This window comes from Archocentrus centrarchus, chromosome 2 (assembly GCF_007364275.1).
Source record: "Archocentrus centrarchus isolate MPI-CPG fArcCen1 chromosome 2, fArcCen1, whole genome shotgun sequence".
In the NCBI taxonomy this organism is placed as follows: domain Eukaryota; kingdom Metazoa; phylum Chordata; class Actinopteri; order Cichliformes; family Cichlidae; genus Archocentrus; species Archocentrus centrarchus.
Window position 1 is genome coordinate 31,398,128 of NC_044347.1, and position 62,724 is coordinate 31,460,851.

The 62,724-nt window shown below is 43.2% G+C and overlaps 1 protein-coding gene across 1 annotated transcript; it reads right to left on the reverse strand.

Annotated features, from left to right (window-relative positions):
- Positions 1–26,878: 26,878 nt before the first annotated feature.
- Positions 26,879–60,302, reverse strand: sonb (SON DNA and RNA binding protein b). Its single transcript, XM_030750043.1, has 20 exons — positions 60,177–60,302; positions 59,557–59,757; positions 59,173–59,207; positions 58,172–58,344; positions 56,711–56,898; positions 55,408–55,610; positions 54,101–54,389; positions 50,695–50,888; positions 50,326–50,478; positions 49,543–49,718; positions 44,713–44,847; positions 41,623–41,709; positions 40,062–40,274; positions 38,416–38,526; positions 37,103–37,219; positions 33,011–33,158; positions 32,720–32,788; positions 31,757–31,872; positions 30,910–31,011; positions 26,879–27,246 (listed from the first exon to the last, which is right to left on the reverse strand). The coding sequence occupies exons 1-20, from the start codon at positions 60,257–60,259 to the stop codon at positions 27,169–27,171; spliced, it is 2,871 nt and encodes a 956-aa protein (XP_030605903.1). The 5' UTR covers positions 60,260–60,302; the 3' UTR covers positions 26,879–27,168.
- Between the last annotated feature and the right edge of the window lie 2,422 nt (positions 60,303–62,724).

Consider the following 62,724-nt stretch of genomic DNA (forward strand, 5'->3'; position numbering starts at 1 on the left):
TGATGGCTGTGGCCTCTCTCAGCAGGATAATGCTCCCTGCCACAAAGCAAACATGGTTCAGGAAAGGTTTGAGGAGCACAACAGTGAGTTTGAGGTGTTGACTTGGCCTCCAAACTCCCCAGATCTCAATCCAATCGAGCATCTGTGGGATGTGCTGGACAAACCAGTCTGATCCATGGAGGCCCCACCTCACAGCTTCCAGGACTTAAAGGATCTGCTGCACAGAACGCATGCTAACGCAAAGATAGCAAAGAACCAGGAATGATGTTAAAGCTGAGTGGGTGCTGACCCCAGCCCAGCAGCCAGAGCCTGAACCTCAACAGGTAACAAAGGCAGTCATGCCTGCAGCATTGCTGCCTCTACATGTACAGTAGAATCACAGCCTCTTTGGGCTGGTTTTTTGCTTTGTGTTGTTGGTTTTTTGAACATATGTATGAATTAAAGAAAACTCAGATGTGTGTACTCATTAGGACAGGGACTTGTGTTGGTGTGTGAAACTGCAGCCTCAGGTTTATGTTGTTAATTGGTAATTATGTGACAATGTATTTTAGGTCATTTTATGGGCCAATGCAAAATAACGAGTTACATAACGAGTTATAACGAAACAAATTACTTTCCCTGATGAGCAATTAAGTAACGTACTGCATTACTCTTAAGAAAAGTAATGGGGAATGTGTAATACATTGCTTTTTTTGACTAACCACTCCAAAACTGGTGAGAACAATATGCCATGAGATAAGCTACTGTCAGGACTCGTGTAGCAGACTTTGAAGGCAGTTATGTTAAGTGAGCGTTTTCCTGAGAAGAAGCTCATGTCTGCCACATAAGAAAATGTTTAGAAAACCTTCTGCACTGACAGATTTGAGAAGAACGACTGGAAGAATGAGAACTGAGTGACAAGGCAATGACATCAATCTGTAGGCTGCAGGTGAAACAAAGCACTTCTTTTGTCTCCAGTCTAAATGCACCAAGCATGGCTATGCTGCACCCACACCCACAGTGGAGCGGATCCCAGCCGCTGAAGACAATGCCTGTTAATCCATCAGATAACCATCAGCCTACCAGCTTAGAGTGTCTGCGTTAGGATAGTCCACCAACTTTTCCAGTCCACTGTGGGCATTTTAGTTGATCTTGGCACATCATAAATCGTGGGGTGGCTGTAGCTCAGTAGGTAGAGCAGGTCACCTACTGATCGGAAGGTCAGCGGTTCGAATCCTGGCTACTCCGGGCTACATGCCAATGTATCCTTGGGCAAGATACTTAACCCCAAGTTGCTCTCCGACCGTTCTGTCGGAGTATGAATGTGAGTGAATGTTAGTTAATTAAAAAAGCACTTAGCTTCATAAAAATGGAAGTGCTTGTATGAATAGGAGTGCATGGGTGAATGTAAACAGGTTGTATAAGCGCTTTGAGTGCTCATACTGAGTAGAAAAGCGCTATATAAGAACTAGTCCATTTACCATTTACCATAATTCTGTTCTCCTGTACGGTGATAGCAGTCATGCTTTGTGGATCCTAGAACCAAGGCCCAAAGGCTTTCAGGTTTACAAACTCATCAACTTTCACGAGAGAGAGAAACTGTCACTTTAGAATTCTAAATATGTGACAACATCAGAAACAAACAGGTTCAGGTAGTGACGGGCACAGTGAGGACGTGTGAAACACACAAATGTTCGAAGCATTTGTGCTGGAAGTGCATCAAAATTTCGAAACAACCTGAAACCCATCTCCACACCTGCAGGCCAGCTGGTTATCGCCACATGTTGATGTTGATGTTCTGTGAAACAATGGCAGAGACCAGCCCTGCTCTACTCCAAACAAAGCCACTGATTACATCTATCAATAATTATGATCAACACGTTTTGGAGAAATCGCCGTACAAACAAGCAAAGACAAATATTGAGACAGTAACAAATGACTGTAAAGAAGCAAATACTTTTCTCTAACATGTGTGAGGCAGTTTCAGTTGCTTAGTAACTCAGTGGAACACACAATAAACCAATTTATAAAATAATATGCTGAGAAAGGATGCTGTGCTTATTGTGTTTGGGCTCAGGCGACCTGCCCAAGCCTCGGACAAAAACAGAAAAATTTGGATGTTTGCTTCACTTTCAGCTTTCTGGGAGTTCGTGTGCTCAGACAGAAGCAGGCGTAGCATTAGGCTTTATTTTCTATCCATTCAAAACTAAATATATAAAAAACTAAATATGTTTTCTGGCTTTAAAAAAATGGCTGAAATTTATTATGTTTTCATGAGCTAATTCTGACCCATCACAGCACTCTTTTTCATATTTTTACATTGAGCAACCTTTCCTTAACCTCGGCTTTATTTGCATCCTACACTGCTGTTTATGTCATATTTGCACCTGAAGCATCAGTGGGAATATAAAGAAGAAATTTGTCATAAGAATTGTTAAGAAATGGGTCGCCTGTATAATCTTTATTTTTTTGGTTGCTCGTCCAGTTCATATGGACTGCTGCCAACCCTGCGGGCCAGAGTGAGGATGAAGTCCCTTGATGCTGCAACATTTTCTGTCTAAAGTCAAGAAAAAAAACTGGAGAATTAGTTAGAGCTGAAAAATTTCTGCCTGTTGTATTTTTCTTCTTGGGATAGTTTCATGAATTTACAGTGCAGTGTGCCGCAGCATTAGGAGGTCACATTTACTGAAGTCAAAAGCTATTTCAGTCAAAAACGTTGTAACAGGCCAAGTTACATGTGAACAGAGGACCCCTTCTTTAATGTCACCTTCTCAGGTCATGCCTCCATTGAACTTGTGAGTTCTTGGAGAGTTTCTGCTTCACTTTCTCTGCAGGAGGTCAGAATCAGCTCCCAGAGCTTCTGCTTTGATGTGGACCACGTCCACCCTCATAGATCTTCTGTTTGAGGATACTCCAAAGGCCCTCTGTAGGACTGAGGTCAGGGGAGGATGGAGGCCACATCACGAGTTTCTCTCTGTTTATGCCCACAGCAGCCAGTGACACAGAGGGTTTCTTTGCAGCATGAGATGGTGCATTGTCATGCATGAAGGAGGAGGAAAGCAATCACTCAGAAACTCTCCGTACTTTTCTGAGGTCATTTTCACACCTTCAGGGACACAAAAGGGGCCCAGCAGCTCTCCCCACCTCCTTGGTGATGTCACACCCTTGTTGGGACATGGTGGCCAAGCACCACCCATCCACAACTCCATCCATTTGGACCATGCAGGGCTGCACGGCACTCATCGGTAAGCAAGTTTCCCTTTCCTTCTTTCTTTTTTTATTATTGTGGTTGTTGTTTGTTTTGTCTTGTTTTCCTTGTTGTTGTAAACGGAAATTTAAAGTGAAGGATTTTTGAAATTGTTCACAGACTTGAACTGTGACCTTCAAGCTTTTGTCAATGTTTCAAAAATAAGGAACATAAAAATTATTAAAAGGTTGTTTTGTTTTCCTCCAGGTTGATGATAATGTAGCTGCAGCAGCAGTCGGCTCACTGAGGCTGGGTCTGCACCGCCAGCAAGCAACGACCTCACCATTGCAGATTTTTATTGTACAGTTTTTAGTATATGTGAGCTGTTGTAACAGTGAAATATTAAAATGTTAGTTTGTCAAGCAGTTTCTCCTGCATAGAGAGTTTTTCATGAAAGAAGAAATGTAAAAAAAAAAGTAACAATGCATTAAATTTGATTTAATCACAGTTATGGAAACAAATTTATGGTTTAAAACTAATTATAAGTTAACTATTTTTCATTCCTTGTAAATCAGTGACAGTTTTTGCTGATATTATAATTCAAACAGAAAATGAGTTTCAGAATACGAGCATTTAAAAAAAAGATTTATTAATTTGATACGACTGAATTCTGGTGTGTGTGCGTGTGTGTGTGTGTGTGTGTGTGTGTGTGTGGGGGGGGGGGGGGGGGGGGGGGGGGCTCAACAGAATCAAGAGGTGCATCTTACTGCGTGCAGGCACTTCAGTCCAAAACATGGACACATCTGTGGAAGTGAAATACTGCTGCTGCTGTTTATGGGAATTTTGTGTGGGACATTTTCTTGACTCGGATGAAGTCAAACTTGCTGTGATGAATATAAGAGGACAGAGGAGGAAGTTCAGACAGAGGAACCGGCCCGGCAGGCTGCTGCTCGACAAACAGGAGAATCAGAATTCAAAGATGAATACGGAGCGAACAGCTCAGAGAGAACAAAGGCACAGCTGATGATGTAATGCAGGTGTAAAGTTTACACCTGGGCCAGGTCTCCTCTTTACTGTGATCTTGAGCTCAGTGGGACACAACAGGAGCAGGTAAGGTGGGTGTGTGCACAGGTGAATGGAGAAGAATGGAAAACTGAGGACATCTGCTGGGTGGTTGAGGTGAGACAGGATGTAGGAGAGAGACAAAAACAGGACTCACTGCTGACAGATTACTGCAAATACTACTTACATGTGTCAAAACTGTAGGTTTACATAAAGTTCTGTGTAGTAAAAACTCACGTGTTAGTACCAATATCATCTGTTTATGGCTTTTACAAATGACTGTCTTCTCTCTGATTCTGGTTTGTAGCTGTATTGATCCAGGGTGCACCCCCCCCCCCCCCCCCCCCAAAAAAAAACATAAAAACAAAAAACAAAAACAAAACTGTCCTATTGAAGAATGTATAGATATTTTATAGCTTTTATCAGGACTGAACTCGAGCACATGGCAGAGCTGCATCCCTGCTGTGATCATATTTCAAATAAAGATACGTCACACAGGATAATAAACATTTAGCATGCCACGCTCTAACACTGCCTAAAGGTCACTAACCCTAAATATAACCCTCTCCCCACAAAGCTCCTCAGCCTGGTAAAGACCGTGCTCTGGCTGCTAATCAATAAACCTTTGATCACTTCAGATGGACAGAAAAAAAGAAAAAGTCTTCTTAAAACACAAACTGTAATTTTATTATGACTGAATGAAACCACATGTGAGGACAGCACTGTGACCTCTGCTGTAACATCTCCTTCAGTTACAAACATATTCAACACAAAATCAGACCCTTCATCTCTCTTCCTGTTGTTTGTTCAGCTGCCATCATCAGTGTATTAAAGTGTGTTTGTTTTAACACTCTGAATGATACTGTGAGCTCACCTATGTACTCAGGAGGGTTCAGAAGTGTATCTGAATTGAAGTGTTCACGCATATAAACACATCATTTTGTCCACAGCTTTGAGTTCCTTTGTGTAACAGTAGCTGCAGGGTGTCCATGCTGTCTTCTTACTCAGCATCCTCCAACAGCACCCACCTAAACTGATCAACATGATCATCAGCTGCTCAGAGGACATTACCACTAAACAGGTCAAGCTGCAGATTAATATGTAATTTTGGCTTTATAGAGGCTTCATAATTCTTCCACTGCTGCTGCTTCATATTTACTGTGTTTACTATTTGATCACATCTTTGCTTCTACAGTTTAAGGAATAAATGTTAAATTCCTGACGTTAGTTTGACACAAAGAGAAACCATGTGTAACCATTTCGTTATTAATCTCTCAGCATTGTTGAATATTGTTAGACTGGTTCTGTGGGATCCTGCTGATGCTATATGTCATCATAAAAAACAAATGTCTTACATATAATTACATTTATTGTTATTGCTGTGGTGCTTTCAGTGCCACTCACTTCCAGCTCTGGTAGATAATGCTGGGAAGCTCATTTAGTTCATAAAGCAGCAGCATTTCAGCTTTTATAGACGATCAAAGTTTCCACGTCCCAGTTTTTAGAGAGCGCCTCATATACACATTAATGATGAAATATGGCTACAAGCCTCTTTGCTCCTGTAGCATTGTTGGTGAGAGGTGTCAGCCTCTCTGACCGTCTGCAGGAGACGAGCTTTATCACTTCGGTGTGATCACATCTGTGCATTGTCAGCTGTCCACAATAACACTCACGCACACCTGGACAAACTTTGTGAATCTTTCTAAAATTTCACAGAGTCACAAAGTGTCATGGTTCCTGGACCCTTGTTGTAGTCCTTGACTTGTTTCCTGGGGTTTTATTGATTATATTTCCTGCCTGTGTTGTGTTTGTGTGTCTTGTGTTTAGCCTCGTGTTAAGTGTATTCATGTGTTTAGTTGGGGTCTTGCTCTTTTGCGTATCTAGTCTCACTGATTGGTTTAGCTGCTGTTTTCGATCTCCCTGATTGGCTGCCTGGTGAGTGCATATATTGTTCTTTGTCGTGTCCTCGTCACTGACTGTGCGCCGTATGTTTCTGGTTTCCTCCATGTGTTTGTGGAGTTCTGGTTCCCGATCAGGCCACCTGTCTATTCTCTATGTTTCCCTGAGAGGGCCAGCAAACAAATCTGAGCACTCGGAGTTAAATCCTGTCTCTGGAGCCCTGTGCTGGGGTCCGATCCTGCAGGCCACGCAGCGGTACACGACACACACACAGAGTGATTCACAACACAAAGCAATAATGGAAGACCAAAATGCTAAAAAAAACAAAAAGAAAATAAAAAACTATCATACAAACACAAATGAAGAGAACAACAAGAAGAAGGAATAATCCTGGAGTTAAAAGCACCGCCTGCTGTAACTAACTATCATAAATGTGTAATCCATATGCTGGTGTATAGAAACGTGTTCAGCAGAGTTAAAAGCCATCTGATGCAGTGAAGGTTTACAGCAGGTTTGATGCTTTGACCTGACAGAGTGCAATAAGGAGCTCTGATCAGAGATCAGCCATATACATCATGTATGTCAGGGAGAGATCGTTAAACTGGAACCCAACTGGGAACCAGTGAAGAGACATAATAACAGGGTGTGACGAGACTGTCTGACTTAGCAGCAGCATTCAGAACAGCCTTCAAAGATTAAGGAGAAAAGTGCATCAATATTAGACTCGTGTACAGTATAAGCTTATCTAGCTCCTCCTTTGGAATTACACGTCTTAGATTATCGATTTTTCTAAAATGGAAAAAAAACTCTTTTACATGTACGTCGAAGAATAAAGGCTGATGTGAAAGAGCCACTGGGTTTGAACAGCCTAATTCATGGCTGTAGCACTGTGGGCGAGCAAAACCTTGAAAGGCTTTATTCGCACTGAGTCAGTGTAGCAGCTTGGACAGTCAGATTCCCACAGACTCTGTGACCTCTAACCCTGAAACTGTTAATAATCAGCCCCGAGGAACACCGAGGAGGGCCCAGCACTGAGCTCTGAGAGACACCGCACGACTGCAGGGCGGAGTCAGACACCAACAGCTGTAATACAATCTACCGCTGTGGCTGAAAATGAGGGGGTGCTGTTTTATTTATTAATTTCAGATTCTTATTAAAATGTAAAGGCTGCTTCTGCACCACCTTTCACATCTTTGGAAACTGGTTTCACTGACCACAAACCTCTTCATCACGTTAGCATTACCTGCTAACGTGATGTCATCTCTGAGGCAGGTAGCAGTGATGATGTCTCAGGTAGTTCACTTTTACAAAGTAACCTAAAATTTCAGTTTCATTTCCCAAAAGCACCGTTACACAAACCACCTCAAAGTCTAACATAAGTTTTATTTTTAGTATTTGAAAATTCCTTATTATGTAAAATGCATTTATTTATTTGTTCAGTTGCTTTGAGTGTGTATGCATGTGGGTATGTAACAGTGCAGCTCGCAGGCTGTTTTCTACAGAGTGTGTGTGAACATGTTGTGTATTGTTTCCTTCTGTGTATAACGAGCTAATAACCTCTATGAAGAACATAAAGAAGCAGCTGTATGTCCACTGTAATCCGTACAGTTACATATAGAGGTGATAAAGAAGAGCCTGTTGCGACATTACTCTGCTCAGACAAAAGCTTTCTCTGTTAATCACTTAAGCAGGAGCCACATCAAAGAAATGAACACTCTGTGCTGCTGCTGCCAGTTTAAGCACAGCAGCTTATACAGAACCTGAGCTAGGTCATAAAAAGCACTTTACTTTACATAGAACAACATGTTTGTCTGCAATCAGGAGCAATTTGGACTTTAGTGTGTTGCCCAAGGGCAACTGGCACAGGGAGAGGCCAGGAAGCAAACCGCCAACCCTGCAATTAGTAGATAACCTGCTGTACTACAGGCGCCTTGTACATACAGACACACTGTACACACAGTCCAAAGACTGCTTTCCAAGCACCAATCAGAACCCGAGCGGTGTGATGGGAAGGAAGGGGAAGACAGAAGAGAGGAGAAGAGATGACTTAGTGATGGAGGGAGAAGATGGGAGAAATGAGAGAAAATGGAGAAGAGAGGAGTTGATACATCAAGCCCCTTATCAAGAACTGAAAGCTGTCAATCATGTTATTGGATCTATATTGCAACCTTTGCATTTAATGTGCTTTTCTGTACATATGAAATGTAGCAGCAGAACAGCTGAGGAAAGACATATTAATATGACCATGATAAAGGCATTTCATTAAATCCAACCCCCCCCACCCACCCACCCACACCCCCCACACACCCCCAAGGATGTTCCTGTGAATATTAAATAATCTCTTACCTGCTGATCAAAGCACATTTTATCAGTTGCGCATGCATATTACTAATAATAAATATTAAAACCAAATACAGCTCTTATTTATTTACTGCAGTTTGGAGACACTCTATCCATTTTTAATAGTGTCTGTATGTTAATAATGGAACACTGAGTCCTTTGTAATGTGCTGTTAGTTATTAAAATGTTTTTATTAATGCCAAATCACACCCATCACTGCATGCTTATATTGATTTGTGTTTATGTAGGCTGCTGCTGGCTTTTTCATATCTGTATGAAATTCATTACAATTCTGCCCAAACAAACTCACTTCACCCATAAAGCCCTGCGACAACATGACATGATGGCATGTGTGTGCGTGCGTGCGTGGGTCACACACACACACACACACACACACACACACACACACACACACACACACACACACACACACACACACACACACACACAGAACTATGTAGTTGTTTAGTTTGTGTGGTTGTTATTGTGGCTCATGATGAACCCGCTGTCATCAGCACGAAGTGTCCCCACACATGGGCACATGTTCGCAGATGTTCTCAGCATCACTCACCGCTGATGTTCCAGACAGGCTGCAGCCCTGAAACTCCGTTACTGTCGTTACTCATGTTTCATGGCGCTGCACCGACAACAGCCAAGACGGGACTTTGTTTCCTTCTTTCTCCGTGTCGCTGTTTTCCTTCCTCTAAGTTTCCCACCGACTCTCAGCCTCCGGTAGTCCTCCTGATGCTTCCGTCGAGCGCACTCACAGTTACATTGTGTTGGAATCCTTTTGCTTCTGCTCTGGTTTTTCTTTGTGCTGTGAATTACTCAGTTTTAATAGTGTAGTTTCTGTCTGTGTGATGCTGTGTCAATCAGCTGCTTTTTGTAATAATAATAATAATAATAATAATAATAATAATAATAATAATAATAGTACTGGCGGCAGCTCCGGCTCGCGCACTGAAATCAAAAATCTGCCCGCGGAGCTTGAACCGTCTCGCGCACCTCTCCGCTGCGAAGAAAGAGCGCGAGCGAGCAGGAGAGACAGCGAGAGACCGTGACGTCATGGTCTTGAGCCAATCCCCGCAAATCACTGCGTTTCATCGCTGTTAAGCCAAAATGTTAGTTTAAGCATGTTAATGTGCAGTAACAAGTCGCTCCTTGGAGAAGTGGGAAGATTAATATTCTGTAGTTTTCATGGGAAACACTTCCACTAAAAATCACAAAATGCAGCTCATTACAGCTCATTTACTAAATTAGTGGTTAAATCCGCAGAAACTGGAGAAGAGTGCAGAGGAAGAAGAGCTGTGGAGGGTCACCCCAACCCAACCGTAACCCCAACCCTAACCTTTGGGGGAGAAAAGAAGTGTGTGTGGGTGACTGCAGCTTCCAGAAGCCCACCATCACTCTTTCCTTGGTGCCTTTTCGTGCATTTATTTAACTCAGAGTTCACAAATAAAATTGTCTTTAAGCAGAAACTAAAAGCAAATGCCATGCTGTCAGTTTCCTCCCCCAGGGAGTCTGAACAGGAGAAACAGGAAACACTGTCAGAGTCTCTGCTGCAGCCTTTGCTTCAGCCATGGGCAGTGAAATGCATCCAACCCTCCGACTGACTCTGACCTCCGATGTTAAGTAATTACTCACAGTAACTACCTGTAACTGTGAGAGAAAAATTAAGACACACACTTAGTGGTGTCAAAGAACATAACATTAAACAGCAAAAGAACATAGAGTCTCCATAGAGTCCCAAAGTCTCTGGTCCATGGTCTCTGAGCATGCTGCTCATAAAGGTGATCAAACCTTACTGTCTGATGAACATGGTGCTCACAGTGCTACAGCTGAAGCCTTTCAGGGAGATGTGTCCACCTCTGAGAGCACCCTGCTGAGGCACGTTTGGCACATTAGAGCAAATGTTACCAACAAATTGACTTTATTAGAAGAGGTCTCATCCAGTCAGAAGACATTGACTCTCATTCTCTAAGGACAGATTCGCTATGAAGATGAAAAATGGAGAAGCCATTTGTAGGACTCACAGTCGTTGCATTCAGTGTTTCTGCAGTCCAGTCTCACTTACAGAGGTTTCAGGATGTGGGACCAAGTTACTCTCACACTCCACGATCAGTCAAAGGGGCAACATGCCAATGAGGACACACACTGCCAATGACAGCACTTACCCACAAATGCAGATGCTGGAGAAAACACTAGGATGATATCATTTCTGTCTGATTTCTCAGACTTTTTATCTGATTTAGTGCTCAGTTCAGATAAAATAATTATAGTGGGTGATTTTAACATCCATGTAGATGCTGAGAATGACAGCCTCAACACTGCATTTAATCTATTGTTAGATTCAATTGGCTTCTCTCAAAATGTAAAGGAGCCCACCCACCACTTTCAGAATCAGAATCAGAATCAGAAGGTTTTTATTGCCATATGGGTGAACAGGTTCACAGCATTAGGAAATTGCTGCGGTACTTCGTGCTTACAGAAAGAAACAAATAAGTATAAAAACTATAAGACAATATACAAGTATACAAATTGCAAATATACAGAGATATTAGAGCTATAACTATAGCACATCCATCCATCCATCCATCCATTCGCTTCCGCACATCCTGTTCAGGGTCGCGGGGGGGCTGGAGCCTATCCCAGCTGTCATAGGGCGAGAGGCAGGGTACACCCTGAACAGGTCGCCAGCCTGTTGCAGGGCCAACACAGAGTTACAGACAACCTTTCACACTCACATTCACACACTCAGTCACACCTATGGGCAATTTAGATTAGCCAATTAACCTAACCCCAGTAAGAGCTATAACTATAGCACAATATTACAAAATTACAAAATATACAGTGCAGAGACTAATTAAAAGATAGAAGAATGTAGACTATATTCCACTTAATCATACTCTGGATCTTGTCCTGACATATGGCATAAAAACTGAAGACTTAACAGTATTCCCTGAAAGCCCCCTCCTGTCTGATCATTTCTTAGTAACATTTACATTTACTTTAATGGATTACACAGCAGTGGGGAATAAGTTTTATTACAGTAGAAGTCTTTCTGAAAGTGCTGTAACTAAGTTTAAGGATCTAATTCCTTCATTGTTATGCTCTTCAGTGCCAACACAGTGCAGCGCAGCTACCTAAACTCTGCTCCCAGTGAGATCGATTATCTCGTCAATAGTTTTACATCCTCACTGCGTATAACTTTGGATACTGTGGCTCCTCTGAAAAGGAAAGCTTCAAATCAGAAGTGCCTGACTCCGTGGTATATTTCACAAACGCACAGCTTAAAGCAGATAACCCGAAAGCTGGAGAGGGAATGGCGTCTCACTAAATTAGAAGATGCTCCTTTAGCCTGGAAAAAGAGTTTGTTGCTCTATAAAAAAGCCCTCCGTAAAGCTAGGACATCTTACTATTCATCATTAATTGAAGAAAATAAGAACAACCCCAGGTTTGTTTTCAGCACTGTAGCCAGGCTGACAAAGAGTCAGAGCTCTGTAGAGCCGAGTATTCCTTTCACGTTAACTAGTAGTGACTTCATGGATTTCTTTACAAATAAAATTTTAGACATTCGAGAAAAAATTATTCATAACCATCTCAAAGATTATTCTTCATGTTCGGCTGCTTTCAGCACTGCTGGTATTTGTTTAGACTCTTTTGCTCCAGTTGATCTTTCAGAGTTAACTTCAATAGTTACTTCCTCCAAACCAGCAACATGTTTATTAGATCCCATTCCTACTAGACTGTTCAAAGAAGTCTTTCCATTTATTGATGCTTCAATCTTAAAAATGATCAATCAGTCCTTATTGGTTGGCTATGTACCACAGGCCTTCAAGGTGGCTGTAATTAAACCTCTACTTAAAAAGCCATCACTGACCCAGCTGTCTTAGCTAATTATTGGCCAATCTCCAACCTTCCTTTTCTCTCAAAGATTCTTGAAAGAGTAGTTGTAAAACAGCTCACTGATCATCTGCAGAGGAACGGTTTATTTGAAGAGTTTCAGTCAGGTTTCAGAATTCATCACAGTACAGAAACAGCATTAGTGAAGGTTACCAATGATCTTCTTACAGCCTCTGACAGTGGACTCATCTCTGTTCTTGTCCTGTTGGACCTCAGTGCAGCTTTTGATACTGTTGACCATAACATTTTATTACAGAGATTAGAGCATACTATAGGTATTAAAGGTACTGCACTGCAGTGGTTTGAATCATATTTATCTCATAGACTCCAATTTGTTCATGTAAATGGGGAGTCTTCTTCACACACTAAGGTTAATTATGGAGTTCCACAGGGTTCTGTGCTAGGACCAATTTTATTTACATTATACACACTTCCCTTAGGCAGTATTATTAGAAAGCACTGCATCAATTTTCATTGTTATGCAGATGATACTCAGCTTTACCTATCAATGAAGCCAGATGACACACATCAATTAATTAAACTGCAGGAATGTCTTAAAGACATTAAGGCCTGGATGACCTCTAATTTCCTGCTTCTAAATTCAGATAAAACTGAAATTCTTGTTCTCGGCCCCATAAATCTTAGAAACATGGTGTCTAACCAGATACTTACTCTGGATGGCATTACTTATGCCTCCAGTAACACTGTGAGAAATCTAGGAGTCATTTTTGACCAGGATATGTCCTTCAATGCACATATTAAACAAATATGTAGGACCGCTTTTTTGCATTTGCGCAATATTTCTAAAATTAGAAACATCCTTTCTCAGAGTGATGCTGAAAAGCTAATTCATGCATTTATTACTTCTAGGCTGGATTATTGTAATTCATTATTATCAGGCTGTCCTAAAAGCTCCCTGAAAAGCCTTCAGCTGATCCAAAATGCTGCAGCTAGAGTACTGACAGGGACTAGAAAGAGAGAGCAGATTTCTCCCATATTGGCTTCTCTTCATTGGCTCCCTGTTAAATCAAGAATAGAATTTAAAATCCTTCTCCTCACATACAAGGTCTTGAATAATCAGGCACCATCTTATCTCAAAGACCTCATAGTCCCATATCACCCCAACAGAGCACTTCGCTCTCAGACTGCTGGCTTACTTGTGGTTCCTAGGATACTTAAGAGTAGAATGGGAGGCAGAGCCTTCAGCTTTCAGGCCCCTCTTCTGTGGAACCAGCTCCCAGCTTGGATTCAGGAGACAGACACCCTCTCTATTTTTAAGATTAGGCTTAAAACTTTCCTTTATGATAAAGCTTATAGTTAGGGCTGGATCAGGTGACCCTGAACCATCCCTTAGTTATGCTGCTATAGGCCTAGTCTGCTGGGGGGTTCACATAATGCACTGTTTCTCATTCACCTTATTTACTTTGTTTATACTCCACTCTGCATTTAATCATAAATTATTTTTAATCTCTGGCTCTCTTCCACAGCATGTCTTTCTCTCCCCTCAGCCCAACCGGTCGCGGCAGATGACCCCCCCTCCCTGAGCCTGGTTCTGCTGGAGGTTTCTTCCTGTTAAAAGGGAGTTTTTCCTTTCCACTGTCGCCAAGTGCTGCTCATAGGGGGTCGTTTTGACTGTTGGGTTTTCTCTGTATTATTGTAGGGTCTTTACCCACAATACAAAGCGCCTTGAGGCGACAGTTTGTTGTGATTTGGCGCTATATAAATAAAATTGAATTGAATTGAAATTGAATTAAGAGGTTCATTGCCATAGTCTGTCACCTTGCAGAGTAAAACCGTGATCTTCAGGGTCACAGTTCCTCCCTTTGGGGCTGCTGCATTTTGTCAGTTTCCTACCTGTGCACAACACACCTGGTACAGGCACAGCAGACAGAGATGTTAGGACTGACATCTCAAAATGTGTATGACAAAGGGAGCAATATATGGGAGAAGGATACTGGGGTGCAGAAGAGGGTGCTTAACAAAAAAAAAAAAAAAACACTGCTGTGCACCAGCCACAGCCTGAAGCTGAGCACTGTAGATGCGCCAGAATCTTTGAGCATCTTTTGGTGCTGCAATGTCTTCATAAATCACACACATAACACTGAGAACATCACACATATGACCCACAAGAACAGCACAGCTGGTGGAAATCCCACATGGAAAGTGTCAAAGTTCAGCACATCGGTAAATGGACCGAGGGCTGCTAGCCTTTTGTAGAGAAGGCTGTGTGTTACCTGTTGCTTGATAAATTATGTAAAGTGTCTGATTACTTTTAAAAACAACCATAAAATGCAGAGTTCTTGTTTTTTTTTTTTTTTGGCACTATGGAAATTGTATTTACTCATACATACTCATACATACTAACTTTAGTTTTCCCTGCTCTTATGCGAGGCGACAGTGAGCACAGTCAGAGGCCTGGAACAGGAGATTGTGCCGTGAAAATTCCTGCTGACTGATCGTTTAATGCAACAGGTCAGCATGTCTGTCCAGAGCCCACAAGTGGGAACTGATGTGCTACAGCATGAGGTGGAATATGTTTTGAATTTCTTCCAGAAAAACAGAGAGAACTATTTTTCACCTGCTCAAAGAGATGCTGGAGACACAGAAGAGGACTTGAAGATGCCATTGACCTTTCCTACTGCGTGAATCTGAAAACCTAAACACCAGTTTCCCTAGGAGTCCCAAACTGCCGATCCTTTCCTGGCATTACACCCACTGAACAGTTCAGAGAGATATTTCCCTTCCACTTGTGAACTCATCACAGGCATTAGGGAGCACTTTAGGTTGATGGAGTCATTTCACAGTCTGTTTGGGTTTATTTATGGAAGAGAGGATATGAAAAAGGCCATCACAAACCACTTAAACATGGAGACAACATTTGGTGAAGTGAATGCTGAGGAACATCTGCACAAGGTGTCAGCTGCTGTCAGTGCTGTGCTATGTGAAAGAAACCGCTGGTCTGCAGAGTGTTAGCTTCCAGCAGTAATTCAGCTGAACTCCACACCAACCTCAGTGTTGCTTTGTGGCTCCTGGTGATGGGGTCAGTGACCACAGCGAGTGGAGAGAGACTTTATCAAGCCAAACGCTCATCCAAATGCATCTGAGGTAAGGACTGTGTTCCTGGAGCGGCTGTCAACTCCAGCTCAGATTTCAGCTGAGCATGAGGTTGCTGGACAAAGATAAAATTATTAGAGCATTCTTGGCATTAAAGCATGTGATAATGGTACAAGGAAATAAATTACGTATTTAAATCAACATGTGTTTCCTTGTTTATTTCTTTATGCTATTTCTTCTGATCCTTTTTTCCCTTTTGAGGTTGTCAGTGAGCTGTCCGTGGTGCTGAAGGTGCAGTTTATAGGAAACTACAGTTAGCTTCAGTGACTTTTAATTCCCGACACAGAGAGAGCCTCAGCAAACAAAAGTAAGAGAATGACAAGCTTCTCCTTATTCTACTGTAAAAATGCCAATATTTCATATTTTAATTAAAAACATTTGTGTTATTATGCTGAAAGTTACCAATTTGAATCCTTTGCTTTTTTTAAATGTGGGTCAGGTGATTGTTAGCTTGTGAAACAGAGCCCGTCATGCTTACTGGTTTGGTGTTCAGTGTTCTCTGATCAACAATGATACAGCCCTCAGATGGATACAGACACAATGGATATAACTGCACCATGGTCAGCAGATGTACACTACATGGTAGGTATGAACCAGGATTATATGTGTGAACATGAAATAGATAAAAGAGGATTCTGGCAGAAATCACTGTTGGTGTTAGACCTTTTATCATAAAGCAATACTTTGCTCCATACACTGACCTCTAACAGCTGTCTATAATAAACGCTCCTTCCTCTCTGTTGCACAGAGGCATCGTGCTGCCACACAGACCCAAACAATACTGTCCCAATCACCTCTTTGCTCCTGTGATTGCCTTCATTTTGATCAACAGTTAGAGTTTCCAGACACCAGAGGCCTGCCAGGGAAATTATTTGATTCAAATTTGCACTGCTAATGTTAAGGTAAATGGACTAGTTCTTATATAGCGCTTTTCTACTCAGTCAGAGCACTCAAAGCGCTTATACAACACGTGTTTTACATTTACCCATGCACACCCATTCATACAAGCACTTCCATGTTAACTAAGCTAAGTGCTTTTTAATTATATAACATTCACACACATTCACACTCCGACGGAACGGTTGGAGAGCAACTTGGGGTTAAGTATCTTGCCCAAGGATACATTGGCATGTAGCCTGGAGTAGCCAGGAATCGAACCCCTGACCTTCCGATCAGTAGGTGACCTGCTCTACCTACTGAGCTACAGCCACCCCAAAAGGTGTGATCAAAAGGTTCTGAGAACATATCAATAATATTCACAACCCTTACCTGAAATCTCATCTTCGCAGGCTTGGCCATGTGGCTGCTATTTTTAGATCATTTCTTGGAAGCCCCTTCAGAGTACTCACCTGTGTGTTTTACCATTTCACCAAAGACCTTAGACTGGGCAGGGAGCAAATAACCACTTTATTCAAACTGACCTCATTTTTGTGTGAAGGATTATTGTTCATTATGAAAGCTGGGTCTCCGGCTACAACAAGGCAGTTTTCAATTGGTAAGTCAATAGTTTTCAGGCTCAAAGACAGTGTGTCAGGTGAGGATCAGACAGGAGCATGCTGGGTTTGAACACTTGAACGCAAATTAAATTTTCATGTGGAAACATGTAAATTACAGTAAAGGAACCTTGAACCTTGACTCATGTGGATGAGGCAGGTTAAGTTTATAGAATAAATTTATAGAATAAATTGCTACATTATGGTTAAAGCACTCTGAGTGATCAGAGAGAGTAGAAAAACACTATTTAAATACCAGGCCAGTCCAGCCATCAAATAGCATATTTAAATGAAATAAAGATTTCTTCTAGACATTAAAACATTCTGCTGATTTTTTACTGTCGGGTTATTGTCAACACTAACTGTCAATATCTGCACTTGCAACAGTTACCATTATGTTTTAAACTGGTTCATAAGGAGTGTGCTGAAATAAAATTTAAAATAGTGCAGTTGGGGTGGCTGTAGCTCAGTAGGTAGAGCAGGTCACCTACTGATTGGAAGGTCAGCGGTTCAATTCCTGGCTACTCCAGGCTACATGCCAATGTATCCTTGGGCAAGATACTTAACCCCAAGTATGAATGTGTGTGAATGATAGTTAATTAAAAAAAAAGCACTTAGCTTAGCAAACATGGAAGTGCTTGTATGAATGGGAGTGCATGGGTGAATGTAAACATGTTGTAATAGCGCTTTGAGTGCTCATACTGAGTAGAAAAGCGCTATATAAGAGCTAGTCCATTTACCAGTTGTTTGGACATTTATCCAAACTGAAAAAACAAAGACACACACACATGTTTATTGTTAAATGAGACTGCATATAAAATAAAATGACTTAGAAACATAAAAAGTAGTCACAGTTGATTAGAATGTACCCTATGTACATCTTTAAAACAGCTTTTAATGAGTTCAGAAAAGCTACACTGATTTTTAAAAAGTATATCAAATCTATAAAAAACCGCTGAATTAAAAGGTCTGAGATCTGTATGACATGGATAACTGTCACTATGCACAAAGATATTAAAAATATTAATGAAAAATGAAGATGTTGTATCAGCCAAAGAGCTTGTTCAATGTAAAATATGTTGCCAACAAAGCTGTTTTTCATATGTGTCCATCTGAAAATGTCTAGTGGAGCCTGTACCTGCTCACCTTGCCTGTTCTATCAAACCTGACATAGTGAGACACCTTTTTTATTATCCGAATATTCTCTGTGAAGGCGTTGCTTGCAAACAAGTTATTAAAAGTATCTTCTTTGTCACCTTGCCTAACATATCCTTGTGATCTGAGATAATAAATTGAATAAAGGCAAACAGTTCCTCGGTGGCCAGGCCTTATCCCATGAGGCCAGCCTTGCGCAGCCTGAAGAGGACACAGGCCGACCACCTGCAGAGGTGCTGTAGGGGTTGGGTCCAATCCCTGACTATTAAGGCTGGCTACAAGGACATGGATCATCATCACTCTGGTGGGGAAGGAGCCTGAGCTAGTGCATGAGGTTGAGTGACACTGGCTGGATATAGTTGGGCTCAGCTCAATGCTCAGGTTCAGGTTCAGTCTCCTGAGTTCACAGTTGCCCTCGGTGAGCAGTGGCTATCCTTGTATCCCCTCGGCTTGCTGCCTGTACATTGGGGTTTCTCCTGGTGGATAAAAGGGTTGCTTCCCTGTACCTTAGTGTCAAGAAACAGGCCTACTTTCATTTGTGCTTATGCACTGGAGAACAGTTCAGAGTACCCAGCCTTCTTGGAATCACTGGGGGAGGTGCTCAAGGCTGCTCCACCTGGAGACTCTGTCATCCTACTGGAAGATTTCAGGGCTCATGTGGGCAATGGCAGTGAGACCGGAGGGCCTTGACTGGGAGGAATGCCCTACCAGACATACACACATATAATGAGGGTGCGCTGCATGCGTCTGGCAGAAGCCCTGGTCTGGGAAATCTTCAAGTCCCACCTCAGGCAGAATTTCAAAAGCATTCCAAGGGAACTTGAGGACATTGAGTCTGAATGGACCATGTTCCACATGTCCACTGCTGAGGCTGCTGCTCTGAGCTGAGGTTGCAAGGTGGTTAGTGCTTGTTGTGGTGGTAATGCTTGAACCAAATGGTGGACACCAGAGGTGACCCATGAATGCCCCAAGGGATGCTCCCATAGGAGGTGCTTTGCTTTGGGTGTCTAGCCCATTGTTACAAGCCATTTGGTCCCTGTACAACCATCGCAAGAGCTTGGTCTGCATTGGTGGTTGTAAGTTGGACCTGTTCCTGGTGGGTGTTTGAATCCCTTTGTTGCCCTTTGTTACCGATTCTGTTCATAATTTTATGGACAGAATTTTTAGGCAAAGACAAGTGGCGAATCATTTCCACTTTGGTGGCATCAGAATCTCATCTCTGCTTTGTGAGGATGATGTAGCTCTGTTGTCCAGCTCACACTGAGTGATTGGCAGCCAAGAGTGAAATGAGAATAAGCACCTCCAAGTCTGGGGCCATAGTTCTCAGCTGAAAAAGGGCCCACTCTTTTGAGTTGAAATCCCAAGTGTAGAGTTTAAGTACCTTGGGGTCTTGTTCACAAGGGAGGGGCGAGGTGAGCAGAAGACTGACAGATGGATTGGGGCTGTCTGCAGTTAGATGTTAGATTGAACTCATTGTCATTGTGCGCACAAGGCACACAACGTCTCTGGATCACTCTTCCAGAGACGAGCATCTGCGGTCATGCAGCCAGAGACCGGCACTACCGTTAGGCAATGTGGTTTAAGTGTCTTGCCCAAGGACACAACGCAGCACAGGGACAGGGGCTCGAACCTGCAACCTTCCAGCTGCAAGGAGAGCACCTACCCACCTGCAACCTTCCGGCTGCAGGGCGAGCGCCTACCCACTGCACCACTGCCACTTGCAGTGGTGCACTACTCAATGTAGTGACCAGAGAGCTGAGTGTAAAAGCAAAGCTGTTGATTTACTGGTTGATCTACATCCCTGCACTCACCTATGGTCATGAGCTTTGGGTGTGACTGAAAGAATACAAGTGGCAGAAATAAGCTTTCTCCAAAGAGTGGCTGCCTCTCCCTTACAGATACTTTAATTGTTTCGGTCATTCATGAGGGGCCCAGAGTATCCACATCAAAGGGGGCGGCTGAGGTGGTCTGGGCATCTTACAAGGATGCCTCCTGGGCATGTACTATGGGGAGGAGGCCCTGGGGTAGACCCAGGACATGCTGGAGAGATTACATCTCTTCAGCTGGCCCAGGAACACCTCACTGTTCCCCAGATAAGCTGGAGGAGGGAAGAGGGAAGAGGGAGGTCTGGGTTTCTCTCCTTAGGCTGCTCCCCTACAGCTTGGCCCTGGAATAATGGAAGAAAATGGATGTACGGATGGATGGATGGTTGACCTGAAACAAATGAGAAGATGAGAGCATGAAAAAATGACCTGAAAACAGCCTACGCTAACTTTAGGGTAGGCTGAGATGTTATTTTTCAACCCACTTTCCAGTAATGCTTTAAGAACAGGTCTGCCATCAGAATGCATATCTCTGCACAGACCAGGCGGTCAGTCTTTGAGAGTCTTTGCAGGTCTTGCACAGTCAGTGGTTTGTGTTGTCATCAGGCTCCTACAGGCATGACACAAAGTCTCCTAATTATAATGTAATACAAATCTCACATCCATCATCTTAACAATGTAACAGCAATTACAAATTTTAAGTTTCATCATAAGCATGCTGAATTTTTATATACCAAATGAGCTTGTTCACAAAAATAATTTTAAACTGAAATCATCATTCAGACCAGCAGGTGTGCGATGGCTGTTTTCTCTTCTGAAATATGTTGTTTGAGTGCTCGCTTCTTGTCCAGTGTAGGTTTGATTTGTCAACTACTGAAGTTTTGTGCTTGTGATACCTATTACCTATTACCTCTGGATATTCAGTGCTAGGATTATATGATTTTGATGAATGTACTGGGAAGGTACGTCCTCTTCAGAGACTGAATGAATCTTTTAAAAGACTTCATATATAAAAATATACATACACTCAAATACAAAGCAAATACCTGCTTACCTACATGGCAGAAACTCAGTGCATGTAGGCATGTAGACATGATAAAGATGACCTCATGGGGGGGGGGTATTATTATTATTATTATTATGATTTCACATAATTGCATTTATATTCAAAAAGACTAGCACACTTTTCACACGGCTCTATTCTTCACTCTTAATGACTTTGTCAATTAGAGATTTCATTTTTAAAATATTTTACTTCACAATTATCTTTGTAAAGCTACAAGAAAGGAGTGCAGGAAGTGAAGGCTTTGTGAATCCACTGAATATAGCAGTAAGTTGAAATGTGTGCTTGTGTGTGTTTGAACCAGCGAGCTTACATAAGAACTTCTACTCAACCTCATCTCTGACACAAAAACACACTGCATGTGTCATTATGAGCTGGAGTGGACCAATTTTGGCTCAGCCATTATCTTCTTACACAACCCACTACAATGAGGAGAGTCTTGATGTGTGCTTGTGTGTGTTAGTTGGTTTTTGTGGTTTACGAGGACAATTCACATGAATCTCACATGTAGGGAATATTTTGTATCATGAGGACAGAGCCGGCGCCCTCACAACCCAGCTCAACAAACTCTCCAGAAGTCGTCACAGTGGGGAGAGAATCAGAAAAATTGTGTACATTGTTATCAAAGGTATGGGCGGGTTTTCAAAAACCACTACATACAAGTTGAGGTGGCCCCCTGGTGGCCACTCAGTAATGACCTCAGAAATGGATTTTAGGCACCTAAAAACCAAAAACCTCATGGTATCACAGAAGGACATATGCCACGTTTTCTGATGGTAGCCATGTTGGACACCAGGTGGCCCCTCAGTTTCTATGTGATGGTTTTTGATTGGCTTATGTCCACAGCTTTGACCGTGCCTGGTGTTTGTCTCAGAGATTCAATTCAACTCAATTCAATTCAATTCAATTTTATTTATATAGCGCCAAATCACAACAAACAGTCGCCTCAAGGCGCTTTGTATTGTGGGTAAAGACCCTACAATAATACAGAGAAAACCCAACAGTCAAAACGACCCCCTATGAGCAGCACTTGGTGACAGTGGAAAGGAAAAACTCCCTTTTAACAGGAAGAAACCTCCATCAGAACCAGGCTCAGGGAGGGGGGGTCATCTGCTGTGACCGGTTGGGCTGAGGGGAGAGAAAGACATGCTGTGGAAGAGAGCCAGAGATTAATATCAATTAATGATTAAATGCAGAGTGGAGTATAAACAAAGTAAATAAGGTGAATGAGAAACAGTGCATTATGTGAACCCCCCAGCAGACTAGGCCTATAGCAGCATAACTAAGGGAGGGTTCAGGGTCACCTGATCCAGCCCTAACTATAAGCTTGATCATAAAGGAAAGTTTTAAGCCTAATCTTAAAAATAGAGAGGGTGTCTGTCTCCTGAATCCAAGCTGGGAGCTGGTTCCACAGAAGAGGCGCCTGAAAGCTGAAGGCTCTGCCTCCCATTCTACTCTTAAGTATCCTAGGAACCACAAGTAAGCCAGCAGTCTGAGAGCGAAGTGCTCTGTTGGGGTGATATGGTACTATGAGGTCTTTGAGATAAGATGGGGCCTGATTATTCAAGACCTTGTATGTGAGGAGAAGGATTTTAAATTCTATTCTAGATTTAACAGGGAGCCAATGAAGAGAAGCCAATATGGGAGAAATCTGCGCTCTCTTTCTAGTCCCTGTCAGTACTCTAGCTGCAGCATTTTGGATCAGCTGAAGGCTTTTCAGGGAGCTTTTAGGACAGCCTGATAATAATGAATTACAATAGTCCAGCCTAGAAGTAATAAATGCATGAATTAGCTTTTCAGCATCACTCTGAGAAAGGATGTTTCTAATTTTAGAAATATTGCACAAATGCAAAAAAGCGGTCCTACATATTTGTTTAATATTTGTTTAAATCTGTGCATTTAGTCAGTGCTGCTTTAGTGGGTCTTTGGTGGGTCTCCAGTACTACTGGAGTGGTGGCCTAGGGGAAAAGAAGAGGGTTCATCACTGAGAGGACCCTGGTTCAAATCCTCGTGCTGGCATCACTGTGGGTCCCTGAGCAAGCCCACCCCCCCAGGTTGCTCCCCGGGCGCCCTTTGGCTGCCCCGTGCTCCATGCTGTGCTGTGTGTACTACATACTCCATGTGTGTGATGGGTTAAATGCAGAGAATGAATTTCACTGAATGTATATGTATGTGACAAATAAAGCTCTTTCTACTTCTACTTTTTCTACTTCATGAATATTAACACGTGTATGGTTTTGCAGCTCTTGGTCGGCTGCCTGTCAGACGTCTCCATAACTCTGGGTTATGTTAAAAATGACAGTGTTAACCTCATGCCAGCACAGAACCTTCAGTTACTGAGTGTACAAACAGTAACAATAATTTTTACTAGAGACGAGTTGACTCATCTTTGATCTGAAGCCCTCAGCTTTGCTTCTCTGAGCTATTAAAATGGTGTTCATGACGACTGCTCTTTGCTGTAAAGGCAATCATCTGTGACAGAGGAAGGAATATTTCCTCTCTTTATAATAAACACAACCCAGCATCCCAAGTAGTGACTATTCTGGGGCTACAGAGAGAGAAACCTCCTCCAGCTATTGCCTTGTCTCCATGGAAGGTGAAAATAGAAAAGGAAGAACTATATGAAAATAAGCTGTTGCATGCCTGGGAAAAAAAAATCTGTGTTATTCCCTGTGAGCATACCGGCGCAGTGCCACTTCAGGCATCACCAGTAAACACAGACGCAGCCTAACATGAACTCACCTTTGGGACTTTGCATCAGGGGGGAACAAAGACCTGTTGCATGCTTTTTCAGTAGCATACACAAACTGCATGTTACTGCTTGTGACTTTGTGTGAGAGACGATGTGAAGCTGCTAGGGAGAAAATGGGCACCGTGCACTACTCTGCCACAGCAAAAGCATGTGACCGCTGACCTCTGGTCTGCTGGAGGTCCGTGCAGCAGGTGATGTTACCTCCAGGATTTTCTCACTGGCAGGTTGTCTCCCACTGCTGTCAGCTGGAGCATCGGTCAGCTTCCTGCCTGTGTGCTTCCACTAAATGAGATTCTAATGTCTCTTAAGGATTTATCAGTTTCAAGCACCTAAACATGATACAGCTTTAAATCACCATTTACCCTCCTGTTATTTTAATTTGTCCAACCACTGAGCTGTAAACAATCCTCCTATTAATCCAACACAGACATAATGTGTGCGCATTTAGCTCATATGCTTTTTAGCAGGTATAATACCAGTGTCAGGGAAGTGCCTCAGCAGAACTACTACATAAATATATGATCAACAAGTGTTATCTGGGGCACTGGTTTAGCTCAGTGGCTGCGTCCTCCCAGCTTTCTTTTTTCTAAAAACTATTTAATAAAGTCAGAACTCTGAGAGCATCCCTGACTGATAACATCCCTACAGTGAAGCCCTGTGGTGGCAGCACTGTGGTGGCAGCACTCTTCAGTGGGAGGGAGACTGAGAGAGAGATGAGTGAAGAAACGGAGATCTTTGAAGAAATCCTGATCAAGAGTCCCTGTGACTCGTGATTAGGGCAGCAACTCACCTTTCAACGTGCAACGATCAGAAGCACGAAGCCAGCTCAGTAATGGAGTGGCATCAGGCCAGCTGTCCTTAAATGGGCCGGGCTGAGGTGGTGGCTCTCATCCAGTGTGATTGAGCCTGATAGGATTTGAAAGGAGATTATCTGCTCTGGCCCAAAGGTGCACAGCTTATTTTCCAAAACTGCTGCAAAAGGTACTTCTACAATTATTTTGATTAATGAGATTCTTACCATAAACTCACTTTGTTATAACTGGTTATTGAACATAAACTGAACAAAAATGAATATCAGTCTCAGCTTCCCATTAAATTTAGAAAGTTTAGCAGCTTCGTTAACTGTGTCACGGTACTGCATGCTGAAACATTTCTATCCCACTGCACAGTAAGGAAAATAATGACTTTGAAAAGGAGCTCACAAATAAATGAACAGCCTCTAATTGTTTCATTAATAGAGACAAAATATGAACCACAATCCAGAAAAAACACACAACAAAGCCCTAAATTGATGCCATTGAGTGAAATAAGAGTTTGATCCTGAAGCAGAACATGACTCAGTACTGGGTGGAGAAACTCTTTCTACAAACACATCAAAGACCCATCTCCAGTGTTCTGGCTGAGGGAAGGAGGCTCTCATGGTCCCATCCACTGCGCCTCAGTGGATGGGACCTGCTGTAAGCAGCAGGGTCCTGTAGTGGGGATGGAGCTCTCACTCAGCAGGTCGAGTTGATGCCAAAGAGCTTGATTTTGGTTTCCTCTGACCGCAGCACTTTGTCCCAAAGATTCTCTGAATCATTTAGATGCTCACTGGCAAACTGAAGCCGGGCCTGTACCTGTGTCTTCTTTAGCAGAGGGAGCTTGAAGGTGCTGCAAGGTGTCAGTCCGTTACAGCGTTGTGTGTTACCAATGGTGTTCTTGGTGGCTGTGGTCCCAGCTGCCTTCAGATCATTAAAAAGCTCCACCTGTGTAGTTCTTTCCTCATCATCATCCTCACCTCATGAAGCAGGATCTTCAGCTCCAGACTGAGGGTGACTGATGGTCATTTCTTCCATTTCTGAATGATCACACCAGCAGCTGTCACCTTCTCAGTGAGCTTCCTGCTGATGGTCTCATAGCTAGTCCAGCCTCGTGCAGGTCTTTGACAGCTCTTTGGTCTTTGCCCCTGGAGGTGGAGACGTTGGAGTGGAAGTGATTCTGTGCTTTATACACACGACGAGCTGAGATCAGGAGTATCTGTAACTGATCAATCAATCGATTATTTCACTCAGTGACAGAACTGTATTGATCCTCTGCAGAAAGCTGCTTCATTACAGCAGCAGTAGCAGCTAACACTGATACAGTGCTGCAAGAACACGACAGAAAGATCAACGCAAATCCATTTTTATATAATGTGAGTTTTTTCTGGATGTTTGGTTGATATTCTCCATTAAAATGAAACAATCATTAAAAGCAGGTAAATTCTGCAGGTGATGAAATGATTTCTCCCCCACTGTACATGCTTTATGCTCTAATGAGTATGAAAATAATGGGAATTATCTACTGTGGAGATTTTTTCACACTCAGGCAGTAGCTATGTTGCATCAGTTTTTAATAGCACAACTTTTGCACAGTTATAGATAGATTAATATCAGACGTGCCGAGCAATAAGGCTCGCGTGTTAAATTGTATTTGAAAAGTAAACGATAGCATTAGACGAGCAGAGCAGAGCAGGTGAAAGTCCCACCGACTCTGACACCCAGCTGCTGAGTCAGCGTCCAATCAAATACACGTTACAGTAGAAGTGAGAGCTAACGGAGCTGTTTATCATGCCCACTGATGACATGGTTACAGCTGATGCTCTGTGCCTGACTGCCATGTTTAGAACATGGTGATGCTTACACCATCATCTTAGCTTAGTGTGCAGCGTAAACCCGTTAAACCAGGATACTGAAGCAGCTGTGAGGTCAGAGGGTCAGAGTCACCTTTGTTTAACCAAAGAAAGACGAAGCAGTTCATCTACTACATAACATAAATATAATCTTTATTTCTGTGTACACGTGTTTAGAAGGCTAGAATAAAACAGGCTTGTATGAGAAACATCTGGGTTTAATTTCAGGTCACTGATAATAATATAAAGTAATATAAAGAGTCACTTACACAGACTACAGACTGTCTGTTCTGGGCTGGACTAAAGTATCAATCAGCTAATATAATATAGGGCTAAACTGCTACTGTACCATACATTTGTCTTACATATATACATACATGCATGCACACACCATCCTCTTTAGCACCGGGCAAACATAGGTGTGATGCTGGGGGGGGGGGGGGGGGGGGGGGGGGGGCAAACTGAAATGATGGACAGGTTATTGACTGGGATAAAAGTTAAACCATATAAAACAGACCGACAGGCCGGTGGGGGTGCTGTGGTCACCTGAAGCAACAGGGCAGGCTCCAGTTCCCCGTGACCCATGACCCCAGCTGTACGAGCATTTAAGGAGCTACACAGGAGACTGTGACAACAGGGAAAGCACAAGCAAATTAATAACGGCACAAACAGGACGTCTTTAGAGTCTCTGCTTTCCTGCTGTGACAAATCAAAAGGTCCAGCTTCCAGGCCGCTGAGGAGCTTCTGCCTACGTGGAGAAAAGGGGGCCCGTGGAAGCAGCAGTGAAGACGGGGCCAGTGTAGAGTCCCGGTCCATCCACAGGAACCTGAGAGTAAAGAAAAAAAATTAAACATTTCAATTTCACCATCTATGACTCCAGGATTAGAAATTATAAATGATAAAAGGGATATAAATTCAAGGTGTAATAAAACCTTCAGGACCATCAGATCTAGATGTTCAATAAAAGAATAAAGTGATATTTATGACAGCACTGCGTCTGATTCAGAGCGAAGCAACGAGCACAAACTGATTCCATCCTCTCTGCAGGAGCCGGCGTTCTCATCCCAACGAGACGACGACGCTCCCGCCTGGAGAATCCCAGCGTCAGGCCGAGAGGCTCTGTGCACCGCAGGCTCGTGTCTTTAAACCTTTCTGATGTGTTTTTGTTTGTTAATGTAACACCTGAAAAATGACCCAAATCTGACTGTGTTTTATAAAAGGAGGCAAAATAAAACAGACACTGGCAGGAAGACTGATGTCACCACAGAGACCTCATGACTTATGACCAACCATCTAAAAGGGGCAAGAATAAACATAATAATAACCCTAACCCAGAACCAGAGATGTTCTGTCCCTGCGTCAGATCCTGCCACCTCCGTCTGAAGCTTCGAGCTGAGGAATGATGGGCTGAAGCAGCCGGCGCAGTAACTGAACACTGTGAACACACTTTGGGAAATGTTGGGAGTATAAAGCAGCCAGCTGAAGGGTTTCAATGTTAAAGCTCGCATTAGTTAATGAGCAGGAGCTCCTTTTGTCCTTAGGTGGAGCACTGAGCAAACATTAATGAGCAGCTAAAAACTTATTAGAATTGATCTTTATCAAAGTGACAACTGTCACAGCCTCAAAGCTGCCACACAGCAGCACGGCTTTATTAAAGGCTCCTTTTTCTATTATTAATTAGATCCTGAAACGTTTGGACACAATTTGGACTCTTTGGCTAAATTTCTTCTACACTCTGAGTGGATCAGGATATAAGTGACAAACAGCACGACCCACTAAAGAAGCATTTATTTTATACACAGCGCCCACTTTCAGGGAATAACATGGAACTGGATAAATGAACACATCCACAAATCAAACTTCTTAGGAATTCTTTGTAGGGAACGCCTGCCTAAAGAACAGATTCCTCTTTGCTCTTCTGGCCTCTGATGTACCTGCTTGTGGCCCTTCGTTGAGAGTCAGGCTGACTGAGGTTACCGAGGTCTTCTTCATCGATGAAGCCTTCGTTAGCTTTGGTCGTGCTGCTTTTTCCTGTCATTCCAGTGCAGGCTGAGCTTAGCTTCATCCACACAATGCTGTTTGTTTTTAATCAAAACCTATTCTGGCCTTTATGTTCTTATGGTTATTAATCATCTGGACCTCATGGTGAACCCTCAGTTTTCTTTATGATAAACTTGACTGATGGTATGAAGGTGAGCAGGATGTTTGGAAGAGGCTCCTCTTCACCATGAAAAGGACTGTAGGTTAACCCACTGCTGCCCATGCTGCTCACCAACAGGTGATACCTGAATATAACAAATTATTTATTTTGCTGCTCCTGATGATTTATTTTGTTTGTGCAGCCTAACGATGGCTCGTTCCCCTCGCACCGAGACAGCAAAACGATACCTCCAAACATTGAAGTGATGGAGAAACAAGCCCACAACTGTCAGCTCGTCCATTAGAGAGCCTTCAAACTCATGTTCATTAGCTCTATAACTGCAGCTTAAATATATGTTGATGAAAAGATAATACTGCAAAAATGAAGCCTGTAAGTTTTAATGCTTACTCATGGAGTGTGTGGGAATGTCTAAACACAACTGATCTTATGTAATAGTCATGTTTTTTTGTGTGTGTGTGTGTGTGTGTGTGCGTGTGTCAGTCACTGTTAGGGCTTAAATGCCAGCATGGAGGTTTGTTTCCTCTCTCGTGCTGGAGCATGAGATTATAGTTTGATGGGACTCCAGCGCCCCCTGTTGGAGCTGCCTGGAAGCTGGAACGGCTTCTATTGATGATCAAGACATTTTTAAACTAATGTAACAAGAATGCAAAGCAATGATCATCTTTTCTCTCTTTGCAGGAAATGTTCTTTAAATCAATCAGAATGATTTAAATTACCAAAGCTTGTAAATTTAACTCTCTTAAAGGTATTTCAATAATTTTTTTGGCAAATATCTTTCTAATGTTAACCCAAGCATGCTTTAATAGAGATAAGGGAGGTGTGAGTCTGCATATATTTTCACAGCACTTGTTCATAATGTTCAGAAAGGGCATCCCTTTAACTTCCAATAGAGCAGTCTACAGTCACCATCTGCAAATTTCTCAAATCCATATTTTACTCACAGTAGAAATATGAAACGCTAAAACTGAGAAAATGTTCCATTTTAAGAGAAATATGAGCTCATTTTTAATTTGATGACAGTAACATTGGTCAAAAAAGTAGTGGCGGGGCAGCAAAAGGCAGTAACAGTCAGCGGTACTAAGAAGAATCAGCAGAGGAACATTTTTCAGCCAATCAGGTTCATTGGCAGCAGGTCTGCCACATGATTGGGTATAAAAAGAGCATCTTAAGGAGGCGGAGTTTCCCAGCACATCACCAGTCTGCAACAAACTACATCTACAGACTGTGAACAGTGTTCTCAGTTTGAACGGTGAAGCCTTTGAACATGTCATCATGTTATTATCAGAGGACTCAGAGGAATCTCTGTGCGCGGGTACGAGGCTGAAAGTCACTCAGGCAGCGCTGCATTAAAAACAGGCCTGATCCTGTCATGGAGATCACTGCACGGCTCAATAAGACTTCCAGAAATCAGTGTGTGAGCACAGCTCAGCGTGCCCTCCACACGTGCAGGTTACAGCTGCAACATGCAACCAGGAGGAACACGTGAGTAGGGATGGGAATTGTTAAGAATTTAGCAACTGCAATTCCATTATTGATATCACTTATCGATTTGATTCCTTATTTATTCTCATTGGGTTAGTGAATAAAATATAAAACAAATGGCTTGGTTTGCATGAACTCTTTTTAACGTAAAGTAGAACAAATTTAAAACCGGTATAAAAAAAAAATAAGAATTCCTCTTTCAAAATTAACACTATTAATATTTTAACAGTTTAATAAAATTCCAGGTGTGCGAGAACCAGAATCTGAGCCAGCCAAATAAGGCGTGTGTGTGAGATGTAATCACGCAAATGCGTCCTCATGTCAGTGGAATCGATAGACCGAATCGTTAGGCAAGCAGACTAATGATTCCAAGGAATCTTGTAGGTTCTTGTAGAGAACCGGTTCTCGATTCCCATCCCTACATGGTCTCTACATGGGGGTGGGGCATTACGGCTTCAGAGCAGAAGAGTCCGGGTGCTGCAGCAGCCTGCAGTCCTGACCTTTGACCACCTGAGACCATCTGGACCATCAGGAACCCCAAAGCAGCCCCAGGAATGCTGAGCAGCTGGAATCCTCTATCAGACAGGAATGGGACAGCATTCCCAAAGGTCCAGCAGCTGGTTCTTCATTTACAGATGTTAGAAGAAGAGGGGATGGCCCTGTCCCAGCTCATAATTTCCTTAAATGATTCATTTCCTCAGGTTAAACAGCTGATATCATGTGACCCAGCTTTTTAGGAGCTGGGTTTGTATTTTTTTCTTTCAACTTTATCCAGCTTTTGGAATCGTTGCTCCAAACTGTGAGATAAACTGATAACATGACAGCCTTATAGCACACGTGTGTTACCTCTCCCAGAGCCTGCAGGGCTACTGTGGCTGCCATGGCCTTGGCATGCTTCTTATTGGGACTGGCTGTCTGCGGCTGGTAGTCCACACCATTCACTGTGACCTGCAACAACATGAGTGAGTGTTCAATAACTGAACAGAACAGACTTTCTGGGGTTCAGTACCAGCCTGTGGACCTCTAGAGAACAGCAGTTACTTCAAATATGCTTTTAGCTGCTTTAAAATGTGTGTTGAGTTTTTTAATGACACACTGAGAGAAATGAAGAAGATCAGCTCCCTTTATGGCGCTCAATCACTTTTGATCAAACAGATTCAAATAAAGACAAATATAAACAGAGCTGATAAAACAGCCACAGGATAAACAGCTGCTTCCCTCTGCAGATACACGAGGGAACACACACACACACACACACACACACACACACACACACACACTGTATAATCGGCACCTTCCAGCTCCTGTCAGGATATGCTGTCATGCTTAAGGTGATTTACCCTCTACCATCAGCTCAGTGTCCAATATGATGAATGCTGTTAGCTGACTTTGCATTTTTGGATCCAAGTCCAACATGAATTATATATTTATATATATATATGTGTGTGTGTGTGAGTGTGTGTGTGTGTGTGTGTCTCTTTGAAGAGGCTCACTACTACCTTTAGACTAAGCGCTTTGTGTGAGCGCTTTGAGTGCTCTGATTGAGTAGAAAAGCGCTATTTAAGAGCTAGTCCATTTACCATTTACCATTACAGCAGTGCAGGAGCTGCCAGCATGGCTGCAGTCTCTTGCAGGGCCACCGTGTGGACTGGCACAGGCTGCAGCCCACTTCCACACAAACACTCTGACCCACCTTGAAAAGGAAGTTCTTGCGGTGGTCTGGACCGCTGTGATGAACCATGACAAAGTCCGGCTGCATTATCTTCCTCTTGTTGCACAGCTCAATGAGAGCAGACACTGGGTGTTTCCCTGCACAGGTGAAAGAATATCAGAGGCAGGGATGTTCTACAGAGGCTGCATTGATACCTGTAACCAATCATCTCTTTTTCTTTGTTCACCTTTGACCCCAGCTCTTGGTGCACTTTAACTACAATACATGCCCATCAAACAGAAGACGCTGCGCTGTGTTTGTTTCTGTTATTTATGATCTCGGCTCGATCTTTTTGCTGCTGAGAGCCTGATCTGTGATTTATACTTCAGTCACTGCTGCTTGTGAAGCAGTGAGCCTCAGACTGAGCAGGTCCTGTTTCTGTGTCACGTTTGCTCTAAAGGTCACACTGCTGGATGATGTTTAGCTGATCTCATTCTGAGCTCAGTGCTCAGCAGCTCTTGGTGCTTTACTGCAGAATGAGAAACGAGTATTATGGTGGTTCACTCTCTGTGTAGTGCTTCTGTTAGACCACCACCTTGTGGGAAAGGTGAGTATTGCAGCTGAGCTCTTTGACATGCTCTGTATTTTTCACATGCTGGTGTAAAAGTATGACATAATGCTTTTTGCCAGCATATCTGTACTCGTGTTATTAAAAGTTGTTAAATCAGACACAGACACACACCTGCCGTTCCAGCCCTTCATTCCTGCTGGATAAAGACTAAAGGCCACATTAACATACAAACGGCCCTTTGGGAGAGCTGTCCACTCAGTTTCCTGTGCACCAAGGTTGATGCTGAATGATGATTATTATTATTAGAGTTTGTGAGATTAGTGTGCATGCTTACAGTTTGGATCTAAATTGTAATAAAATACACACTGAGCAAATGCAAGACTAAAGGTCAACAGGGTCGTCCTTTTTGCAGAACAAATGAAGGTGTATTTTACCCATTAGATCCTTGGTTACTACCAGTCCACCTGTTTGCTTCTGTAACTTCTCTCCTTCAGCAACTAGACCTAAAACATTAAAAGCATCATCAGTATTTGCACAGTCAGCATCAGTGTGAGAAGAGCATTAAACCAGTATCTGTACCCAAGTAACAGTGCTGTGGTTTCCAGTCTGGTTGTTCTTACTAATGCTCATCAAAACTGACTTCACTCTCTTCTTCTTGCAAAGCTTATGTAAGCACACGCTGTCAACATTCAGCACGTGCATCACAAGGTTCTTGTTTCTCCCACCTTTGCGGTCAACCTTGAAGTCAATAACGATGGGTTCCACGGTACCCTCGCGGTTCCGTCCCAGGCCTTCGCCGGTCTTCCAGCCCATCTTTCTCATGAGGAACTCCCCGACACCCCCTGACACAGGGGCTGCCCTTAGAAACTGGTCCTGACCAGGTCACAAACAAACACAGAAAGTACACACAAAAATATATATAAATGCTTACTCATGGAGTGTGTGGGAATGTCTAAACACAACTGATCTTATGTAATAGTCATGTTTTTTTTTTGTGTGTGTGTGTGCGTGTGTCAGTCACTGTTAGGGCTTAAATGCCAGCATGGATGTTTGTTTCCTCTCTCGTGCTGGAGCATGAGATTATAGTTTATATACAAAAATAACCGAAAACACAAACACAACAGCACAAAGACGGACCAGAAAATACCACAACATGCTCATGTCAGACACTCATTTTCTTTGTCATGCTGCCCATTACACATTTCATGGTTTCAGTTTTTCTCTCTGCGTACAGCACGTAACCCTAACCCCGACCCCGACCCTAAACCTGACCCTGATATATCTCAGCAAGGATACGAGTGAGCTTGGCTGCTGATGCAGTTACAGCAGTTTGGGATCAATATCTCCGGCTTTATGGAAAACTAGATGAGAGGGAAATTTTACCTTCTGAAACTGAAGCATATAGTTCCTATCATGGAGGACTACATGCTTCAATGAATGTTGCAGACTCATTATGTGATCATGTCTGACTTGCACTTATTTCTTTTCTAACATGTTATTGACAAGGTGTATGAATATATTCTCTTTATTTTCCTAATGGCACGTCCAACTGTGCCACACACACCTGCCTCCAACCATCAACTTCCCTCCTGCTCTCCGATGGAGACGGTCGCATTCTCTCTCTCTCCCTGCCCTCCCCATCTCTCCTGCTTGCTGTGAGAGCATCTCTCACACACTGTCCAAATAAGAATACGATTAAGAGCAACATGGATCTGGCAAACTGGGCCCTAAACACCACTGATCGAATTTTCTCCACTATGAGATCGGGGAAAGGTGAGCCTGCGTGTCCGAGTGGAACAGACCCAGTTGGATATGTCATCGATTCTTGGAGTTCGTGGAGACCTGTGTGCCTCTCAGCTTTGGAGATCGAGGACGTTGAAGACGTGTAAATATCTGGCTATTTGGTAGCGGTATCTCGTCTGTTTGGGCTCAGAGGATACCTGATTTACCGGGTATTAAGAAAATCTGGGCAGCAGTTCAACATCTGCAGAGGCTGCAGACCCAGGTTGATGGGCTGTGCAGGGCCGTACAAACTCAGACTCAAAGCCTGTTGGACCTGAGCCGTGAAGCGGACGGGTAGTCCAGCTGAGAACGTGCTCGCAGGCGAGAGGGGTTCAATCTGGAGATAAGGTTCGGTTCTGCACGGTGAGGACGGTAACTAACGAATTTGGAATATTAGATTACCGAATGGGTTCCCCAGTGAGACTGAAGGCTGTTGGAAAAAAACAAGCAGCCTGTTCCAAAAACATCTGCATTATCAGGAATTTGGCTCCCTAGCCGGCCTTGGGCTGGTAATCATATCTCTCCAGGGCTATGTGTGACGGTCGCTCTCCCCCTTCAGCCCTCTCTGTGATTTGTGATGCTGGATCTGGTGTACCACGGCCGCTGATGAACTTCCACCACTATCAGCGAACTGTTTTGGCTAGGAGCTGGTATCTGGCTCCACAATGCCCCCACCCTCTCGTCTCCGTCTGCATCCCCTCCTGCCCCCCCTCTTTCCCCACCACATTGCTATCCTGGCTTTAAATGTGCAAATATGCTTTGCTAGGGTTTTTTTTTTTTTACCCTGGTATGGTGCTCATCTTGAGCGCCGTACCAGATGACTTTTTTTTTAACCTAACTACCCCATGATGTGTGTTTGTTTCCTTTTTCTGGGGACTGATTGTAGCGGCGGCGCCAGTGTGGCAGCGGCTGCGGACACCCATCTCCCCTATGTTAGTCTGTCTGTTCTTCTCTGGATGGTTGTTTCAAACCTAATTTCATTATATTGTGATGGAACGTCGTTATATAACTTGTTGTATAATGATTAATTTCGTATAATGACAATAAAGTTCTATTCTATTCTTCTATTCTATCGTGTGGAAGAAAACAGGTGCAGCTGATCACACGTCCTTTCCCACAACTACTGTGCACCTTTAAAGTAACTATCCAATAAAGGACAATACCCCAAAACCCTTTTTTAGACAACAATACCACAACATTGTAGTTATTAACATGTTCTAGTGAAAAAAAGCCGTCATCATTACATTTCTGCCAGCGTTGGTGTTCATTGGTGAGGCTCCCTTCAATAACACAATCAAATGTGTGACATCAGCTCGTCTTTGGGACAGTGAGGGAAAAGCTTTTCAACATGGATGCTGTGTAACCAAATTATTAGGTAAGCATTATTATTATTATTATTAGCACCTTCACTGGATATTAGCACCTTGGGGAATTATGTCCAGTTGTGGTCAGTAGATTACGTACACTCATCATCACTAATTTTGGCTTTTCATGATTTCTTTGGACTCTTCAGGTTTCAGGGTGGACTGACTGTGCCGCACACATTTTTAAAAATCAATAACTGGGTGCACAAGTTTGATTTACTAAGTTGGGAGGGTGCCTTGGAGTCATTTCTAAATAACTGCAGAGCCCAAGATCATCAAGTTCATAAAACTGAATGTAACAGTATGTTATTCAGATGTGCCACCCCACAGTCTGGAAGAAGACCCAAATGGAAACTGCTGAAACTCCAGCATCACCGTCCACAGTGGAGTGAGCTTTAGGCCACCATCTATGGAGAGGGTGCTGAAAGAATGAGCTATTTGGCCTCAGTGATGAGGTGTGTTAAAGGTGAGGCTTTCAAAACTAAGAACACTGTACTGACTCTCAGGCACGGCGGTGCAGCATCATGCTGGTGCTGCTGACCACATTAAACAAAGTGGATGGAATAATGAAGGAGCAGGACTACCTCCAAATTTTTTAGCTTCACCTCAAATCAACATCTAGATGATTGAAACTTGGACACTTTCCAACTGGGCGTTCCAAGGGAACAACGATCCCAAACACACAAAACTGGTTTTGGAATGTATGAGGCAGGCTAACATTATCCTTCTGGAATGGCGTTCCCAGAGACCTGAGCTCAACCTTACTGAAAACTGAAAACCAGGTGCCAAACCAAGCACTGCCAAAGCACCCTGTGCTTTTCACAGATCAGAGCAGGTTCACCCTGATGTGACACATGTGACAGATGTGAAAGGGTCTGGAGAGGCCGTGGAGAACGTTATGTCTCATTAGGAGCCCCAACATTGTCAGGCATGCATAAAAACATGCAGGGGCTCTACAACCAACCGAGTTCCATTCTGAGTGAAACTATTGAGGGCTGCACTACCAGCACCTCTTCCTTGTGTGTTCTCCATAACACGTATGACTTCCAGCAGCCTTCTGTGCACAAATACTGACTGCCAGAAAAAAGGATTTTTCTTCAGAGGTGAACTTTGATTGGTGCCATCACAGGCTAGCACACACTAGAGGCTGACCAATCACCTTACCTGGAATTCTACTTGTTTACCTACCCAGGCCATCATTGTATTTAACCCTTACATGTGAATTTGCAATTTCACCATGGGCCTTAAACTCACGCAGACATCACAGCAGTCAATATTCATGCCCATAGCCTTCTCATCAGGCCAGGAGTCCACCACCACACCCTGAGGCCTCCAAATGAGAACATTCAGTGCAAACAACCTGAACTGTGGTGTGTGACATCACGTACCAGCTCTCATGGAGAAGTCATTAAAAAAGTGGATGCTGTCAAACCAACTACAGTATCTCAGTATCCCCAAAATAAAGTCACTGCTCTTTTGACTCAGTGGAGGAATGTGCACATTACAAACTGCAGGGACTGACCCAGCAGGAAGCAAATGCTTTAGGAGTGGAGGGGGGGCAGCCCATCACTAGGAAATTACCTTTAGGAGGTTAAATTTAAATCAGGGATGATTTTTGCCTTGTATAGCTGCAGCAGCAAAACAATATATATTTGTGTATGTGCTACTTACCTTCTTCAGCCATGCCTGTGGTCCACTGGTAGACAGCTCTTCAGAGCTGAGGACCTGAGCTCCAGTTGAACCAGTGAAGAGACCAGGAACAGTGTTGGATTGGGCCCAGGCATCTACCTAAAGGACAGTTCCATGAGATCCAACAGTTTAAGCATGTATCCGATATTTGGCTGATGCAATATTCCAAGATCCAAAAGTTATCCCCATTAGTAGCTTCTTTCATCACCAATCACAAAGAAGTCTGAAATTGACACATTAATATATGTTTTCAGTTACATTCATTTCTTACTATTTTCTGTTTATAAAAAAAAATTAAAGGAACTCTTTAATCAGAGTATAGCATCAAGTAAATTAGCACATGTGAGCACATGTGACAGATGTTAAAGGGTCTGGAGAAGCTGTGGAGAGCGTTATGCTGCATGTAACATCGTTCAGCATGTTTGGTGGTGGGTCAGTGATGGTCTGGGAGGCACATCCATGGAGGGACACACAGACCTCTACAGGCAACAGCACCTTGACTGCCATCAGGTATCAGGATGAAACCCTTGGATTGTCAGACCCTACACTGGTGCAGTGGGTCCTGGTTCCTCCTGGTGCCTCATGTGGTGAGTGTATGCAGGCAGTTCCTGCAGGATGAAGGGACTGATAGCACTGACTGGCCCCCACACTGACCTAAATCCAGTAGAACACCTCAGGGACATCATGTTTAAGTCCAGGTTGCACCTCAGGGTGTAGGTGCTGCCTGCTGAGATCTTGTTCTTCCCATTCAGCGGACTCCTCAGGACTAGCCTTACTCTCTTGCAGGCACTTAGTGGTTACATCTTTCCTAGCAGCCTCTATGGTGAAAATATTTTTGCATGTTTTGGCCTTTTTTCTGTTTTCTGTTATACATCCATAATTTGAAGAAAAACTCATCCTAGCAGCTGCTTCTCTTTGAAAACAGATGGTAAATGAACCGGTTCTTATAAGGCTCTTTTCTGCTCGAGCTGAGCACTCAAAGCACTTCATACAACATGTTTGCATTCACACTTCCTTCTACAGCTAAGTGTTTACTGTCTAACATTCATACTTCAACGGTTGCATCGGAAAGCAACTTCGGGTTCACTATCTTGCCCAAGGACACTTTGGCATGCAGACTGGAGCAGCGAGGAGTCGAACCACCAACCTTCCGATTAGTAGGTGACCTGCTCCTCCTCCTGAGCCACAGTCACCCCTAAATAGAAATATGTAAGGGCATCATGTCCATGTTCATCGTACATGCTAAGTTTTAATCTTGCTAAACAAGATGCTAATATTTTTCTGTTATATACTACCTGCTCCTGCGCTCGGGTGAGCATGCGGATGGCACTGATGTCATAGGGGTTCTCAGCCAATCGCCTCTGAGCTTTGATCCTCTCAGTTACAGCCTGAGTGATGTCTACTGGCTGGAGAGAGGCAAACAGAGAGAGAGCGGGGTTACTGTTTTGAGCAGAAATAAAGGGGAGAAGATACAAACCAGTCTGGGTTCTTACATTCTGAGTAAGCCAGTTATAAAAGCCATAAAAACATATTAATCTACTCAACTGTAAAAGTATAACTGGTTTATCCATTTAGCTACAAGCAGAAATCTAACTGCTAACATGAAGAAAATGCAGCTTCCTCCCATGTCCTGAATGTAAGCATGCTGGGTTCATTGGTCAAAGGTTTGGTGGCAGGTGTGTGGTTTGTGTTAGCCCCCCGTTGGCCTGACTGGGACAGGCTCCAGTGGCCCTTTTTTCTCACCTCTGTCTGTCAGCCTTTCACACGAATACTTCATTTACAAGAGGAGAGAAATGGAAACTGTTATGAAGCAACAGTTTAAATTCCTTTCCAGATTATATGTGTCAACATTAGAAATGTATCCATTTTATTCACAGTTATGGTATTACACAGATCCAAACTCTCAAAGTGTGTTTTATTAATTAGAAGAGGAAAACTCATCTTGGACTGCTGAGACTGATCGCTGGTGGTGACAAACGTTTTTCTTTTTTCTATAAATGAATTTTTCCCCATAGAAAAGGAAGAACGAGAGAATCCATGTTTTTAATGACACTGGTAGATGAATTTGTAAGCCTTGAAAGAGGTAAAAGAATTGCAGCAGCACCATCATTTTATAGCGCTGACGCAGCCAATCCCTGACAGCGAGAGCAGCTTCCCTTTCTGGATGTCAGCGTTGAACCTGTCTCACATGTCCAAGAAAATGGTCTCATCAAGAGTTTGAGGTTCTGGAGAGTTTTAAGATCAATGTAAGTTTAGTGGGTAGTGATTATATTACATCAACTACCAGTGGAATCCCCTCTGACTCTAATTAACTCAGTTTCCTGACACTGAATAATTTAATATGCTAGAGGTTGGGGAAAGACGCTGTTGGTTCAGGTGAGCTGACGAGCAAGTCATCAGCATCACCTCGCCTCTCTAAAATGCTTTGGGATCAGCCTCAACAAACTCAGCTGGTTCACGCCTGAGTATGCTGACCGGTGGTCACAACAGCACCGAGGTCAGGATCGTCCTGTTCAGTCTGTTCGATGGTTTCCACTTTGGAGTATTTCTCTGAGTTCTCAGCTGCAGGTCTGTTAGAGCCTGCTGAATCTGCCGTTACTCAGCTAAGAAGTTTATCAAACAAACTTTCTTCTAAATGAACAGTAAAGCCTGCGTATCCCTGTCTCGTCAGAGGACGGCTGTTGTACTGACGTTACTACAGAAGAACTGTTGGATTTTTTTTCAGCATGTTGATGAAAAAATAAAAGGAAAGAACAGAAAAACAGTTTATGGATGGCAGAGAGGAACCACAGAGGAACCACCTCTACTTCATACACAGTTCTCTGGTGCCCCATAAATTATTATATTTTAAATATGGTATCCAATGGAAGTGGGGGGGTAGTCACTCCTGTTGTATACTGCACATTAAAAGAGTACAGTTCAAAGAAAGACTGTTTCTCACCTGCAGTTGTGGGTCAGGAAAAACTTTGTCACTGTTTGTCACAAACGCTGGCTGTTCACCTCCTTCTGGGAGCCCTGCTGCTGGGTCACCTGATGCTGAGCTGGGCGCTGCTGGCAGAACATTTGTTTGGGGTTTGGCGGAGGAACCAGCAGCCTTGTCTGTGGTTTTGTCAACTGGCACCCATTCTCCATAAGCACCCAGTGCCTCTCCTTCCTGTAACACATTAAACAAGTTTATAACGACACTATAGAAAGAAAACGTTCTCCTTTAATATTTTCTATGACACACAGCAAGTGAAAAACTCAGAGTGAAGTTCAAAGTTCTGGAATAAGAAAATGCGCACATATTTTGTTGATGATTACTTTTCAAAAATAGAACTGATTCAGGTTATTGATTCCAACAAATTACCCATGAAATCTTCTCACCATCATACACATAATCTATAATCCTTAAACACTAATCACCAACGCTGTTACATGCCAAGGCACCGATCAACAAAAACCGAAGTCAATAACAACAAGAGACATGAAAAAATAGATTGACTGAGAAACGTTTCTAAAAAAGAAGAATCGTGAAAAGAAGTTAATCTAAACGACACCTGAAGGAGCGATCGAAGGGTTTTGATTACCTATCTGTCATCTATTGGCTCTGCTCTGAGTACAAGGTAGAGGCAACCTGAGAGCAACTTCCTGAACTCAGAAGACAAACATGATCAGGACAGTTCTTCATGTTTGTTGCCTTCTTTAGCAGCTGATATCTCCAGAGTGAATCGCTTTGCCTGACCCTGTGATTCTGGAGCAGATGTTAACAATGCTGCTGAGGGAGTTTATATCCTTAACAGATGAAACATTAAACCAGCAGGAACAACAAAATGTTGACGGCCTTCACTGAAAGAGGTTATCCTCATTAACAAATGTATTTTCTGTTGACTCAGAATATGATGGTGTCTCTGCACTGTCTGGGCGTCCATGCCACTGACTCTGAAGACCAAGAAGGTAATCAATCCACCACGAGAAACTCCTCTTGGGATCGATCCGACCAACGTAAGATCCTGAAAGATGTGGAAAAATAACCCAAAGGTGACACCTGCAGAAATCCCTGTGACTATAAATCTTTATTCACAGCTTCAGTACAAAAAAGAAAAAGAAATTAAAATGGTGCTTAAAGAAGGACACCATGACAGGAACCACTGCTCCCACAAAATCTCAACTTTTCTACAAAAATACACAACTTATGTTTGGGAGAAAAAAGGCACTGCACACCAACACCTCATATTTACCATAACGCATGTCAGAGGGGGAATCGGGTTTTTATCTCAGGCACTCGAAGCCTTGCAAACACAGAGGAAACCATGAACTCCACGTAGAAAGAAAAGTGCGTCCATCACTGAGCGCTAAGGAGAGGACGTTTATGGAGATTTCAAATCACCCGAAATGGTGGAAAAAAGAGAAAATTATGGATTTGGAACATCCGTGCCCATGTTTACAAGTTATTATTGAGTGTTCCCAATAAAGACTGTGAGTGTACTATTGGTGTAGCCTCAGATCTCGTCTTTTCATACCTTCTTACGATGCTGTGAGCCTGAAGACACCGGGAACTCCTTGGCCATGCCTGCGTCACTACGGACCACTGGACGAACTGTCGGGTTCTGATGGGACAAAAATTGTAAAATGTTATTTCTTGTTTCAAATATGTTACTTATTACATAACTTCTACTATAGTGATCAGAAAAACCCTGTGAAGAAGAGAACAGTGTGCCCTGCGTGGAATAGGGCTACTGGAGCCGAGCTCGAGGGAGAGCACCTGATGGCCGGGCGTTAACCCCCGGGGCCCAGCTAGGCACACCCTCCTGTGGACCCACCACCTGCAAGAGGCACTACAGGGGTCCAGTGCTATGTGAGTCGGGCAGCAGTCATGGGTGGAAGCCCTGGCAGTACAATACCTAGCTACTTAACCTAGTTCACCTCTCCAGTGGGAAAGAAGCCAGTGCTAGTGCGTGAGGTTGATAGATCCTGACTAGATATAGCTGGGTTCACCTAGACTCTGAAATCAGACTCCTGGAGAGGGACTGGAGTCCAGTCTGGAATTGCCCTCAGTGAGAGGCAGTGAACAAGGTGGGGTGGGGTACTTGTATCTCCCCGGTTCACTGCATGCACACCGGAGTCACTGAGTCTGAATGGACTATGTTCCACACCTTCATTACCGACACACGTGCAGGGCTGTGGCTACAAGGCAGATGCCTGTCGTGGCCACAATCCCTGCAACAGATTGTGGACAGCTGAGGTGAAAGGTTAAGTTGAAGGAGGCGTCCTATCAGGCTAGGTTAGCTTGCAGTCTGGAGGCAACTGGCAGGTACTGACAGGCCAAGTGGAGGCTCTGCCATTAGGTGTAGCAGAAGCAGGGTTGTGGGAGGAGTTCAGTGAGGCCGTGGACTGACACTTTCAGTCGGCCGTCAGGAGGCTCAGAAAGGAAAAGTGATGCTCGATTCACATGGTGTACTGTGAGGGTGGAGTGCTGCTGACTTTATCTGAGGATATACAGTCTAATGTTTAATTTGATAGTTTCATTTTAATGGAGAAATATAACATGAACCAAAAATCCAGAAAAGGTTATGAATTGATTTGCACCTCACTGAGTGAAGTAAGTATTTGATCCCCTACAACCAGAATTATGGATCCCTCAATCAATCAATTAATTAATTACAGATCCTCCTGATCTCAGCTCGTTGTGTGTATAAAGCACACCTGTCCACAGAATCACTTCCACTCCAACGTCTCCACCTCCAGGGGCAAAGACAAAAGAGGTGTCAAAGACCTGCACGAGGCTGGACTGCCTACGAGACCATCAGCAGGAAGCTGAGAAGGTGACAGCTGCTGGTGTGATCATTCAGAAATGGAAGAAATGACCATCAGTCACCCTCAGTCTGGAGCTCCATGTAAGATCCTGCTTCATGGGGTGAGGATGATGATGAGAAAGGTGGAGGATCAGCCCAGAACTACAGGAGGAGGAGCTTTTTAATGATCTGAACGATCCTGGCCTGAAACACAAAACCTAAAGGATGTAGAGTTACTGTGAGGAGGAGTGGACCACAGTCCGTTCTGAGATGGGTGCAAACCTGGTGACCGGCTTCAAGAAAGCTTTTACTGCTGCGCTCGCCAACAAGAGCTTCTCCACCAAGTACTGAGTCGCGTTTGGCTCTGGGATCAAACACTTATCTCACTCAATGACATGCAAATCAATATCTAACTCTTACATACTGTGTTTATTCTGGGTCTTCTGTCTCTCCATTAAAATGAAACTACCATAAAATTTAGAGACTGTTTGTTTCTTTGGAAGTGAGCAGGAGATCAAATCATTACGTCCTCTGCTGTAGTCTGGTTATTCTATCAATTATTCCATTGAGTAGTCAAATATCACATAAATACTTTTGTCTTATTAATAAGCACAGGTCTTTTAAAATAAACTGCTTATTGGTTTCCATTTTAGACATTTCAATGATTTTAATAGTTTAACTGTATGCGTCTGTCAAAAGAACTAACCCCCTTCACTGTGTTTGCATGTCATATTATCATATTTAATAAACACTTTCTAAAATGCAAAACTAAATAATCACATGTACAGTAATGTCAAATACATAAACTGAGACATAAAATAATTTTTTATATTTTTAAATACTACTAAAGTTGAATTAATATAGTATTTTATTTATTTCTGCATGAGTCTAAATCTCTAAAATAATGTTACTAAAGCCTTGAAATAAGTACAGCCCACGCCCTCTTCAGATTCACTCCTGCTTGCTGCAGCTATCACTGTCATATGAAGCAGGATGCTGACGGGGTTAAAAATTCATCTGCATATTTTAACTTCTGTAGCTTTAATGCAGACAGGTGGCAGCAGCTACAAATCTGCTCTACCTCCTGAGCCTCCTGCAGCCCGGACACTGCCAGGGCTGTCCTTATCACTGACTCCGTCCATCAGTTTCACAGCCAGGATTTCTATCCTGCAGCCCTTTGGTGGCTGCAGGATCTTCTTCATGCTTTTTGCAGATTATGTGGTTCTTCATCAGGTGATGACATCCAGCCCACTCTGGGGCAGTTTGCAGCAAAGTGTGAGGTGGTGGGAAAGAAAAACAACACCTCCAATCAAAGGTTCTCAGCTTGAAAAGGGCGGAGCGCCCACTCCGGGTCATGGATGAGTTGTCGCCCCAAGTGGAGGAGTCTCGGGGTCTTGTTCATGAGTAAGGGGAGTGTGGAGCGGGAGACTGACAGACGGACTGGAGCCACTGATGTAGTGATGTGGATGCTGCACTGGTCCAGATTGGTGAAGAGAGGGCGGAGCATGAAAGCGAAGTCGATGTACGTTCCTACCCCCCCGGCTACGAGCTTGAGTATGAAGTGGAACGCTCTGCAATGAGCATCCAATCATGTATTTTAATGCCCATAAAGAATTCCTAAACACTTAGGAATAAATATTATTCCTCTTAAGTGAGAGGATTGTGTAACAAATGGCTGTAAATCAGAATATTCCTGTTGAACCTGCTGAATTCAGGCTAGTCTGCACCTAAATGGAACCTCATAAAGATAAAGCTGTGAAACCTGTGTTTGTCCAAATAATTGTGGGTCGTAGCTGCTTTTCTGTGTGTGCACATTACATTAATGCTGAAGCTGATTGCTTTTGGTTCTCGTAGAGCTGATCCTCCAAAGGGCTTCTGATCATCCTCCTCATCGGAAACATGAGGCACTGCCACCGGCAGCTCTTCTGTACTGTCCACAATCATCTTGCATTTCTGCAAACACACACACACACAGTAAGTACTACTAGTGAGTAATAAGTACTAAGCAACTCTGTTTTACCACACTGCAGGCTGATGATCTTCACAGCTGTTACAAAACATAGCTTTGGTACCCGGGATTTTCTTTAATCCATTACTGATCTTAAACCTCTCAGTTTTACCCACATTTTGTTCCCAGGCTCATTTTCTCTCCATATTTTCTTTGCACTCATGAATGTAATTCATCTTATTATGTGAAACAGAGAAACAATTTTATATAATAGTTTCAATATATTACAACTTTAGGTCCTGAAGTTTCTCAAAATCACTGCAAGTGACGCTGACATGTAAGTCTGACTGGCAGAAGTTTGGAGACTCTTATAAAACGCCTCCTGGGTTTGTTTACATGTCTCGGTCACGTGACACCGGTCGTGGTGGCAGTCTTGCAGTATTCTACCAGGAGAAATTGAAAGTTACATCTATCCCTGTACCTCATTTCGCCTCCTTTGAATGTATCACCCTACAGATAAAAGGAGCTATGCCCACAGTTTTAGCAGTTCTGTATCGCCCACCTAAAAGAAGCCCGGATTTTATAAATGAACTCTCTGCATGTCTGTCTTCGTTATCTACTATGTCACCATATTTTATCCTGCTGGGCGACTTCAATGTTCATATTGATAATGCTGCTGATCCACTCACCAGGGACTTTATATCCTGCCTGGACAGTTTTGGTTTGCAGCAATGTGTTGACTCTCCTACACATGTTAAAGGTCACATATTGGACTTGGTTTGTTGTTCTGGAATAACTCCCTTCAACTGCACTCTATCAGATCTCACCATATCTGACCATAAACTGGTATCCTTTAATATCAACTTTCCGGTCACGAATATTAATTTAGCTCGCTCTATTTCCTTTAGAAATTTAAAAAATATTGATCATCTGACTTTGCTTGATAAACTTCATAGTCTTGCTAGTAAAGATAATCTATCTACTCTGGATGACCTGGTTACTCATTATAACAGTGGACTTCAGAACATCCTGGATGATATTGCTCCTGTTAAAACTCGAACTGTTTCCTTTTCTCATCCTGCACCCTGGTATACTCCAGATCTCCGGCTCCTAAAAGCTAAGGGTCGCCATCTAGAGCGCCTCTTTAGGAAGACTGGACTTATGGTTCATAAAGATATGTATGCCAACCATATTCAAACCTATAAGAATGCTCTGTCTACAACCAAGACTGAGTATTATGCTAATCTCTTTACATCTGCTGAAGCAAATCCTAAAATACTGTTCTCTACTTTGAATTCTATTCTCAGACCTCCTCATCTGCTATCACGTGACATGTACACTGTTGAACATTGCAACAATTTTATGGACTTCTTCAACTCTAAAATTGAACAGATCCACCAGCAATTAGCCTCTCAGAGCTATTCTGTGTCTGCCCCATCCCAAATAGTGTCCTGCAATTCACTTTTTCTAGTTTTTTCCTTCCATCCACTAGTGAAATATCTGCCATTATTCAGAAATCCAAAGCTTCCACCTGCCAATTAGACCCTCTGCCGACCTACCTGGTCAGAATCTGCTTGTCACCTCTGTCCCCACTTATAACAAATATCATGCACCTCTCTCTTACTTCTGGTCAAGTTCCTTTGCCATTTAAAACAGCTGTTATTTCTCCATTGTTAAAGAAGCAGGGGGCTGATCCTAGTAATTTGAATAATTTTCGGCCCATCTCTAATCTTCCATTCCTTGCTAAAATTCTTGAACAAATTGTAACCAACCAGGTTTACAATTACCTCTCAAATAATAATCTTTTTGAGGAATTTCAGTCTGGTTTTCGTCCTCTACACAGCACCGAGTCTGCGTTAGTTAAAATCACAAATGATCTATTAATGGCAGCTGACTCTGGTCTCTTAGAATAGAATGCCTTTATTGTCATTATACAGGATGTACAATGCGATTGGAGGGCCACTCCTGTTCAGTGCCATGCAACAGAAAATCAAACTCTCTAAAATAAAAATAAAAATAAAAAACCCTGAAGGGAGGGTTCAGGGTCACCTGATCCAGCCCTAACTATAAGCTTGATCATAAAGGAAAGTTTTAAGCCTAATCTTAAAAATAGAGAGGGTGTCTGTCTCCCGAATCCAAGCTGGGAGCTGGTTCCACAGAAGAGGGGCCTGAAAGCTGAAGGCTCTGCCTCCCATTCTACTCTTAAGTATCCTAGGAACCACAAGTAAGCCAGCAGTCTGAGAGCGAAGTGCTCTGTTGGGGTGATATGGGACTATGAGGTCTTTGAGATAAGATGGGGCCTGATTATTCAAGACCTTGTAGGTGAGGAGAAGGATTTTAAATTCTATTCTAGATTTAACAGGGAGCCAATGAAGAGAAGCCAATATGGGAGAAATCTGCTCTCTCTTTCTAGTCCCTGTCAGTACTCTAGCTGCAGCATTTTGGATCAGCTGAAGGCTTTTCAGGGAGCTTTTAGGACAGCCTGATAATAATGAATTACAATAGTCCACCCTAGAAGTAATAAATGCATGAATTAGCTTTTCAGCATCACTCTGAGAAAGGATGTTTCTAATTTTAGAAATATTGCGCAAATGCAAAAAATCAGTCCTACATATTTGTGTAATATGTGCATTGAAGGACATATCCTGGTCAAAAATGACTCCTAGATTTCTCACAGTGTTACTGGAGGCCAAAGTAATGCCATCCAGAGTAAGTATCTGGTTAGACACCATGTTTCTAAGATTTGTGGGGCCGAGTACAAGAATTTCAGTTTGATCTGAATTTAGAAGCAGGAAATTAGAGGTCATCCAGGCCTTAATATCTTTAAGACATTCCTGCAGTTTAACTCATTGATGTGTGTCATCTGGCTTCATTGATAGATAAAGCTGAGTATCATCTGCATAACAATGAAAATTGATGCAGTGCTTTCTAATAATACTGCCTAAGGGAAGCATGTATAATGTAAATAAAATTGGTCCTAGCACAGAACCCTGTGGAACTCCATAATTAACCTTAGTGTGTGGAGAAGACTCCCCATTTACATGAACAAATTGGAGTCTATTAGATAAATATGACTCAAACCACTGCAGTGCAGTACCTTTAATACCTATAGCAAGCTCTAATCTCTGTAATAAAATGTTATGGTCAACAGTATCAAAGCTGCACTGAGGTCCAACAGGACAAGCACAGAGATGAGTCCACTGTCAGAGGCTCTAAGAAGATCATTTGTAACCTTCACTAATGCTGTTTCTGTACTGTGATGAATTCTGAAACCTGACTGAAACTCTTCAAATAAACCGTTCCTCTGCAGATGATCAGTGAGCTGTTTTACAACTACTCTTTCAAGAGTCTTTGAGAGAAAAGGAAGGTTGGAGATTGGCCTATAATTAGCTAAGACAGCTGGGTCAGTGATGGCTTTTTAAGTAGAGGTTTAATTACAGCCACCTTGAAGGTCTGTGGTACATAGCCAACTAATAAAGACTGATTGATCATTTTTAAGATTGAAGCATCAATAATTGGAAAGACTTCTTTGAACAGTCTAGTAGGAATGGGATCTAACAAACATGTTGCTGGTTTGGAGGAAGTAACAATTGAAGTTAACTCTGAAAGATCAACTGCAGCAAAAGAGACTAAACAAATACCAGCAGTGCTGAAAGCAGCCGAACATGAAGAATAATGGTAAATGGTAAATGGACTAGTTCTTATATAGCGCTTTTCTACTCAGTCTGAGCACTCAAAGCACTTATACAACACATTTTACATTTACCCATGCACACCCATTCATACAAGCACTTCCATGATTAATTAAGCTAAGTGCTTTTTAATTAGCTAACATTCACACTCCGACGGTTGCGTCGGAGAGCAACTTGGGCTTAAGTATCTTGCCCAAGGATACATTGGCATGTAGCCTGGAGTAGCCAGGAATTGAACCGCTGACCTTCCGATCAGTAGGTGACCTGCTCTACCTACTGAGCTACAGCCACCCCCATAATCTTTGAGATGGTTATGAATAATTTTTTCTCTAATGTCTAAAATTTTATTTGTAAAGAAATGCATGAAGTCACTACTAGTTAACGTGAAAGGAATACTCGGCTCTACAGAGCTCTGACTCTTTGTCAGCCTGGCTACAGTGCTGAAAACAAACCTGGGGTTGTTCTTATTTTCTTCAATTAATGATGAATAGTAAGATGTCCTAGCTTTACGGAGGGCTTTTTTATAGAGCAACAAACTCTTTTTCCAGGCTAAACACAGAATTAATAAGCTGCTATAGGCCTAGTCTGCTGGGGGGGTTCACATAATGCACTTCTTTTCATTCACCTTATTTACTTTTATACCCCGCTCTGCATTTAATCCTTAATTGTTATTAATCTCTGGCTCTCTCCCCTCAGCAGATGACCCCCCCTCCCTGAGCCTGGTTCTGCTGGAGGTTTCTTCCTGTTAAAGGGAGTTTTTCCTTCCCACTGTCACCAAGTGCTGCTCATAGGGGGTCGCTTTGACTGTTGGGTTTTCTCTGTATTATTGTGGGGTCTATAGCCTACAATATACAGCACCCTGAGGTGACTGTGGTGATTTGGAGCCATATAAATAAAACTGAGCTGCATTAAAATGATGTGAAAATCAAAACAATCCCAGCTTCTGTCTAAAAACTTGTGCAGATTTGAGTAAACACATATTAGTTCCATATGAAACATGAGACTTACGTCAGTAAACTCTTTAATGCTGAGGCTGTTGGCCTGCTTTGCTACTTTCCTTTTCACTTCCTCCAAAGCTGCAGTGTTGGGTTGGGTGGGGGCTGGAGGCGGCTTGTGTGTAATGGAAGGCAGAGGAAGCAGCGACGACAACGAGCCAATGTTAGACAAGGCTGCTGTCACCGTGGCTACAGGTGAGAGGAGACACAGAAAAAGGGAAGGAGATAGGAACCAGTGAACCACGAGCACAACGGCCAACTCAAATTAGAGTTGAGCGCCTCACATGTATAATATTCTGATGCCGATGTTATTAATTCTGCTTATAGTTCTGATCTTTATGAACTCATTATTATGAATTTGTGTGCAGTGAAGAACAGCAGGGCTACACAGGAAAACACAAAATAACAGCACATCCAATCAGAGCCCACATCAACATGTCCCAGCGCTCAAACAGCACACACTGGTTAACATATAATGGAGCTGAAGACTGAGCCAATCAGAGCTTCATGGCTGCTCCAGAGAAATCACTGCTCAGTGGTAAAAACACAAAGAGAGGCACTCAAACACAAGGACACACAGAGGTGTGCTTTACTGTTTAATAAAGGCTGATCAAACACAGCAAACACATATGAAGTCAAACCCAGTCAGCCAGTTCAAATGACAGCTTATGATTGCACGCTTTCAGAATAAAGATGGCTCTGCAATGGTTTCAGCACAAAATGACAATAAAGCTCAGCCTCAACGAGCCCGTCTGTGTGGATGGAGCAGTGATAATAAAAGAAGCCAGATTCCTACCAGCAGTCATACTGGCCATTGCAGCATTCATAGCCATAGCTGGCAGAGCCAGAGGAAGCACTGTGGATCTCAGGCTGGCAGGGATGGGCATGCCAGCTTTGGCACACATGGCAGCAGCGTTGGCCTTGGCAATTTCCAGCAACTGGTCCTTATCTGAGAAACAGGAAGAGCAGCATGTTTGTTAGACCTGATCCATGTTTTACCACTAAGTTCTTCTTTGAATATAAAACCAGGTGCTGAGTTTGTCTCTGTCACATACAGTGACTTCATTACAATGGAAACCTCTTTGCTATACACAACAACAGCAAAATGGCAGTAACACAAAGAGCACAATAATGGATCCACACGAGTGACTTCATTGTCTCTGACCCAGTTCACTGATGCGCTGAGGGCTGCTACTCGAGCTGCCGTGTTTCCGGGAGGGTGATCTGTTTTTGCGGAGGATGAGCACCGGGGAACGACTCGGCTCACGCTTCCAGCGGTCTCTCTGGCTGTAAGCGACCCTCCACCGACTTCGTGACACTGACCGTGAGGATGACCTCCTTGACCTGCGGCCCCGTGACCTACAAAACAACACGCAGTCTTGTTTATTTGCAAAAGAGCAAAACTACATCTCCATATAAACACATTACCCACGAAAATTAAAGGAACCCTTTAATCAGAGTTCAGCATCAGTCAGTAAACCTCTGTGATACTGATGTGGTCAGTCAGTATCAGAGGGGGGGAGGGGGGGGGGGGGGGGGGGGGGGGGGGGCATTAGTTTCAGCTGCTTTGGTGTTCATCAAATTACCAACAGGTGCACTAGAGGGGCAACAATGAGACACCCCCCCAAACAGGAACAGTTCACAGTTCCTCATCTTTTCTGGTTTTTCACTAGTTCTGCATTTAACTAGGGTCAGAGTCACTGCTGGTAGCATGAGGCCACACCTGGACCCTACAGAGGCTGCACAGGTAGTCCAACTCCTCCAGGATGGCACATCAATACGTGCCATTGTCAGAAGCTTTGCTGTGTCTCTCAGCACAGTCTCAGAACATGGAGGAGATTCCAGGAGACAGACAGTTACTCTAGGAGAGCTGGACAGGGCCGTAGAAGGTCCTTAACCCATCAGCAGGACCAGGATCTGCTCCTTTGTGCAGGAGGAACAGGATGAGCACTGCAGAGCTACAACATGACCTCCAGCAGCCACTGGTGTGAATGTCTCTGAGCAAACAATCAGAAACAGACTTCATGAGGGCGGCCCGAGGGCCCGACATCCTCTAGTGGGCCCTGTGTTCACTGCCCAGCACCGTGGTGCCTGATTAGCATTTACCATAGAATACCAGAACTGGCAGGTCCACCACTGGAGCCCTGTGAGAGCAGGTTCACCCTGAGCACATGTGAAGGGTCTGGAGAAGCCGTGGAGAACGTTATGCTGCCTGTAAAATCATTCAGTATGACCGGTTTGGCGGTGGGTCAGTGATGGTCTGGGAGGCATATCCATGGAGGGACACACAGACCTCTACAGGCAACAGCACCCTGACTGCCATCAGGTACCAGGATGAAACCCTTGGACCTAGGGCTGGGCGATAAAACGATAATGATATGTATCGCGATAGACACGTAATCAATATCAATAGAAAATGCGCTCGATAGAACGTTCGATATATATTTTTTTCATTGGAATAAACCAGAGCAAAGATTCCGCTTTAAATGCACCCGCCTGTGAAGCAAGATTGGTTGGTCGGTCCTCTGGTGCCTAGCAATGTATGGAGTGACACGCTAATAGCCAATCATGGAGCAGTATCAAACTTGGTTGCGCCACCTCGTTATCTCGTGCATGCCCTCTTGTTTGTGTAACTTGCTTGAACCGGCCTGGTGTGAGACGCATGGTGAAAAGTGGAAAATGAGCGCGACAGCGAGCGAAGAAATTGTGAATAAAACAGCAAAGGTCAGCTCACCGGTGTGGCAGTTTTTCTGATTTTGTCAGTCGGACCGTACTCAGACCAGTGTTGTCTGCATATTGTGCAGGACTGTCGTCCCCACCAAGACCGGCAATACGACTAACTTGTTTTACCACCTTAGCCGATCCCACCCTTTGGAGCACAGCTGAGTTCGACAGCAACCAGCATCTACTGTTGCAAGACCGCAGCAACAGACCACTATGGAAAGGTATTCCTCATCAGTGCCTTATGATAAATCATCCAAACGTTATAAAGGTTACAGAAATCTGCTTCACGCTCTAGACCCTCCTAAAGCACTAAAGCACCTCCTAGCACTAATATATATAAGGATAAGGATGGTTTTTTATTTGAGTGTTTTTCATGGTTGTGTTGCCATTTCTGAGGAAGGTTAAATTTGAAATAAAAATGTTTAAATAATGTTGAAATAAAATGTTTAAATGTAGCATATTTTTCTACTAGTCCTTATTTTAAATAGGTAAAAAAGAAAATTTCAATAATTATCGATATCGACCGATATGAAGTACTTATATCGTGATACAGTTTTTAGCCATATCGCCCAGCCCTACTTGGACCTGTCAGACCCTACACTGCTGCAGTGGGTCCTGGGTTCCTCCTGGAGCACCACAGTGCCCGACCTCATGTAAATGGTAAATGAACTAGTTATTATGTAGTGCTTTTCTACTCTGCTTGGACACTCAAAGCACTTTATACAACATTTCATTCACCCATTCACACACATTCATACAAGCACTTTTTCTATGCCTAAGTGCTTTCTATCTAACATTCACACACTGATGATGAATGCATGGGGAGCAACTCGGGGTTCAGTATCTTGACCAAGGATACTTTGGCATGCAGACTGGGGATCGAACTGCCAACTTTCCGATTAGTTGATCCCACTGACTGGCAGCTCAGTGATTTATGATGTAATGTAGAAAATCCTGAAGAGCTCACAAACCTTCAAGAACCACTATGTTCTGTGCAAGCACAGATACAAATGTACTGTGTAGCTAAATATTTGGTAGTGTTGTTTATTAGTTAGGGGCATTATGGTTATTTGTGCATCATACTGCTTAGCACCAATGCTAAGGTTAGCTTAGCTTAGGTTAGGTCTGGTCACTGATTCTGTTTCATGGACAGAATCCCTGGATGTGATGAAGAGTGTATTGTGTGGTAATTACAAAACGTCCAGCAATGTTTCTGCTGGTTTCATCAGATCATTATCACTAAGACACAATGAGGCAAACTGCAAGTGTGCAGCTGTTGGAACGCCAGCTGTCACCTCTAATATGAGGTCATGGTACTGTGGAACATGATCAATCTGACACATGAATGTTGGAGTGATTTCATGTGCCTACAAACTGTCCTGTGAACCTACAGGGATGAATGTGGGATGAGGACACTGACAAAGAACATGGGTCAGAATCAGTTAGATCAGACATTAAACAGTCTTCACCCTGACAGACAGACCCACACAGCTGAGGTCAGAGGTTAGCACCCCACCCATCACGGGCATGAATGTTGATCTCTTTGAGCTGCTCTTTTTCCAGAGTAGAAGTACAGCACACATCTTTAAAGAACTGGATTTTCAGGTGGAGCTGAAGGTTCTGCATTGTGTTTTAATTTCATAAGGTCAGTGCCTATCACCTTTTCATGAGTCATCATGATTGACTACAACTATCAGTTTCATTAAAGATGTATGCTGTCCAATCATTCCAGCCTGGAAAAAGACATGAGAAACTTCTGACCACACCTGTAGGTACAAATACCTCAAATGTATATTTAGGTTTAATGTTTGGGTCAGTGTACTTCGTACTTTGCACCCCTGACCTACCTTGAACGTGATCTCTTCCTAAGTGAAGGGCTCACGGATCTGGATTCCCTCTTGTAGCCTCTGCGCGGTGACTTGGATTTTTTCTGCTTCTTTGATGACTTCTCCTCTTTTTTCCTGTGTGGAGACTTCGATCTTTTCCTTTTCTTTCCAGACGATTTCACGTTTGCAGGAAAGGACTTTGGATATTCTGATGCCTTGCACTGAAGGAAGCTGGGCTCGGTGGTCAAGTAAGGTTCAGCAGATATGGACTGGCTTGGCATGGACTTGGATACAGCAGAAGCTGACGTTTCTAGAGCATCACATGACAAAGACATTAACTGAGCACAGCATCATAAATAAAAAGCCTTGCTCACAGGATTGGTATGAAGCTACAAAGCATCTGTTTTGCTTCTAAAAAGATTAAATCTAAGCCACAAAGATGTGAAATGATGGAGGTCTGTGGACTCTTGGCTTTAATTCAATAGATTCACATCTAAAATTGAAGGTTTTAGGAATTCAGCAAAGGTAACTGGATGGTTGTCCATCAGTAAGTTTAGAGAGGCATCTCTATGATCACATCTACCACATATGCAGTATGTATGGTAGGGTATACATGAATCATCCATCTTTTAGTCAACAACATACCCATTACATATTTGTTAATACCTTTTGTGAAAGATGCAGTAGTGCTGAGTATCCTCCTGGATACGTGGTATTTATACTGTTTGAACACTGATTTACTCAAACTCAAAATTAAGCATTTTAATATTTTGAATTATTAGATTTCTGAGGGCATAATCATCAAAATTACATTTAAAAAAGGCTCAAAATACACTGTATGGACAAAAGTACTGAGCCTCCAACATCATGGAAAGCCTGCCATGAAGCTCCCAGCATGCAGTTTGTGCTGATGTTAATGGCAGAGCAGGTTTGGACCTTATTAATCAGCAGAGCTTTGGCAGTGTTTACACACCATTAGCATTAGAGGAGCCCGCTCTGTAACGTCACATGATCTGCCAAACTGTGGCTGAGTTACCACGGTTCCTGAACACATCTGACATCTGACAGTTTATCATGAAATATCTCAGAGGGAAGAAACTGCTCTAAATGAATTACTGGAACAGCAGCATCCAGTTACAGCAGCACACTGTAACTCAGCGAGCTCTTTAGAATGACCCAATTTTTATTAATGTCTGTAAAGGCAGACTGCACGGATCGCAGCCTGACACACCTGTGGCAACAGGACTGATAAACAGCTGAAGTCAAAGAGCCGTGGCCCAACATTTCTGTCCATGTACTGCATTTGGATTTATTCAAACAAGTCTTACCTAGTTTTTCTGGTTCCTCTCCTTTCCTGTCTCCTGACACACTCTGGTTTGGGATCTGCAGCTCTGTTACGCCCGGCTCACTCAGCTCCCCTGCTTGTATATTACATTCAGTGGAGCTGAGGGTACCCTGAGTTTGCTGGAGCCACTTGGGAGGCCATTGGTGGGACTGAAAGGATTCATCTAAATCTTTCTTCTCTGAGGAGCTGAAGTAACATCACAATGACAGATATATTCTTCTATGTACCATGTAAGCAGCCTGCTATTACCTTTTATACTACATATACATCAGCAGTATTATCATCAGTCATATACCCGAGTGTTTCAGTACATTTATTTGCACAAAGATCATCAGACTGTGAATGATCCAAAGAATCATAACGAGTGGTAGTTTCCTCCAGAGTGAGTGAGACACAGCCTGTCGATGGGCCACCGTACTGCTTTGGCCTTTTCAGTAAACACATTTTACAGCCACAAAGTTGCTCTGATTTCTTTTGCATAAACTGGCCAATAGTGCAGGTATCACAGTCTTAAAAAAGACATTTTTAAATATGAAGGTCAAGTGGGTCAACCACAAATCTGAGGATGGTATTAGGTTAGTCCCTAGGTCTTCCAGTTAACCCAAAAATCATTAACAGCAAACTCAATGACTCAATGACCTGGAAAAATGTTAAGTGACTGCTGCATTTACTGTTCTACACTAGACTGAAAAAAGCATCCCCTCATCTGCCTTCATACACGTATGAACTTGAGCAACACCCCATTCTTAATCCAGCTCTTCCAGGAAGGCTTTCCACACCAAACTGGCTCATCCACGTCTTTATGGAGCTGCTTTGTGCACTGGTGTGCAGTCATGTTGGAACAGGAAGGAGCCATCCCCAAACTGTTCCCACAGAGTTGGAGCATCAAACTGTCCCAAATGTCTTGGTGTGCTGAAGCATTAAGAGTTCCTTTGACTGGAACTAAGGGGCTGAGCCCAACTCCCCCACACCATAACCCCCCTCCACCAAACTTTACACAATGCAGTCAGACAGGTACCGTTCCCATGGCAACCACCAAACCCAGACTCCTCCCTCAGATTGGCAGATGGAGAAGTGTGATTCATCCCTCCAGAGAACACGTCTCCACTGCTCTAGAGTCCAGTGGTGGCGTGCTTTACACCACTGCATCCAATACTTTGCATTGAGCTTGGTGATGTAAGGCTTGGATGCAGCTGCCATGGAAACCCATTCCATGAAGCTCCATCATCAGCAGACAAAGGAAAATAAGTTTGTAGAAAAGTTAAGGAGAATGACCTTGACCTTACCTGGAGCGTGTCCTGTGGCCTTGTGTACTGGACAGGGAGCGAGTCCTAGACCTTTGACGGTAGTGTCTACTCTGAGCGTCAGAGTTCCTCAGTGAGCAGGAATGTGGGTGGGAGCAGGAATGTGACAGTGAACTACAATCCTTTCTGCCATGTCTTTCCTCATCTCCTATTCCTTTATTGGAGCTGTCCTGTTAGAGAACAATAAAGAAAGAAGCCTCATTTTTTTCTTTCTTATGTGGCACTTTTATACAGAGTTAGCTCAGGTTAAACAGACTGCTACTTTCTACTCTATTTGAGCACTCAAAGTGCTTTCTTACACCTGTGGTCACGAGCTTTGGGTAGTGACCGAAGAATAAGATCATGAACACAAGCAGCAGAAATAAGTTTCCTCTGAAGGGTGGCTGGCCTCTTCCTTAGAGATAGGGTGAGGAGTGCGGCCATTCGGGAGGGGCTCAGAGTAGAGCCGCTGCTCCTCCACATCAAGAGAAGCCAGTTGAGGTGGTTCGGGCATCTGATTACGATGCATCCTGGATGCCTACTTGGGTGAGGCACCGGGGCAGACCCAGGACACGCCTTGGGGCGCTTGACCATAGTTGAGTAGTTGAGGTTATTTCTGATGTTCTTCCTCAGACCTCTAAAGATAAAACAGTAGAGCTGACAGTCTGACTCTGGAGACCAAACTGATGGAGACAAACATGCTCATGGTTGTGCTTCTCACCTTAATCAGGCACTGAACACTGCTGGGTTATAGTCGGTGACCAACCTCCCATCAGCTGCAATAATCTTAACCTTATAATCAAACAATAGCTGTTTGCTGTCTGCACAGGTTCAAAGTCAGCGCTACGGGCTCAGCAGGAAGCAGTCTAAAGATAGCAGGAGTGCTGCAGATCCAGAGGCGCAAAGGAGAATGATCTTAAAGGGGAGATGGGCCAAACTTGAACTGTGTGCCAATCACTGTAATATTATTGCAAGTTCATAGTAGCAAGGAACAAAATACCAACATCCACACAAGACTTAAACTCTTAGATTTAGTTTATAATCAGCATATTTAAGAATTCTCTGTATAAGCCAAAGAAATAATAAACATTGTTTATTACAGTGAAACAGAAAAGAGTTAGCGCATGCAGGCTAAACTGGGCCCAGTGCACCCTGTGTCAGACACTGGCCACACAAATGCAGGACATACACGCGTCCCAGGATGATTAGTGCAACTAAACAGAGCAACTGTGACAGGATTGTGTAAGAGAAGAAGCTGTCAGGCTGAAGTAAGGCCCTCAGAAGCACAGCAGGGTATACATTTAAGGAGTTAGCTACTTTCACAATTACTTGTGAAAGCTACTAACAAATCAAAGACATGTGTTTGCTCCTATGAATATTAGAAGCAAATGAGTAAATGTGTATTAGTAAGTCACTAAAGCTGACTTATGCACTGTGGACATAATGAAAGTGCGCTGTTGTCACCTGCTTTGGGATTATGTCCGGCAGCTCCTCTCTCCGTTTCAGTTTGGTATGCTTTAACACAAATGCAGAGTCGGAGTCGGAGGAATCTTCTTCATCTTTCCTCCTTTTCTTCTTCTTCCTCTTTCCTGCTGAGTGCTGCTTGCGGCATCTGGATTTACTCTCATGACCCCCACCTGGAACACAGGTGAGCAGCTGTGTGTTGGTGCAGCAACAAATAATGTGTGTGACATATAAAGAGGGCTGACAGCATCTGGTGCTGCAGCCAGGAAAGCTGTCTGGATAAGGTGCACCTCAGCCACGACTCAATGAACGTGATGAGACAGTGTTGGAGAGAAATGGCCCAACACGGCACTAATGTGACTCTGATAGAGCAGATGTTGCTGTGACTCACATCTGTTTTTGGTCCTGCTTCTTTGTTTTTACTAAACTAAAAGATGAAAATATGTTTCCACCGTTTCAGTCCAATTAGACAACAAACACAGAGCTCCTGTGTCTTCTCCTAATCACTCCGACCTGGATGAGGAGCAGGACGTGTGAAAGGAGGAGCGTGGAGCTCAGAGAGTCCGACTGCACCTAATTATGATCTGCTGTGGTCACACTACAACATGCCAAAGACGGACAACAACAAAAGCTCATCTTAGATGACGGCCACTCGTCAGTGATGCTCACGCTTCAGTTTAGATCAATGATTTGACAGTGTGATGATATGAACTGATCTGGAGGCCAGAACACAGCAGGACCAGAGTCCCTGCAGAGCAGCAGGATGACATGAAGAACCGCCACCACGGAGAACCTTTCAGCTGCTTCTGGGAGAACATGAGGAGCAGAGAACCTGGGCCAGCTTGTCAGCAGGGACTGAACTTTAAAATAAGAGCACAGGGCCGGCCCACGGAAAAGATCCTTTCAAAAAGTGTGGAAAATTAGCAGCTGCTAATATCCCAAGTGTGCCTGTGGTAAACTCTGGCTGCTGAAACAGTTGGCAGTATAATAAAGAGGCTTACCTCGCTCAGTGTTTGTTTCTGCTGCTGCTCCTCTTCTATGAAGCAAAGAGAAAACCTGAGTCAGGAACATTTACAAAGTGGGAATTAACAGGAAAATGGCAGGAAGCTATTGAGATCCACCCACAATGAACCCACTATGGATCACAGCCTTATCCCACTTTACTCATGCAGGGGGACATAAAGCATACCCACTAAAGTAAAATGGCCCCTGGATTATAACAGGCCGTATTCTCCCAGCGTGACGCTTTCTGAAGCTCCCTGAGTCTTCTTTGCTTGGGCCAAACATCAGACTTCCAGTTTGACCTTCAAATGTCAGCATCAGCTCTACAGGTGGGACTTTTCCCTCTCTCTAAGAAATCAAACACATGACTGAATTTCACTCACCGTGACTGATGTTTAGCTCTTTGCTTCAGCTCTGCGCCGCAGTCTGAGCTACTCTCCTTCTCTCGGTTCCTCTTCTTTCTCTTGCTTTTGTGTTTTTTGTGTTTCTTGTGTGAAGTGCTGCTTCTGAAGTCTCTGTGTGTCTTTGCAGAGGCCTTTGGTGCTCCATCCATTTCTCTGCAGTCCCCCCCTCTTTCAGCATCACTGAAGGACACAAGCAGAGAAAACAGGACTGAAACAGGCCTGCTAAACGTCCAGTATCATGAAGCCTGTTTCTGGACCTCTTGTTGCACTGTCACAGTCAGATGAGGTGTTGCCTGTTGCAGCTTTGAGATGATCTTATGAATAGAAACAGATTGTGACATTAGACAGAAAACCCTCAGCCCTCATTAACTGCTTTTAACCCTGACATGCTTCATTTCAGCCCCCCGAGCGCAGCGATGGCTCCTAGCACTGCAGTCACATTTCAATGGAAACAAATGCAGCAGCGTTTCTGACATTTCTTCGCTTTCAGCTTCTGTTTGCTAAGTTGTGCAGCAGCCGCTCGCTGCAGGAGGCTGACATGTCTGCTCGGTGCCTTCCAAATTACAGCTGTCTGACAGCAACACAAACAAACTACATACGCTTGGTCTTCATGCTGGTCTTCAATTTCCCGGATTTTATTTAATATGAAATCTTGGAAAATTTGCTCTATGTTGGCCGCCATGTTTTAATGTGCACCGCATTGGCGTTCCGGGTGGGAACTGAAGCTCTGCCGCGACGTTCCGGCTAAATGTGTGTTGTTCCTACAGCAGAGGCCGCAGTGCGACACTGAAGCTTCGATACGCGCTTCGGACCCTGGGCTCACACTTCCACACAACCGCTGCTTCCAAGCTTGCTTTGAGGCGATGTCCTCCCAAAGTAATGTAGTCATCCTAATCCTGTATTTAACAGCTTCTCTATTGAACTGAGTCTAACTGATGCTTGGAGTCATCTTCACTGGGTTCTCAGTACTTTTGGTTCCGCTCAAGTTATAGTTTAAAATCCAGAATTGACCATTGGCTAATCTCAACCCACCTGCTGAGCTACAAAGTAAGTTCTAGTATATGAGCAGCTTATATGTTATTTTCTTAGATATTAGTTCTAAAGCAAGAAATACTTATTCAGACAAATATTGGAAATTCAATTCAAGTCTGCTAAATAATGATGAATACTGCTAAAGTATTATATCTCTAATTGAAGAAATGAAGTCCTCCAAAGAGCTCACCTCTCCAGTCAAGCAACAGGAGTTCCTCACCATTAAAAGAAATCTGCCAAATTCCTATTAAATCAGAAATAAAATACTTGGGTATTCACCTCACTAAGGACCCAAAAATGACTCATTTTTGGGTCCTTAGTGAGGTGAATCTATAAAATCTATAAAAAGTAAATCTATAAAAATTAAAATTAATGAGTGTAAATGTAAATTAAACATTTGGCTCCAAAGAGATTTATCAATCTTAGGTCGAATATATCTGACCAAAATGGAAAGTTTATCAAGATGTATATACCCAATGTACTCTAATGCCATTTCAAATCAAATGATAAAATCTATCAACCAAATAAATCTTAATTTTATCTGGAGGAACAGACCACATTATCTGAAAAAAGGTCATATGGTGAAAGAAGCTTGTGATGGAGGGTTAAAAGTGATTGATATGGATTGTCTCAATGGGCCTTGAAGGTCAACTGGCTGAAATCTTGGATCAGAGCTCATTCTGGTTCTGGTTTCATAACCACTTATTAAACAAAGTTGGTGGCTTAAGTTTTCTGCTCATCTCTGATTTTGATGTTAACAAGATTCCTGTTTCATTGTCAGAATTTCATAAACAGGTATTATAGTGGAAAACGATATATGTACATAACTACTCGCCCCACTCTATTATCGTATGGAACAACAAATACATACTGCATCGTAACAAAAGAGTTAATATGAATATCTTCCTGCGCCTATTATATCTGTTTCAATGTATCCCAATATTCTCTTTTTCCTTTTTTCCACAGAATAAATAAAGTTAATTTGGAAGCAGAAACTGTCCCGACTGCACATTAGGTGTTACAGAATCCTAAGGCTTTGGGTGGAATGGCTTTACCCAATCTTCTGTACTATTACTGGTCAACAAATATAAGAAACTTGAACTACTGGGTCCAGTACCAGGATACGGGCTCTCCCCCATCATGGCTCATTATGGAGGCAAATTTGGTCTGTCTGCTGTATCTTTGATGGGTGTGTTCTTGAAGAAAAAACCTAGCTGACAAAGTCTTGATGCATATACAAAGTTTATTGGAAAAACAGACCATGTCAAAAAGATGGTCCTTGAGTCACCTGGGAGAGGCTAAAGTCAATCATCCTATCTCAGTTTCAAAAGAGGAATCACAAAGTTCTGTTCTCCCTGACCAACTCCCACCTTCCTGACTTTTACCATATATAGGTATGGAGAGCAACTTCAACCAGTCATACAGTTGTTTATCATATGGATGCGTGGTCAGTTCCTCATTTGGATAGAGGTATCCCAGTATGGGGCCCCATGTGCATACTTTTTTGGTGGCGTCAATGCAGGCCTAAACTCAAGGCCTTCATCCTAAAGGAAGAAACCATACATACATAGATGCAGTTTAACATAGCAGTTTAAGTCATAGTAGATCAGACACCACATGTCCAACCTCATTCAAAGCTCTATTATACTCTGCTCTGCAATCTTCTCCTTCCAAATACACTAAAAACACAATTGTGGCCTCTTTTCCTAAAATTTGGTTCCAATTTAGACGCCACCTTAGCTCACGAGGACCCTCAGTCAGTGCACCACTCGCAGCTAATCCTAACTTGTGTTTTTCACAGTGTTTTTCTGGGCCTCAGGCGAGGCCTAGACTCCTCTCCCTCCTCTTTGTGTGGTGGCTGTTGACGACATGCACACACAGGACACAATGGCGAGCCTGACCCACGAGACTGGAGCTTAAAGACGCGACAGCAGCCGGATCAGCAGCATCCGGTTTGATATGGCTCATAAAGAGACAGTTTGGGGCTTCACTGCTTTATTGCAGCGGGATTCTGGAGTTTCCTTTTCCTGTCTGCTTTGAAGCATCAGACTGACACTGAGCTGAGCTCAAACAGGATGTTCTGGACTCAAATACTGAGTCTGGTTCTCTGGCTTT

What these genes read in the sequence shown, in the direction of transcription:
- sonb (XM_030750043.1), bottom strand. Translation starts at nt 60,259, where the DNA reads ATGGCGGCCAACATAGAGCAAATTTTCCAAGATTTCATATTAAATAAA. An exon ending in AGGAAGAGATCACGTTCAAG is followed by an intron (nt 50,889 to 54,100) that starts GTAGGTCAGGGG and finishes GTTGTTTTGTAG; the next exon opens with GTCACGGGGCCGCAGGTCAA. An exon ending in GCATTAAAGAGTTTACTGAC is followed by an intron (nt 44,848 to 49,542) that starts GTAAGTCTCATG and finishes GTGTGTTTGCAG; the next exon opens with AAATGCAAGATGATTGTGGA.